The following is a 72,089-nucleotide window of genomic DNA, read 5'->3' as shown; positions in this document are numbered from 1 at the left end:
AAAGGATGTAACTATTGAAAATAGTCCCCAACCAGGGACACAGAACAAAAGAGGGAGGGACACTGAAGCCACACATTCACCATTTAAAGCCTTTTCAAGGAAGAAGAAGGCCAAAACCCTAGTTTCCACGCAAGGGACACACACAACACAGATACATCCACCAGTATCTGTGCCTTCTCAAATTCAGCTTGATGTGATTCCAGCAAATGTGGAATCACAGCCCCATTCTCTCAATATAGAAACACACCATTCATCAAACTCTCCAACACCCTCTCTGGATGTGGATATGATATTCACATCAATTCCTGATTCTCCCTCATTAAAACTCAGGGAGGAGCCCCACTCAAAACCTGATGATCATCATCTTTTAGATGATTTGTTGGATCATCAGCCAATTCTTTCAGATGTAGTTGAAGATTCTGTGTTACCTCACTTAAAATCAATCCACACAGATTCAACAATTATGTCACTTTCTATATCTACATCTGTAAGTCATATGTCGTAGCCTATTTGTATATTCGAGGATTCAACTCAACTCAAATAAAAATGTAATAAGTAAATAGTGGATCTACCATCAAAGAGATCTCGCAAATAAATATCTGTCAAAGGATTCAGAGACAAGGTTCATCTACAGACTTGAGGAATTAATTCACTGGAAGAAGTTCAAGAAATTGATCATGCCTCAGTGATATAAATCAAGATTGTGGATTTAATCAAGTGACAGAGATCTCGTCAGAGTATCATTAATTACAAGGATTTAATCTGAAGAAAATCAAAGTATCAAAGTCAAGACATGAAGAAACGTCACGGAAGTTAGTCACTCATGAACCAGACAGTACATCGAGTGTCAACATTGAAGTGGTGGAATTGATTCATAATTTTCAGTGATTTTCAGAAGATATTCAGAAGATTGGTTGCTGCTCAGGATTAGTATTAATTCTCTATTAATTAATTAAGTCATATAATTTAATTAAGAAAATAAATTATATCTGCAAAGATTAATTTATTCATTAATTGAATTAATTGATTAATTAATTCAGAATTAATATTAAGAATTTTCAGAATTTAAATTGGATTAAAAACAGTCTTAAATCAGCAAGACAATTGAAAATGAACTAGCATGACAATCAGGATTGTCATACCGATTGTCATGCCAAGTCATTTCAATTGTCCTACCGAAAGTTCTACTGGGAAGGAGATAGTCTTGCTAGTTCAACTGATTGTCATACCGAAAGTCATTGTAGTTCAATCAGATTGTCTTGCTAGTTCAATCCATTGTCCTACCGAAAGTCTTGCCAGCTATAGGATTGTCATTCCAGTTCAATTCAATTCTGTTGAATGAATTAAAAAGACACAGAAGCAGCAGAAAGAAATAATCATCCAATACACAAGTCAAAAACAAGAACACAGCAGCCGCAACAAATATTTCATTTTCATCTGCTTTATTCAAGATCAATTTCTAGATTGTAAAGTTAAATCCAATCAACTAGAAATCTTTATCTTGTTCTTGTGTAACAATCTAGCAGATCAAAATCCCTAGAACTTAATCTCAAATTGCGTTTAGCATTTGAATCTTTTTATTACAAAAATAGAAAAAGTTCATGTCGAATTTATTCTAGATTTGTGATAATTAATTTGAGATTAATTCCTTGTAATCGATACAGTTGTTGTAACACCTTTCAAGTTTAATAATATTTTTATTTAACTTGAATTTTGTTTCACATTTTTTATTTCGCATTTATTCGATTATTTGGTACTGTTTGTATTCAACACCCCTTCTACAAACACATTGGGATCTAACAATTGGTACCAGAGCCTTCTGATTAACGAACAAATCAAGATCCTAGACTTTTGTGATTTTTCAACTCCTTGAATTTTTATTTATTCAAAAATTCATAATGACTTCACATAAAGTTGGAACCGTTAAAATTCCACAATTTGATAAAGAGAATTATATCATGTGGAAGAAGAAGATGCTCTTGTTTTTACAAGTTGCAAATCCCAAATATTCAATCTTGTTAAAGAAGGGTATAAAAACTCCGATGGTTATTGAACCGGAGGTGATAATAGATGATGTGGTGACTACTAAAGCTAGAACCTATCCAAAAGAGCCCGAAGATTTTACTCCTGCTGAGAAGGAAGAAGCCTCCTTGGATGCCAGCCTTCAATTAATATTAATTGATTCCCTTGATCCCTTGATGAACAGACATGTGATGAACTGTAAAAATTCTAAACACATGTGGGAAACTATTGAGGTAATTAATGAAGGCACAGAGGAAGTTAGGGAGAACAAGTTGGAGATCCTAACCTCTGAGTATGAATATTTTAAATCAAATCCAGGAGAAGGAATTACTGAAGTGTTTGAGAGGTACAATGCGTTGATCAACAACCTGAACATAAATGGGAAATATTATTCAATCAGGGAGGTCAACAAAAAGTTCCTTTTAACACTGCCAACTCATCTTGAACATAGAATCACTGCCATTAGAGAAGCTAGAGATCTGAGTGAGATTTCTTTGGATAGACTCTATGGTGTGTTGAAAACCTATGAGTTGGAGCAGATTCAGCAAAAGGAAGTCTATGGGAAAGATAGAATGGTCAGCACATCTATCGCTCTTGTAGCTGAAGGTCAACAACAACAACAATCTCAACAGTCGGAGAGAATGGTACAGTGTTCCAAGGCTGAGGAAAATATGTTAGTAGCAGAATATGATCCTCCTACTACAAATCAATCAAGTGATGATTTTTATTCCTTGGAAGAGCTGGAGCAATTGGAAGACGAGTCAATGGCCCAAATCGTCAAGAGATTCTCCCATGTCAGATTCAAGAGGAATCCCAAGCTTAAGTACAAGTCCAACTACAACAAATTCCAGAAAGGTGGATCTTCATCCTCTAACACCAGCAGTGGTAGATACAAAACAGGGATGGTTGATCGGAGCACCATCAGATGCTATAACTGCAATGAGTTGGGACACTTTGCCACAGAATGTAGGAAGCCAAAGCAAGTAAGAAAGAACTCTGAAAGGGCTTATCTGGCAAAGGGAAGAAGCTGGGATGATACTGATAGTGAAGATGAAGATGAAGGAAATCTTGCTCTTATGGCTATTGATGGAAAAGCTTCATCGTCAAGAATAGAGGTAAAACTTTCTGATGCTGAAATGGTTTATCATCTAAGAGGTAACTTAGATTGTGCACGTCGTGATAATGAACTGTTAAGTTTACAGATCACAGACCTTGAGATAGAGGTCAATGAATTAAGACTTGTGCACATTAATCAAGACAAATTAAAAGAACAAGTATCTTTTCTAGAGAATAGAGTTGACTGTTATAGAAAACTCGAAACTATTCTCAAAGACAAGATCACCGGTCTTGAGACTAAGGTTAGAGCCTACTTCAATTCTTGTTCGAAGGCTAAAGAGTTCTACAGTAAGCAATCTGTTAATCAAACATCTGGAATAGGTTATGATTACAATGTTGCTATTGGAGAATTAGGCATAAACTCCCCTCCTCGTGTCTGTGCTAAAGGGAGGGAAGTACCACATGTGCTTAAGGGTGTTGATGAACCCCTCTATAAACCATCAATTGCTGAACCATTTGATGCGACCTCTTCTGTTATTCAAGAAGAAATACGTGCTGAAGATCATGCTAATGAGAAGGTTGTTTCCAAGTCAAGTGTGTCAAAAGTTCCAGTCAAAGTTGTAAAAGCAACTGAGACTAACTCAGACACACATGAGTTGGATAACAAAAATGCCATGTCTGCCATGCATAAATTGCCTACCATTAATCACTCTCATAAAGCATGTGGTGTTTCTAATTGTATGTCTTGTGCTTTTAATATGATGCATGCTTATTTTAATGGTAAGCATGTTTCTAATGATAAGACTACTCCTCGTCAGCATGTGAATAATAAAAAGCATGATAGGTCTAAGACTGTTAGTCCTTCTAAGGCTAGAAAAGAGACATTTGTGCCTAAGCTTAAACAGAAATTTGTTAAAGCTGTTTACAAGGTCAAATGTTCAGTCATTGAGGATGTTGAGACCATTAAAGTTAAAAATGTTATTTTGCCTAACAAAGGACAATTCTACAAGTATGCCGGGCCCAACCAAGTTTGGGTTCCAAAGAAGGTCTAATCCATTTGAAGTGCAGGGCATTAAACAGGTGTAACCGGTAGTGTGGATTCTTGACAAGTGGATCATCAAGACATATGACCGGAGATAGAGCCCTGCTATCAAATGTGGATTGAGAAAGCTGGCCCCCTGGTTACCTTTGGAGATAACAGCAAAGGTGTATCCGAGGGATATGGCTGTTTGCAAGCTGGTAATGTTATCTTGAACTTGTAAATAGTTTCTATATTTTTGTAATATTTATATAAATTTTTATTTGTATTTTCTGTAATTGTAAATATTGTATGATATATGAAATTGAATGCCGATATCTTGTTGATAGATATTTGGTATTTAATTCATTGATATTTGTTTTTATTATTATTATTTGTATTGTATTATTTTTTTATTTTATTTTAAATATAATGCAACATAAAAATTAGTATCTAAAGTACTTGACAAGTATCGGTCAATGATATGTTGTTAACATTATGTTGCAGATATTTGTAAGCTTTTGACATGAATGAGAATTACTTAGACTTTACCCTAAGTGATCAATGTTTTATCAAAAACTCATTCATATTGAAAAACAAAATCAAACTTCTTTCTACATTAGTGATTTCTTATTTCATGTAAAATCTTTTGAAATCACTATTGTAAATCATTTTCTCTCTATTACCATATATGATGTGTTACAGGTTCAGTCTCCAATGACTTTCTTTCATTGACAGTCATGAGGTTGAAAACCCACAACGTCTATCCCAGACTGTAAAGACAAACACAAAAACAGAACCAACCAACACTCTCTTACCACTAAATGTAGTATGAATGAGCGTGAGGGAGATAGTGCCTCAGTGCACCACATAAGGAAGGTTCTGTAGTCAACCCAGTAGCTCTGTCTCCTACATAGATGAGTAGTATTTAAACCGAGACAACTGCTAACCCCCATACATCTTCTCAAAAAGATGTAATGGTTGAAAAGGCACAAAAACAGTTACTAGATTCATTTTCTCAACAGGGTGCATCTATTGAAATTTGCCTGTCGGCCAAGGTATCCTATGTAGTGTCACCACCTCAAATATAAACAATTCTTAATGCACAAGGAAAGGTTACACACACAAAGGATGAGTTGACGGAAACAAGAGTTTCGACCATTTTAAGGTCAGATTCGATTGTTCAAGGTTCGTTAATGGACCAATTGCCTTTATAGGTGTTATGAGAGGATACTGATCCAAAAGCCATATGTCAGTGGTCAGTGTCTACCTCCCCAGGCTTAAATCCCCTGGATGCATCTGCGGATAGTGGATCTGACATAGGCGCAGATCGGCAACTTGTTGACAATGATTCAGATATTACCTGATGAGTCACAAGGAAATGTCTTCACAGACATTAGAAGGGAACTTTGATCTTTATGCTAAATTCGTTGGATCATTGTTTACCTTCCCAGAATTCAAATCTGGAACCCTAAAAGGGAAACTAGCAACTTGTAAATTATGACTCAGATTCATCTGACGAGTTTAACAAGGATGGGGATTTGTGAACTCCCATTGCACCACCTGTGACCTCCTTAAGGATGGCTAAGGTGATTTTCCTTGCAGGTACAGCTGATTTTTGGAGCTATGAGAGAAGAGTGATACACTTGTGAGAATGAGTGTAAACACGAGTGGAGAGAAGAGTGAAACACATGTGAGGTACACTAAACAGAATCACACACTCACAGTGAGGAAGAAAGAGAAACTTCTTGTTATTTCTTTTCCAACCAAGTGAAATATGAGAACCCCTTCAGACGACGGCATACATTCCTTCTTTAAGGGGGAGATAAAAGCTTAATTAATAGTTTGGAGGATTCCTCAACTAAGGGGAGAAATAGCAGGGAGGAAGAAAAAAGATCATATGTACACTACACCACACCATTGTTGTTTGTAACTACGGATCCTATTGTACGGGAGAGGTGGTAAATATAAGGTGATTTTCTAGTAAGGGAAGAAGCTGTTTTCAAAAGGGGAGTACCATTGGCTTTTATCTGCGGATCCTATTGTATGGGAGATGTGGTAAACGAAGGTGATCTTCTTTAAATTAGTTGATTCTCATAGGGGGAGAAGCAAGAGAGATATGGGCTTCTCAACAGGAAATGTGGTTGTACAAAAGAAAATGAAACTACTTGAAGATATGTTCAGTCTAGAGGAACATCTACTTGGAATCTGGAAAATATTAAATGTCTTCCAGAAACTTTTCTACTATTTACTTTGCATTTCAGTTTATATCTTTTTCTTATTTGTTAGTTGAGTTATCCTCTAGGTATTTGTGTGTTATTGTATAACAAACAAATAGGGGGAGATTGTAAGTCATATGTCATAGCCTATTTGTATATTCGAGGATTCAACTCAACTCAAATAAGAATGTAATAAGTAAATAGTGGATCTACCGTCAAAGAGATCTCGCAAAGTAATATCTGTCAAAGGATTCAGAGACAAGGTTCATCTACAGACTTGAGGAATTAATTCACTGGAAGAAGTTCGAGAAATTGATCATGCCTCAGTGATATAAATCAAGATTGTGGATTTAATCAAGTGACAGAGATCTCGTCAGAGTATCATTAATTACAAGGATTTAATTTGAAGAAAATCAAAGTATCAATGTCAAGACATGAATAAACGTCACGGAAGTTAGTCACTCATGAACCAGATAGTACATCGAGTGTCAACATTGAAGTGGTGGAATTGATTCATAATTTTCAGTGATTTTCAGAAGATATTCAGAAGATTGGTTGCTGCTCAGGATTAGTATTAATTCTCTATTAATTAATTAAGTCATATAATTTAATTAAGAAAATAAATTATATCTACAAAGATTAATTTATTCATTAATTGAATTAATTGATTAATTAATTCAGAATTAATATTAAGGATTTTTCAGAATTTAAATTGGATTAAAAACAGTCTTAAATCAGCAAGACAATTGAAAATGAACTAGCATGACAATCAGGATTGTCATACCGATTGTCATGCCAAGTCATTTCAATTGTCCTACCGAAAGTTCTACTGGGAAGGAGATAGTCTTGCTAGTTCAACTGATTGTCATACCGAAAGTCATTGTAGTTCAATCAGATTGTCTTGCTAGTTCAATCCATTGTCCTACCGAAAGTCTTGCCAGCTATAGGATTGTCATTCCAGTTCAATTCAATTATGTTGAATGAATTAAAAAGACACAGAAGCAGCAGAAAGAAATAATCATCCGATACACAAGTCAAAAACAAGAACACAGCAGCCGCAACAAATATTTCATTTTCATCTGCTTTATTCAAGATCAATTTCTAGATTGTAAAGTTAAATCCAATCAACTAGAAATCTTTATCTTGTTCTTGTGTAACAATCTAGCGGATCAAAATCCCTAGAACTTAATCTCAAATTGCGTTTAGCATTTGAATCTTTTTATTACAAAAATAGAAAAAGTTCATGTCGAATTTATTCTAGATTTGTGATAATTAATTTGAGATTAATTCCTTGTAATCGATACAGTTGTTGTAACACCTTTCAAGTTTAATAATATTTTTATTTAACTTGAATTTTGTTTCACATTTTTTATTCCGCATTTATTCGATTATTTGGTACTGTTTGTATTCAACCCCCCTTCTACAAACACATTGGGACCTAACAACATCTTTTCCTTCTTCAACGGATATCTCTCATCCGTTGACAAGTGGTTGTTCTTCAACGGATAAGCTTAACAGCAGTTATCCGTTGATACCATCAGTTTCTACTTCAACGGATACTCCCTATCCGTTGATGGCCTCTACACACTTTACAGAAACAATTCCAACTGTAGAGGACATGGCAACTCTACAATCACTTTTAGGTTTGAGGGAAGGGAGTGATCTTTTGAGTGAGAGGCTGGGTTGCTCCCAGGCAAAAGGAGAGGTTGAGAGTAACCAAATGCATGCTATTTCTTCCAGCATGGCAAAAGTGAGTGAGAGGAGTGCCACCTTAGAAGGTGAAGGTGAGGGTGTGAGGGTGTGTGTGAGCCAGGGGGAGCCCCTGATGCAAGAACAGAGAGAAATTGAGAGAAAGGCAGGTACAGAAGCTATAAGGGTGGATCCAACCATTGCTAGTGAGTTAATGAAAGTGGATGATGCAGATAAGGAAAGACAATTTCAGCAACATTACAAAGCTGTCATTGATAACATTTCCTTGGATGCTGACACTTTTACTCACCCTGTTTCAGCCTATCAATTATTGGCTGCACAGGGCAATGTGGAGGCAGAACAGACACTACACATTGTACACACTTCAGAATCTCTTCTCAGAGACAAAGCTGCTGTCAACAGGCTGCCTTCTCAAGCTGGTGAGCCATCTGAAGAATTTGGAGTAAATTCTAATGATGATGACTTTAATTCTTTGAATGAGAGCATGAACTTAGGGGGAGTAGCAGGCCCAAGTTCTGTTCCTGATCTTCCTGCATGGGCATGGGCAAAACCATCAACACCAGGAGAGTTTGGTGTCACTTTGGCCAGACAAGTCATGACAATTCAGCAGGCCCTTCAGGAGACTCAGGATGCTGGTACCAAGGCAATTCTTCAAGCTCATCTGGAATCTCTGCATCTCTTGCAGTTGCAGCATTACCAGCAAAATCTAAGTGTGGATGAGCTCAAGCTGGACATTGCTGATCTGAAATCCTACAATGCTGAGAAATTGGATTCACTTATACCCTATGGTACTATGCAAGATTTGTTGGGGAGACTGAGGAAAGCATCTGATGCTGACAAGAGGCTGGCCAGATTGGAAGATAGGGTTCAAATCATTGAAGACTCTATGGTCACCATTCTTCAGAATCAACAAACTCAAACAAATCTACTCATGCAGCTGGCACAAGCACAAGGCTTGACCCCTACCCTTGATGATAACAAAAAGGGGGAGAATAAAAGGGAAGGGGAAGGAGAGCCATCTACAATAGTTCAGATTTCTCAAGTGCTAGTTCCTGTCATCACAACTTCTGCAACTATTCAAGTCAAAGGAAAGCTAGATGGAATTGATCTAATCCAGATAGCAGCAGCTGAATTGCAAGTCAAAGAGCAAAGGAAGAAGATTAATGAAAAGATGCAACTAATATTTGGTTCTACAACTTCTCAATCACAATCTGTGAAGCATAGCACAAAAGTGGAATCAATTATTATGGAACTCAAGCCAGTAGGGAGGCATAAGGATGGAGAAACTTCTTCCAAAGATCTGCAACCTATGGTTCTCAAGCCCAACAACAGATCCAATAAGGACTCTACAAAGAATCCTCTAAAAGAGGTGGATTTTCCTCTTCCAAAAGCTGATGAGGACAAGCTTTTAGGTAGAAGTATTGCATATCTTAAAGAGACCATGGATGAGGCTGTAAGGAGAAACATGGCTATTATCTTCAGAGAGGGAAAGAGCATATGTGTGATGCAAGGACATCCCAAATTCTCAATAGCCAAGAGGGAAGAAACCAAAAGGTTGAAGGAAGAAGCCAAACAGCTAAAGGCTGACAAAAGAGCACAAGCAAAGCTTGAAAAACAGCTAAAGTCAAGTCAGGCTGAAGAATAGAAAGAAATTGAAGACAAAGGTGAAGATGAAGCTATGGGGGACATGGTTGGTACTGAGATGGAGGAAAGAAGTAAGGAAGATTGGCAGAAAGGGAAAAGAAAGAAGGTCAATGCAAAGAGAAAGAAGGTAGATAAGACTGAAGAAACCCAATCAATATCCAAACCACTACCCTCTATTCCTGAACCCATTATACCTGACCCCTTCATGAACATTCATGGTGAAACAATCATTCCCAAGGAGGAACCAATTGATTGGGACACCATCAAATTTCCCACCTTCCTAACCTCTTCTCCACCATCAAAGAAGCAGAAAAGAAGAATCAAATCAACACCCTCTAAAGCCTCAATCAAATTAACACAGAAGCCTAAGCCTAAACCTCAAACCTCTAAAGATGATTATGTTCACATCTGTGACATAAAAGAATTTTCAGACATTGAACTCTATCTGGATGAGCTGGAGGATGTAAGGGGAATAGCTGCCTATAGACAGCTACCAGAAAGACAAATGTTCAAATACAAAGGAGCTGGGGAAAGAACATGGCCTCTTCACAGAATTCTGAATGAAGGCTACTCTACCTTGATTAGAGTCTACTCAGCCATACAAAAGGATTCTGGCTTTACCAGGACTGCCACGACTGAGATTCTCAACAAGATTGCCAACATAAGGAAAACTTGGAGGGAGCCCAATGCCTTGCCTAGAACTTTACTCATTCAAGAAAGAGGAATTACAATTCACAAATCACCTCATTGGTTGATGGAGTTCAGAGACAACAAAGGAGTCAGAAGATTTTTCAGAATTGAAGATCAACTAAAGATTGCCAGTAATGAAACTCTCAAGAATATGCAATCTAAGTTAGATATCAATGAAGAAGATGAAGCTGAATTCTACAGACAACTTCAACTTCAAATAGAGGAGAATGACAGGAGGCTAGGAAAGAAAACCAGGGATCAAAGGAAAAGAAAGTAATCTGCTCAGGCTAAAGGAGCACCCTTGGAAACAATATAATTCTTCAATTCCATCTCAGCATATACATTTTTGTAGCACTTTTGAATTTCTGCTTTGTTACAGTTTATATATTTGTTAAGTGTTTTGTTATCATCAAGCTAAACCCAAATTTATGCCTACAGTTCTAGTAGACATAAATAGGGGAGATTGTTAGGAATATGTGTATTAGTTTGATGATAAGTTAAGCAAAACACTTAAGTAGAAATCTAGTGTTTGTAGCCTCAACGGATAAGACCATCTTGGCTATCCGTTGAAGGATTAGCTTTACTTAGCAATAAGTTTAGTATTGTAGCACATTTCACTCTCTGGTTTCAAGCTGTAATTCCTAGATGTTATTAGGAAATAATCAGTCATGTTGACTACTAATGGATGTACAAATAGGAGGGCTAATTGTAAATATTTCATGCCTTGTAATTTTGTATAAGTGAAGAAGTGTCAACGGATATTGAAGACCTTCAACGGATAAGAAACAAAGCTTCAACGGATGTCACTAATGCTTCAACGGATAATATCCATCAACGGATAAGTGCTTCAACGGATAAAGACTTCAACTAATAATGCATCAACGGATAAAGCTTCAACGGATAAAGCCTCAACGGATAAGGCATCAACGGATGAAAGCTTCAACGGATGCTTAGTTCATTAGCAGTTGATAGTGACAATTCACAAGCTGACAGAGGCACATGGGTTGACAGAGACATACTGGAATGTGGAAGCCTCTAGGAGGAATCAAGAAAATGCAGCATTTCCATTCTGATGCAAACAAGGAAGTATTCAAAGATTTACAGATTATCCTAGATTGCATTGGATAGAGAAATGAAGAAGAAACATGTGAAGAATCTTTTCAATTGTATTTTACAGTTTGTCTTCACTTGTAAACTTGGTGATATATAAACCAAGTAGCAGCTAGTAATTAGATATGAATTTTCCTTGAGCTGTTTAGAAATATCAAAAGAGAAAATCATCTAGTTTGTACTAGGAAGCAGCTGTGATTTAATTCTTTGAATCACAGATTTTCTGAAATAACACATCTCTGGTGGAACAACAAATCCACCGGAAAAGTTTTTAAGTTCTTTGTGTTCATTACATTTGTGTTTGAATATATATCTGTCTGCATCAGCTTCAAGCAATTCACACACATTTGATCACTCAAACACTTAGCCTTAGAAATTGCTCAAACCTTGAAAAAGTTTTGAGATTTACATTCAACCCCCCTTCTGTAAATCTCATTGTTAGTCCACTGGGAATAACTGGGATTAATATGTGCCATCATTAATACAAACACTTGCCAGAAACCTTATGAAAAGAAATATACTTCACGTTACTTGATTAAAAACTGAAACATATCAACAATACAAAGCCACTTCTCAATGATGATATATGTAAGCCACATACAGTTAGAAACACAGACAATGGTACTAAATATGACACTTGCATGTGTTAACGGTAAGTAGGTAGGTGCTGGTATCTACATTGGACAAAAAACAAAAAAAACTTGAACTTAACAGATATTCTGATGCATCTGTTTATGTATCCGTCATTGTGCTTGCTTGCTAACTTCCATTTTTACCTTTCTTGAAATTTTAATTTTTCAGCAACAATAACTGCCTAAAAGCCATGTCATAACTTGGTCCAAAAATTGATAACTATGATTGCTAATGCACCGAGCCATAATTTGTTTAAGCTAATTTAACAAAAAGGAAATTACCAAGTAACACCCAACAATAATGTCTATCAACAATGAAAACCAGAGAAATTTTTTACTTACATTTTGTGCTCAAATTCTTTGAATCTTGCTGCTTGAAATAGAAACTACGGTGATCAAGCGACTTGTAATGATTCTTAGCATAGATTTCAGCCCAAACTTTATTGAAATCTAACCGACACTTCGACCACTCCTCTTGTTTTTGCTTCAGAATTTATAGAATTTTTGTTCATGATGTTCAGTAACTCCTCGGCGCGCTTAGCAGTTGCAGTCACAGATTGCAGCAATATATCGAGCTCAAACCTGGAATAATCAGAAAAGGTTTAAGCCAAGCAGAAACAACATCACAACATTGGTTGACGAGTCAAATACTTTATAAATTTGAACCACCACGGGATGGTGTCATATCAATAAATTCATAGTAACTTTATATGGAAGTGAGAAGGAAAAGTAAAACTTTTTTATATCTTAACTAAATATTTCATAAACTATACATCAAACTTAATATTTGAAATTATTCTACCTTGCCACAACAAAATTTGGAAACTGTGAAACTTGACAAATCAACAATTCGTCAAAACAAATTAGAATATGACACTGACAGATAAACGATAGATACAGGTAGACATTGTACCTATCATCTTCACATCTAAACAGACTCTCTTCATATTGGTTGTTTGAAAGAGTAATCCTCACTACCTGAAGTCACAGATACCCAGTGATCATTCAGGACCTGTGCTCCCAGCTCTGATTTCTGACTTGCCAATGGTATTGGATACTGAAAAAGAGAAAAGTTTAAGCATTGCTAAGCAACCAACACAAGAATAGTAGTTTCCACAAGAAAACAGAAAAGATTGACATAATCCTACATCATCAGGAAGAAGCGTGTAACTAGGAGTACACCGTTGACAGCTAGTGAGATCCAGCTCTTGTATGGATTTTCCCCAATATTTCTCCTTCACCCTGTCCCTTTCTTTAATTAAATCTATGTCACGTCGAGGATCCCTTTCTCTTTCCTCTACCTTCAGTATTTTGGATGCAAATCCTTCAGTCCAAAAATGTTCTACAATCATTTAATGACTTCAGCAGGATTCTCATTACATTAATCAAGAAAAAAATTTAGCATTTGAACTGGTATTCATCAACATGCTGCAATCATAAAAGTAAAACCTAATGTGCTGCCATATAATAATAACAACCAGAAATCAAAAGCATACTTTTTCTCATTACCCCAGCAAGGAATCCATCTGCAAAAGTGGATTACAAAAGATTAAAAAAAGTTTAGACAGATACAAAATGAACAATTCAGCATTTCTTTTCATAAAAATTACCAGTTCCTTCGCATAGTTACAGAAAATCCTTGAACCCTTCCATAAGATCTGTGTCTTTTCCAATTAAATATGCAACCTGAAACGCAAAAGTATTTTAAACCACTTCAAAACAAAGAAACTCTTTTACTTGCGTTATAGAAGTTCAATTCTGCAATTGAGTTTTAGCATCTAGCAATCATTAAACCTATTACTAAGAAAACAGAGTCCGATTGTGATTTTTTGTGTTTCTATAATTTCAAACCACTTCAAAACAAAGAAACTCTTTTACTTGCGTTACAAAAGTTTAATAGATCGGCAGTTGAGTTTTAGCATCTAGCAGTTATTAAACCTATTACTAACAAAACAGAGTCCGATTGTGATTTTTTGTGTTTCTATCATTTAATGCCTACTTATGTTTGACTGAACCCAAAACAGGTACAGATAAATTCTTTAAAAATAATACAGCAAGAAGACTTGTTGATTAAACAAGAATAACAAGTCCAATAAATTCCAATGAAAAGATATTGAAATACTTTCAGTTCAATGTGACAAACACATTGAATCTAAACCAATGGCCATATATTAACATCTCTGAGGTCTCTATTTGTTAAGCATATTGCACAAACATATATAACTCAACAAATTGAATTACTGTATAGTTTGTTGGAAGTGAAAAATTACAAGGACCTCCTTCTGTCGGAATCACAAGCGAGGTGTAACTGTAGATAAATTAACAGCCTGGAAATCCATATCAATAAACAAATTCATAACAATGCTCAAGAAAATTTAAAACAATTAAAATATTTAAAAATTACCCAATGTAGAACACTACTGAAAACGATTAAAAACATGAAAAATTGCACAACTTATATTAACATGCTCAATATATTATGCACAATAAGAACAATCACTCTACTAATTAAAAAATAAAAAATTAGGTTTTCAAATTGAAACCCCCAATTCTAAATTAGGGTTTAAAACTTACTTAATTCATTCAAGCTTTAACCTCCAACTCAGACTTGAACCCCAACTTGAACCCCGACTTAAACTTGAACTCCGACTTAAACTTCGACTTATCTTTAAACAGACAGCACAGAAAGATATGAGAGCAGAGAGAGAGAGATAAGAGCCCAGAGAGAGAGAGAGAAGATAACACAAGAGAGAGACAACATTCCACACAGAGAGATAGCATATTGAGAGAGTGGTGGGTGTTCTTGGATGAGAGCCCAGAAGAGTGAGAGACGAGAGAGGGGACTTTTTGTTTTAATGTTATGATCTGTGTTTTATATTTTATGATTTTGATTTTGATTTTTAATTTTTTTTTAACTAAAAAGAGGGGAACATTTGGTTGAAAAGAGGGGGAATTTTTCTAAGGAAAAAAATAAGGGGGAAATCTTTAAGAGGGAATGAAGTATTTGGTTAAGGGGGGAAATGGGGAAGGCACGCTGATTAAATTTTTTAAAATAGAGTTTTAACATCAGTTGGGCTAAAACACCGATGTTTATAAACACAAAAGACATCGCTTGCTCAAAACCGATGTCTGAAACACCTTTTACATCAGTGCAATAAGCAACCGATGTCTTTGAAGCGATGTCTATTCTACTTTTTCTAGTAGTGTTCTCATGTGCAACAGGAAGTTGATAGGACTGGTATTGGGGATGAGCAGTACCGGTGATTAACTAGGCGTATGGAGGCCATGCAAGACATTCACCGTCATTTTGCTGCAGATTTTACACACGCTCTCGGTACTATTTTCCGAGACACTGGTGTCGAGGTTGATTAGTCACCTGATCCTCCACCCGAAAAGGGTGATCTTTTTGATGACTAGGTATGCCTGAAATCCTTATTATTACCTTCAATGAGGACATTGAAAATTTTAAGTTTGGGGGTGATAATGTAAGGATTACTTTGTGTGTGTCCATATAGTTCATATAGATTCATGTTGCATATAGTTGTATTTCATTCGTAGTGTTGCATGATTGTTCATATAGGACATATTTGTTTAAGTTTTATGTGATTTCATATAGTTGCATTTGCATGCATATTTAGCATGATCCCTTAAGATGAACTATGTTATTTGGTAAGTTGAGGTTGATTTGAGTGTGGTGATGACGAATAGAGGGATGTTTAAGTCTTAAAAAAATTGATTTACATGCCATAAACAGATATTATCACAAAGTCTTATAGGTTTGATTTTGATCTAGATCATGATCATACTTGTTTGTTGTTGAGATTTAATCACTTGGTTATATTTAGAATTTTTGATATTCCCGTAATAACGTAAAAACACTGATTTTTAAACGGGAGAAAAGTAGGATTTCATTGCTAATTGTGAATAAGGCTAGGCGTCAAATGGCTAGTACCCGGCTCATATTTTTATGAGTAGTCTAGGGTTAAATGAGATGGAGCGAAATGCACTGATTCAGAAATTGTTGAAAAAAAAGAAAATAAAGAAAAAAAGAAAAGAAAAAAGTATGTGTTTATGCATAACTAATCAAGAGTGAGATCTTTAATATTCGAGTTATTAAGTTCTAGGGGACTTTGTTCCTAGTGACCTAAGGCTTTTCATAGTCCGGGATCCGCTAACCTAACACTCGCTACATAGGTATTATTGTCTAAGTCTTTTGGGACCTCATTCATTGCACGCTCAAATAAGCATGTTGTTATTTGTTCAATAATAGCGTGAATCCTTGTATAACTCTAGTAGAAATAAGGTGTTGAGAGTTATTATGCGTTTAATATCTATTCTGTTTATAAACTTGTGATTGTTTTGATGAAAGATAAGTTATGGTTATTGATCTAGTTTCGAGAGTATATCTGTTAAGCATCCACACACACACGTTCTGGTTTGTGAGTTGAATTGTGAGATTATTCGAACTCTGTTTTAAGTTATTGCATTCTTAGAGGCGTTGGCTTATTCATTTGGTTGTGGTTATTCTGAGGGGATCGATTGCATTATCATTTAATTGCATTCACATAGTTGCATTCATGCAGTAGGTTTATTTTATAGATTTGAGTCTGTTTATGCTTGAGGACAAGCATCGATTCGAGTTTGGGGGTGTGATAAGTGGATTTTATATCCACTTGGAATACTTCATTACAGGCTTAAGTTGGTGTTTTGGACTCATGTTTTTGGTATTTTTGATGTGTTTTTGTGTTATTGCATTTCAGGCATAAGTTAAATGAAGAAAGGAGCTTTTCAAAGAAATATGTTGAAACAAGAACATAATTGGAAGCTTAGGCCATTCTCAAGTTGTATAGAATCTCGTTAGTTTCATGTGGGCAGTTGAATCGCCTAATTCTAACGAGTAGAACTCAAGATATGGCCAAAAGAAGAATTATTAGAATTTTTCCAGAATGTCAGCGCGGCTGTGCCATGTAGCAGCGCGCCCGCGCCCGGTTTCTACACCAAAATCCTGATTTTAGTCGAAATTGAAGATTTTGAGAGTTCTGGTCATCCTGGAGCCTATATATACCAATAAAAAGATGTTTTTAACACCAAGGAGACCTGAGAGAGCAATAAGAAGACCTAGAGAGCACGAGAAGGCTACGGAGAAGAAGACTTTTTTTTAATATAGTTGATATTTGGATGCTTATTTTTGATTTGTCTTTGAACCCTAGTATTCTTATATTGTTTATTATCATGCTTTCATTGGAACCCATGGTGATGATGAGTTCGATTATGATCTAATCATTATCATGGGGTTCTAACAGATTTATTTATGGATTTCTTTAGTTAAATTGTTTCGATACCTTAGTGTGTGGTGATTGTATGATAACCTAGTATTGGTTGTGCTTATTCGTCTTATGTGCGCAGTTAATATATAAGATAGCGTGTTAATCTCTATTGAAGCGACAGTGAAGATAGAGGTTTAGAACTTGCCATGCTAGCATAGATTCATGTGTTATTGTTATGCATGATTCGTAGGTAATTTTAACCATCTTACTTACCCTATGTAATCATGATAGAAAATTTACGCATTAAACCGTTATGTTTTCAATTCTTATAGACATATAAGGACTAAGCATAATTGGTGTCTATTCAACTTCTATCTCTTTTGTGGATGCTTAGTAGTAGGGTATTCATACAACGAAAGTTGGTGTTTACTAGTTTCGTGTTATCTGATTAGTGTCATCACCATTACATGCTAAGGTTAAGAACAAAAAGGTTATTGAATGAAGTATTTAATGAAGTTAGGATCCCATATTTATCATATATATTAATTCAACCGTTCTTGTTCTCTTAGTTATAATTGTTAGTTTAATTCTTAGTTATAAACAATCTCAACTTGTTAATTGTCTTAGCATTGGATGATAACCATATCATATTTGTATAGGTGCATATTCTTAAATTAACCAAAGAGTTTCTGTGGGAACGAATTTGATCTAAATCTTATACTACTTGTGAACGCGTATATGTGGCGCCCTCAAAATCCGGGTCGGAAGTTTGGGGTCTACAACACACACACAATATATAAACCTGTAGATGAAATATTATTTGTAATGACCCTGCTTTACATAACCGTGGATCGCAACAGGTTAAAGTATGAAAACAAGCCACAACCTTAACTTTTATTACAACGTACCCAAATCCCAACTAATTTGACTTACAACTGATAATGAAATTGTTCTTACAATCTTACTATCTCACTACTATATAAAGCTCCTGCTAGCTCGATCCAACTCAATCTGAAATCCTAGCTCGTACTCTGGACTGAGGAACCTCACTATCAACCATATCCTTTTTAACTGTAGAATACATAAAAAGATTCGCAAGAGTGACCTAACTAGCACAGCAAGTCATAATAACGATAACTGAGGTTAAACAATGTTCAAATGGAATGATTCAGAAGAATTAAGTTTCTTGTTAAACAATCATTAGATCTGGATATTCATTTTAAATTTTAAAACCAAGGTTAGGCTGCTGATCAGTCACGCACTAACCCCGAGCAAGGCTTCCCGCTTTGCTCTATATAATGGATCCGAGGCATAAATTGGCCTTCTAGACCACGAATTTGGTCTGACCACGAATCTGGGCCACATAAAGAAAACTATCCAATTCTAAAACAGTTTAGTATGATAAATAATGTACTTCAATAAAACAAGATCATAATCAATGATGATAAAAAACTTGAATAAAAGCGTAATGCAATTCATGGGTATCACAAGTGTGTATCAAAGTATGTATAAGAAATGGCCTTCAGCCTCTAGGAGAATCAGGTATTAGATGAGCAAGGATTTTACAAGGTTTAGTTCTTTGATGTCACAAGGTATGGTTTAGTATAAAAGTTTATGTGTTCAAACAATTTTGTTCTAGTGTTTGGTATAAGATGGGTATATATTTGTGGAGTAGTATCGTATTTGCGCAGTTTTTTTTCCGATAAATCAACAAGGAATGGTTCACAAGGAATAAGGCTTACGGCTCAAAAATCAAATGATGTGGCTCATGTTCAAGGCTGAATGATTCAAAGTACTTACAATATAAAACAGAGCTATTTTGAATACTTAACAATATGTCACGAGAGAATTTAGAAATATTTGCATTATATCCCAAAAAAGGTTTAGAAGTACTTGCCTTGTAGGGCTTTACAACTATTACTGATCGACTCTGAGCCGACTCTGCCGCTCAGGCTTTATTTTCTATCCACTAGATCACCCTGGATTCGACTTCAACACTTAAGTCCTTTGATTGGAACCTTACTGAGCTTTTTGACTGACCACCAAACTATCTTTCGTCCAATGCAAAATCTCGGGGCCTTCCGACTAGAACCTATAGAGTCGTAATACCCAAATTTAGACTTCCGATTATGCTTGACATATCCTCACTAACAATCTACCCGTGCGTTAAGAAAACCCGACTCGCGACACATACATTATTATAATACAAGCATCAGTTAGGGTTCACGTATTCAAAACTCAGCTTGATATTCACTTTCAGAAAATACATATACTCATTGTTTCAGAAAACGGGTTGTCATTTATATTTTACAAAATAATTTATTTATAATTATATAGTTATATACATTCGATTGATATTTCTGATATTTTACAGGATACGTTCCCGAAAATCGGACAGCGTCTCTTTTGTTTATCGGACTACCCGTCGAAACATAATCGACGTCAAATCCCAATCATAAACACAAATCAATCAATTTTGCAATTCACAATCCAAACCAAATCAATTGCACAATTCATATTCACAATCCGAATTAACTTGTACGACTATCATATTTAATTACTACCGACCCGACTCTCAAAATAACTTTAACGAACTAGGTATTACTTATTTATAGTTTTAGGACTCAGAAATAACTCATCATCGTCCACCGTCAACTCATCGAAAATCATTGATGACAGCGGCAAAATTTGTCGGTGCCTGAATCATTCAGGTTTCCAATACGAACTTTACTAATTTAAATCTCGAATAATTAAGTTAAATATCTGAATAATCACAAAGTTCATTCGAAATTTTTTCACAAAATTAGATTAAAATTCAAATTCCAAAAAGTATGGAATACTCGAATTATACGGAACCTAAACCAAAAGCAGTGACTTGAAACACATATAACAACCAAAAGGGAACACGCGTGTGTGCGTTACACGCACCCCGGCCACCACGCCGGAATACCCAAGGCGACGGCTAAAAGAAAATAACAGAAGATATCAAAACAGGCACAACAGACACACGCTGACAGCAAACACACGAACATATATATACACGTATACACAGATTGTCAACACAAATAGAACCAGCCAAGCTAAGGATTCAAGCGGCGGCTCACCGGGCACGGCCGGAAAAATGAAACGTCGGTGAACAGGAACAACCGAGAGGAGAAACAGAGAATTAAGGAGAAAAAGGAGATGAACAAAGAGAGAGAACAGAGAGTAAAGAAATTGATGTAAAAGGAATAAAGAAAATGACTTGCTGCTGGTTTGGTTTGCACATGACACGTATCAATAATTCGGATACGTGTCAAATTCTTTTATAAGGATTTGACACGTGTCCCTGAATATCCAGGAGTCGAAACTTTACCCCAACTTCGCAATTTATCGGACAAAGTTACGCGAAAACAATACAAAAACTTCTTGAAATATTATAAATACTCTAAAATTAATAAAAACAAAATTTTAGAAATTTTAAAATAAAATTTTGAAGCACAATAAATACCCGAATTTAGCGATTGGATAAAACTAGGTGCGGTTAAAATACATCAAAATAAATCTAAATTAGTCTTAAAATGTCAGACATATCCCGAAGTAAATAAAAACATAATTCTTATAATTTTAAAAGAATTTCTGAAATGCGGTTTATACCCGCTTTCAACAATTGAACGAAACAACGCGCGAGTGAAATTATTCCCGAAAATTTACAAAATAATTCTAAAATTCTCAGAATATTATGAACTTAATAAAATGTGAATCTTGTAATTTTTGAGAAATTCTGGAATTAAATACTGATTTTACAAATAAATAAAATCAGAAAATCGTACAGGGTTAAATAATTGATGAAATATTGATTTCCAAATTTTATAAAATTCCAAAAATAGTTATTGTAATTATAAAACCATTAAAACAATTTTAAAGATAATCCACATATTTATACAAATATATTTGCATTAAATCTACTTTTAAAAGTGGAAACAATTCAATACAATTTCATAATTAATTACGGGGACAACCCAGTACACCATATATCACACATACATAATAATAAAATAAAATTGAGCTGACAAAAACTATACACATACTTTATTTACTTAATACTTCCACAATTACATATTTAAATAATTCAAAAATACACGAGTCGTTATATCCTTCCCCCTTAAAAAGATTCTGTCCTCATACTCTGATCTAACTAAATAAGTGAGGATATTTGTCAAGCATATCTGACTCTAATTCCCAAGTAGACTCTTCTACTCGAGGATTTCAAACATACTTACTATAGATATACCCTAATTTCCAAGGACTCACCTTTAACGATCAAGAATTTGGATCGATCACTACATACAGAACAAACTTTGACAAGAGCCCATTGGCTTCTAATAAATCACTTAATTCAAATCAGATAGTTATCGCTTTAATATTGACAGACAAAACATATTATGTACACACTGTTGTGACGGTAATATCAACTCATGAACAACTCTATATATATTTATCAATACCTCGAATGGTTCACTAAATTTAGGACTTAACTTGTCCCTTCTACTCAGACTTATCCAATCTCATTCAAGATGAAACTTTTATTAACACTACTGGTCCTATTTATATATCCATACTCTCTCTCTCGATACAAATACGCCTTCTTTCTTTGTCTACTCCGAGCCGCTTCAATCAATATCACTACACCCTTTGGTGTACTGAATTAACTTAGGATTTGACAACTTTCTTTCTCCCACTTTACCTCAATAAAGTGGGGACCTACACTTGCGTGGCATTCTAAAGTTGACATCGATGATAATGATCATCCCAGTTTTTCCTTAAATTTCAACCTCTCAACATATCTTATATTTCCTGAACGCTTCCTCACTTTGACCTTTCGTTGAAGGTGAAGGGTTTTTAGCACATAAACGCAGCAAAAACGTAAATTTAAATCTTAAAAAAAACCGAAACCCTCCGCAGGATCCATGCGAAAAATAATATTTAATTCGTAGTTTAATATGTTTACCTTAAGAAGCTTTACGTTAATGGAAAGATGGAGGTCTTTAATGGCGATCCAAAAATGATGAATGGAGATCCTTAGCAGCTGCTGCTCAAGTGTGAAGCACTCCACCGGTATCCACCAAGAAAACGATGTAATGGAGAAGGAGGAGGTGGAGAGAATTGGGGTTTTGTAAATCTTTTTGTTTGAGGCAAAAATAGGATCTATAATAGTATATTTATAGGCAAAATTTTCAGCTGAAAATTTTTCCATAAAATATTATTATTATTAACCCTTTATTATTCTCACTAATAATTAAAACACCTTTTAATTATTAATCCTTTTTCTAAACTCTTTAGAAATAATTCTCTCACTTGATTTAATTTCCAAAAATTAAATTCTTAATTAATAATATTAAGAACCTTTTCTTAATTAATTTATAATCAATTAAATCTCACTTAATCAATTATTAAATTTTCCAATTAATTATTTATTTCATAAATAAATAATTATCAGCCATTATTAATTAATTCCTCCACCATTAAATCATTCTCTTTTATGGTGTGACCCTGTAGGTTCAATATTAAGCCGGTAGTAGAAATAAATAATAATAAAACTATTTTATCATTATTTATATAAATTCTCTAATTCATTAAATATAATTAATTAATTAATCATATTTATTCTACATTGTGAGGGATACTTCTCAGCATATCGCGACTATCCGGATAATACGAATTCACTGCTTAGAATACCAAGAACCTATTCAGTGAGTAGTTACCGTACAATTAATTCCTTCTACCCTGCAATGTCACGATTAAATACAAGGCATGGAACTTGTGTCAAGCCTATCTTATTTAATCACTTGCTTTCCCATTCACTATGCTTAGTTCTATTTAATGTAAATTAGAAACTCCTTTCTAATTTCATTTACTCTGGCCAGAGATTCCTGAACTAGCATAAGTGGATCAGCATTGAACATTCTCTTCCTTCACTGGAAGGGGTAGATCCTTTATTGATCATACACTATCTTCGTGTACAAATTTCTATACCCAGTAGAGCCCTTATAATTGTCCCTTGAGACTAAGAACTAAACCAAAGCATAGTTCAGTGTACACAAGATGACTATGATGACCTCAAATCTAAGGATACTTGTACAACTATCACTATGTGAACAACTGCTGACACGTGAGTGAACTCCATCAGTTATTCAGCTGTGTGAGTCATGTTCAGTGAACTTATTCTATAATAAGCACCTACATACTAGCTATAGTGTCAACACACAAATGTCTATGAGAACAGACATCCTTCATAATGAAGCAAGCATAGTATGTACCGATCTTTGCGGATTATTAATTACCAGTTAGTAATCCTACGACCAGGAACTATATAAGTTTAGAGTTATCATCTTTTAGGTCTCATTATTATGATCTCATCACAATCCATAAAAAGCTTTACTCTAAACTATGGTATATCTTATTTAAACATTTAAATAGATATAGCCCGGAATAAAAACAAAATAAGTCTTTTATTAATATCAATGAAATCAAAACAGATTACATAAAAGTTATTCCTAAATCCTCATACATGATTGGACTTAGGACATATCTCTTTCAATCTCCCACTTGTACTAAAGCCAATCACTCTGGTATCTAATACCCATCTTGTCTTTATGACGATCAAAGTGACTCTAAGAAAGTGGCTTTGTGAGTGGGTCTGCTACGTTGTTATGTGTGTCAACTCTCTCGACATTGACATCTCCTCTTTCAACAATCTCCCTAATCAGATGAAAGCGCCGCAGAACATGTTTGGAAATTCTGTGAGACCTAGGTTCCTTGGCTTGTGCTATTGTTGCGTTGTTATCACAATACAACACAATAGGCTCTTCAACGCTAGGAACAACTCCCAACTCAGAAACAAATTTCCTCATCTAAACGACTTCTTTTGCAGCCTCACTTGCAGCTATATATTCTGCTTCCGCTGTGGAGTCAGCCGTTGTAGACTGTTTGGAACTCTTCCAACTAATCGCACCACCATTCAGAGTAAACACATACCCTGACATGGATTTACTATCACTTTCTGATTGAAAACTGGAGTCAGTATAACCCTCTATTTTTCAACTCAGATTCACCACCAAAAACAAGAAAAATGTCCTGAGTCCTTCGCAAGTACTTAAGGATGTTTTTCACTTCCTTCCAGTGGTCTTCACCTGGATTGGACTGATATCTGCTCGTCACTCTAATTGAATAAGCAACATCAGGCCTTGTACTCAACATCGCGTACATGATAGATCCTATTTCTGAAGCATAAGGAATCTTACTCATACGCTCTCTTTCCTCAGGTGTCTTAGGAGACATTTTTTCGGAAAGGGACACTCCATGGCTCATCGGTATGAGACCTCTTTTGGAGTTTTCCATGCTAAACCTTTTAAGCACTTTCTGAATGTATGTACCCTGGGTAAGACCTATTATTCTTCTAGATCTATCTCTATAGATCTTCATACCGAGAATGTAGGATGCTTCTCCCAAGTCCTTCATGGTGAAGTTTTTTGATAGCCATACTTTGACTGATTATAGCATCGGTATATCATTTCCTATAAGAAGTATGTCATCCACATACAATACAAGAAATGTTACCGCGCTCCCATTAACCTTCTTCTAGACACATGGTTCATCTATGTTTTTGATAAAACCAAACTCTTTGATAGTCTCATCAAAACGGATGTTCCATCTACGAGAAGCTTGCCTTAAACCATATATGGTTCGTAGAAGCTTACACACTAGGTGTTCATTTTCCTTGGAAAGAAAACCCTCTGGCTGTGTCATATACACTTCCTTCTCAAGTTCCCCATTTAGGAAGGCCGTTTTCACGTCCATTTGCCAGATCTCATAGTCGTAGTAAGCAGCAATCGCAAGCAAAATCCGAATTGATTTTAACAGGGCTACAGGCGAAAAAGTTTCATCAAAGTCAATCCCTTGCCTTTGTTTAAATCCTTTTTCCACAAGCCTGGCCTTATAGGTCTCCACCTGGCCATCTGCTCCAATCTTTCTTTTGTATACCCTCTTGCACCTAATAGGCTTAACACCTTCAGGCGCCTCAACCAGAGTCCATACTTGGTTGGTATACATAGATTCCATTTCGGATTTCATGGCACTATGCCATTTCTCTGAGTCAAAACTACTCATAGCCTCATTATAGGTCACAGGATCGTCATCATCAATGATTGACAACTCATTGTCATTCTCAATGACAAGGCCATAATACCTCTCAGGTTGGCGAGTCACTCTCCCTGTCCTATGAATGGGCTGTTCCACAGAAGGCTGTTCAGTTTAAACAGGTGTTTCCACTTGATCCGTAGTAGTTTGTGCTTCTTGAACTTCATCAAGTTCAATTTTGCTCCCACTGTTTCCTTCAAGGATAAACTCCTTTTCCAAGAAGGTAGCATGTCTGGAGACAAACACCCGATGATCGGTGTAAAAGTATTACCCCAAAGTCTCTTTAGGATATCCCACAAAATTACATTTTACGGATCGAGATTCCAGCTTATCTGGGTCAACTTTCTTGACATAAGCTGGACATCCCCAAATCTTAACGTGTTTAAGACTCGGTTTCCTTTCTTTCCATATCTCATATGGTGTTTGAGGAACAGATTTGGAAGGCACCTTATTCAGTAAATATGTTGAGGTTTCCAATGCATAACCCCATAGGAATACTGGAAGATTCGCATAGCTCATCATGGACCGAACCATGTCTAACAAAGTTTGATTTCTCCTTTCAGATACCCCATTTAACTGTGGACTATATGGAGGAGTCCACTGGGAGACTATACCATTTTCTTTGAGATAATCTAGAAACTTTTCATTCAAGTATTCACCACCTCGATCTGATCGAAGAGTTATAATACTGTGTTTGGTTTGTTTCTCCACTTCATGTTTATATTCTTTGAACTTTTCAAAGGCTTCAGACTTGTGTTTCATCAAATACACATATCCGAATCTAGATCTATCATCTATGAAAGTAATGAAGTATGAAAATCCACCCATGGCTTGTGTAGACATTGGTCCACATACATCTGTGTGTACCAATCCTACCAAATCTGCAGCCCTCTCTCCATGTTCACTAAATGGAGATTTGGTCATTTTACCCAATAGACAAGACTCGCATGTAGGATATGATTCAAAATCAAAGGGGTCAAGTAACCCTTCCTTATGCAATGTCCGCAGTCTTTTTTCACTAATATGACCTAGCCTACAGTGCCATAAATAGGTCAGATTTTCATCATCTCGTTTTCTTTTATTAGTTTGTTCAATCTGAAGTAAATCATGCTCTACGTCACGTACATACAGACCATTATTTAAAATGCCACATCCAAAAAGAACATTATCTCTAAGGATAGAACATTCATTATTCTTAATAATAAATGAAAAACCATCCACATCCAACATAGGAATATAAACAATATTCCTCACAATAGAGGGAACGTAATAACAATTATTCAAAATAATAGTCTTGCCCGTAGGCATATGTAAACTAAATGATCCTACAGATATGGCCGCAACCCTTGCTCCATTGCCCATACGTAGAATCACCTCATCTTTTTCAAGAGTCCTACTTCCCTTTGGTCCTTGCAACGAATTACAAATATGAGAACCACAGGCGGTATCTAATACCCAAGTAGAAATTTGACCTAGTGACATATTAACTTCGATCATGAACATGCCTGAATCAGAAGCGGTAGTCTCACTACCCTTCTTCTTCAATTCTACAAGGTAAATCTTGTAGTTCCTCTTCCAGTGCCCCAACTTGTTACAGTGAAAACAAACAGCTAAATTAGGACCAGTCAACTTGTGAGCATCTAGTATGCTCCGGAGTGATAGTGGAGAAGACATGACGAATATAGTAAATCTGTAAATGATAAACACATAACAACACTTAGCAAATATTCAATTTCATTTCAAAACACTATATGAATCGGGTATTTATTCATAAGTGTCTCCCACTAGTTTATCTAATTTTTTGAACCCCCTAAGTGAAAATTAAGCATTCATAATGCTAGTGGGAATAGGGATCCTACATTCCATCACACAACCTCGGCTGTGGCACGAAACGTCATGTGATGTTCAATAGGAAGACAACTCTTGTTAATTACATCTTATGTTATTCCCTAATATAAGTTTAGCCTCTTGAATAATTGAGTCACGGCTGTGGCACGACAAACTCAATATTCTAAGTCAAGTCTAACCCAACATTTCGTACAATTGAATCAGTCTCCAACGGCCCACGGCTATAGCACGTACCGACCTTTAGATTCTAATTCAATGTACACATCTTTATGTAATAGACAAGTATTTCTTATTTCGAAATCAAAGCCCTCGGCTGTAGCACGAAACGACAATGATTTAAAAATAAGAACCACTTTCTACCATGTTGGAAGGCTATGACCGACACAAGCCCGTTGTGTCATTGGCCAATTACTACTTGATATTATTTAATTTTAGAGGGATTATATTATGTTACAATCATAATCATATTATAAAGAGATTCTTCCTTTTAAATTAAATATTTCAAATCAATAATCGATAATCAGATGATTCCCAGATCGGGTGGAGCATTGTCAAGAGGCGTCACTTAATAACCCTTTCTTACAGATAGAAATATGTTGTTGACAAAATCATCCTTTCTCTCAATATTGAAAATTCATATTCAATTACGTGTTTCATAAACACAATAATCTCATGATCATTCATAATATTTATTGTTAAGGCAAGAAACAATTCCTATTCTAGATTTTCTAGAGCACGCCTTATATTGATTTAAGTTCACCTAAATCTTTCATCGCATGGTAAACATAGACATATATCTCATACATAAAATTAAATAAACAAGTAAATGTAAAGTGCAATAAAGTAAATGTGTTTGGTTATGACCCCATCCTATGTGATCTTTATCAAGCTCATGATAAAGATCAAGGTCAATCTAATATGGTGATGGAAATAAATACAACTACTTATTACATAAGTCTTCTTCTTTGTATCACCTCCATTGGATAGCCTTCTTGAGTCTTCAATTACATTACATGATTGAAAGTAAAACTAATCTAATGAACTTACAAGAATAACTCGAGTTACATTCAAGATTTATGATTACAAAGATTGACGACATGCAAGTCGTATTTAAAACCAAAACCAAAACCATTACACTAAGGTAGAAAGGCCATAACCATCCACCATACTCATACAACACATAAAAGCATGTTAAAACACATAATCTGATCTTAACATATCATATTATCCATGATCTAATCATAAAAAGAAAATATGACAAAAATCAGAAAAATCAGAATCAAATCAGAAAAACAAGAATCACTGTTTACGGGTAGTAAACGACGTCAAACGCCTTACAGACGAGTCATTTACCTATGGAATAGGGTATTCGTTTGCGTAAATCGGACACCAGACCCAGATTTCAGCAAATCTGCAACAGCCAATTCAGAATCCGAATCTAATATGATTCTCATAATTAATCAAACATAAATCATGTATATATCAGTATATATACAGATTACATAATCATCTTATGATTATACAACTCACATGAATATCATAATTTCAAAACTATATATATATAAGCATATTATATCAACATCTAATCATGGCGAATCACGTACATGCTCATATATCGAAAATAGTTAAACACATAAATGAATTAAAAACTTTTCGCAAGTAGCTCTGATGCCATTGAAGGGTTTTTAGGACATAAACGCAGCGAAAACGTAAATTTAAATCTTAAAAAAATCGAAACCCTCCGCAGGATCCATGCGAAAAATAATATTTAATTCGTAGTTCAGTATGTTTACCTTAAGAAGCTTTACGTTAATGGAAAGATGGAGGTCTTTAATGGCGATCCAAAAATGATGAACGGAGATCCTTAGCAGCTGCTGCTCAAGTGTGAAGCACTCCAACGGTATCCACCAAGAAAATGATATAATGGAGAAGGAGGAGGTGGAGAGAATTGAGGTTTTGTAAATCTTCTTGTTTGAGGCAAAAATAGGGTCTATAATAGTATATTTATAGGCAAAATTTTTAGCTGAAAATTTTCCCATAAAATATTATTATTATTAACCCTTTATTATTCTCACTAACAATTAAAACACCTTTTAATTATTAATCCTTTTTCTAAACTCTTTAGAAATAATTCTCTCACTTGATTTAATTTCTAAAAATTAAATTCGTAATTAATAATATTAAGAACCTTTTCTTAATTAATTTATATTCAATTAAATCTCATTTAATCAATTATTAAATTTGCCAATTAATTATTTATTTCATAAATAAATAATTATCAGCCATTATTAATTAATTCCTCCACCATTAAATCATTCTCTTTTATGGTGTGACCCTGTAGGTTCAATATTAAGCCAGTAGTAGAAATAAATAATAATAAAACTATTTTATCATTATTTTTATAAATTCTCTAATTTATTAAATATGATTAATTAATTAATCATATTTATTCTACATCGTGAGGGATACTTCTCAGCATATCGCGACTATCCGGATAATACGAATTCACTGCTTAGAATACCAAAAACCTATTCAGTGAGTAGTTACCGTACAATCAATTCCTTCTACCCTGCAATGTCGCGATATGCTGAGAAGTATCCCTCACGATATAGAATAAATATGATTAATTAATTAATCATATTTAATGAATTAGAGAATTTATATAAATAATGATAAAATAGTTTTAGTATTATTTATTTCTACTACCGGCTTAATATTGAACCTACAGGATCACACCATAAAAGAGAATGATTTAATGGTGGAGGAATTAATTAATAATGGTTGATAATTATTTATTTATGAAATAAATAATTAATTGGCAAATTTAATAATTGATTAAATGAGATTTAATTGATTATAAATTAATTAAGAAAAGGTTCATAATATTATTAATTAAGAATTTAATTTTTGGAAATTAAATCAAGTGAGAGAATTATTTCTAAATAGTTTAGAAAAAGGATTAATAATTAAAAGGTGTGTTAATTATTAGTGAGAATAATAAAGGGTTAATAATAATAATATTTTATGGGAAAATTTTCAGCTGAAAATTTTGCCTATAAATATACTATTATAGACCCTATTTTTGCCTCAAACAAAAAGATTTACAAAACCCCAATTCTCTCCACCTCCTCCTTCTCCATTACATCGATTTCTTGGTGGATACCGGTGGAGTGCTTCACACTTGAGGAGCAGCTGCTAAGGATCTCCGTTCATCGTTTTTGGATCGCCATTAAAGACCTCCATCTTTGCATTAACGTAAAGCTTCTTAAGGTAAACATACTAAACTACGAATTAAATATTATTTTTCGCATATAAGTGGATCAGCATTGAACATTCTCTTCCTTCACTGGAAGGGGTAGATCCTTTATTGATCATACACTATCTTCGTGTACAAATTCCTATACCCAGTAAAGCCCTTATAATTGTCCCTTGAGACTAAGAACTAAACCAAAGCATAGTTCAGTGTACGCAAGATGACTATGATGACCTCAAGTCTAAGGATACTTGTACAACTATCACTATGTGAACAACTGCTGACACGTGAGTGAACTCCATCAGTTGTTCAGCTGTGTGAGTCATGTTCAGTGAATTTATTCTATAATAAACACCTACATACTAGCTATAGTGTCACCACACAAATGTCTATGAGAACAGACATCCTTCATAATGAAGCAAGCATAGTATGTACCGATCTTTACAGATTATTAATTACCAGTTAGTAATCCTACGACCAGGAACTATTTAAGTTTAGAGTTATCATCTTTTAGGTCTCATTATTATGATCTCATCACAATCCATAAAAAGCTTTACTCTAAACTGTGGTATATCGTATTTAAACATTTAAATAGATAGAGCCCGCAATAAAACAAAACAAGTCTTTTATTAATATCAATGAAATCAAAACAGATTACATAAAAGTTATTCCTAAATCCTCATACATGATTGGACTTAGGACATATCTCTTTCAGAAAGATGATAGGCGGTACTCATTTTCAACTTAGTTTCCAAATATTTAAACATCTCCTATTCATTTCTATCAGTTAAGGCTGAAAAGTAATCTCATATACTCACTTATTACCACCTTTAGGTATTTGAACTTTATATTCCACTCTTTCCAATTCATTTATTAACTCCTCAGTGGTCTTACTTACATCAAATCCTTTCTTTCAGCACCAGGCATCTGTTACCATACGGCTTTGTTTTGGTAGTTGTTAATGGATTAATCAGAATCTTTTATTAACCTCGGTCAAAATTTTATACTTGAAACACAACATATAGTTGCTTTCCTTCTAATCTTTGGAGGAAAATCCTTGGGCATTCCACACAGAGTTTCTTATTCTTTGAATAGTTGAGGATGTTATCAATAAATACAATTCGCTTATTCGAGTACTCCTTATACACCATGTTCCTTAATTCCTTATAGTCAACTGATACACTTGTTATTTCACATAATATCACCAGAGCTTGCAATGCTCATAACTAATTTTATTCGTAATCTCTGATATGTTCTCAGATCGGATCTTACGTTGATCCCTGAAACATAACACGCTTCTTGAATTAGGTCTCGTAAGTAATCAATTCTTTATAGGGGTTATTTATTCTTATTCGTTGTTTTGTTAAACTCCCGATAATCAGTACACAATCTCATTATTTCATCTCTTTTCTCTAACAACACCACTGGTACACTTTATGATTCGCTTCCTGTAAAACCACTCCTTGGTCTGCCTTGTCCACTAGGCCTCCGATACTTCGCCTTAATTCTTTGACATGTCTAACACTTCCTAATTCATTTTGAAATTTCCTTCTTATACCTAATTATCACTAATTTTATTTAAATTTCCATATATCTTGGCATTTCTTAAATAAATTAAATACTTTATTTTGTGAATTTCCTGTAGGATCTCATTTCTTAATTCTTTTTACTTGTAGCATCCAAGTGCTGGAAGAAAACCTGAGAATATCGTGATCGTTCTTCTGAGTGCATAAATTTCCTCTTACTAACTGTTAACATCGTGATCCATTATCTTCTCTTGACATTTCTTTATTTTTTTCTTAACGACTCTGACTGAACGGTCATACTACCCATCCTTGTTTCCTTTGGATTATATATTTGACTTCCAACTCCAACTTCTGAAATTCCATAGGTAATTGTTTTTGGTGCAGTCTCTATGTTTATTTTCTCCTTTTTGCTTATCGCTTGCCACTACATTTGTTTTTCCTTGTGAATACATATTTCAAACTCTTATGGTCCGTATAGATCTTACACCTTCCCCCATACATGTAATGTTTCTCAATCTTTCAAAGCCAATATTATTATTACTGCTAATTCCAAATTATGAGTAGGGTACTTCTGCTCATAAGGTTTCAATTGTCTGGATGCATATACAATAACTTTATTGTGTTGCATCAACACACATCCTATTCCCTTATGAGAAGTATCACTATAAACTACCAAGTCTCCTTGACAGTTTCAAAGTGATAAAACAGGTGTTGTAACCATTCTCTCCTTTAACTCTGCAAAATTTTCCTCACCCTTCTCCATTTCATATAAACTTCTTGCTTTTCCTGGTTAACTTTGTCCAAGGTATTGCAACTTTCAAGAAATCTTGAACAAATTTCCGATAATAACCGGTCAATAATAAAACTTCTTACTTTTGTTGGTGCGTTTGGTCTTTCTTTATTCATAGCAACTTTAATTTATGCTGCATCCCCTTTGGTCTCCTCCTCACTGACTATTTATGCTAAGAATTATACTTCCTGTCATCAAAGCTCTCACCTTGTAAACTTTACATACAACTTCTTTCTTCTCCGACTCGCCAGTTTTCATTAAATGCTTCGCATGGTCCTCCGTTGACTTTAACACAAATATAGCTCATCCATATATTCCTTAAGGATTCTGTCCATCAAGTTTAAATATTAGTGGTATATTAATTAATCCAAATGACATTACTAGAATTTTATAGCAGCAGTACTTAGTTCTGAAAATTATCCTTGGTATGTCCATAGGTTCAATCTCCAATTGGTAACATCCAAATCTTAAATCAATTTTATAAAATACTTTGCTTCTTCCATCTGATGAAACAAATCATTAGTTCGAGGTAAGATATACTTGCTCTTGATAGTAAACTTGTTGAGCTTTCACTAGTCGACACATAATCTCCTACTTCCATCTTTCTTATTAACAAATAATATCGGTACACCATATGGGGTACACTAGGTCTAATCGCTCCTTCTTCTAACATCTCTTACATTTGCTTTGATAACTCCTTCATTTTAACTGGCGCCATTCTGTGCGGGGCCTTGGACACTTGTTTCATTTCAGATGCTAAGTCAATCATGAACTCAATTTCTCTATCTGGAGGAAATGTTGGTAACTCGTCTGGAAACATATCTTCAACTCATTAATTACTATAAAACCTTCAAATTCTATTTACTCCTAACTTCTATTCATAATCACCGTAGTGCTTACCTCTTGGTCACCATAACCTCTTAGCTTAAGTCATCGTTAACAAATTCTTTACCTTTCTTAATCTTCTGAACCTCATCACATTCTCATTTGGCGTCTTCAGAACTATCTTTCATCATGACGGTCTATCTAGGCATCACGCTTAAATAGATAATCCATTCCTTAGAATAATGTCAAATCCTCTTATCTTAAATGATATCAATTCTTCACAACTTATTGCCAGAAATCTCAATTCCACCATTGGTACTCACTTATTTAACAATTACACGTTCTTGACTTGCTAGTCCTTCAGTCATAATCTTATCAATTCAACAGGGTAATTCATCTTATCAACAAAACCTTGAGAGATAAACGATCAAGTTGCTCTCACATCTTTCAATAATTTAACGCATAAGGTATCCACAATAATTATTCATGTCATCACATCCGTATTCTAAATAACATATTTCACAGGAAAATCGCAAACTCTCTTTCTCGGAGACGTATTCCTTATTGGAGTAGATTCCCTTGATTCTTAGTGCATCCCTGGCTGAGGCTAGTGATTTGCTTTCCATTCATGAGAGGTAGATGGAAACTTGCCCGCTTGGTTCATAACACGTTGATTTTTATTTAAAAACTCTTGCAAAGAACGACGGTACAACGAAACAACTAGAAGGATTTACAATTTAACAAAATTAGAGTTAAAAAGAAAGAAGAAGTAATGATTTGAATATGAAGGAGACAACCACATTGGTACTTAAGATGGCAAGTCTTTCGTACCATATGACATACATCACATGATTAGGTGGAGTCCCACCCGACTCTTTATCATCCCGACAAAGCGTCTCACCATAATACTGCTCGTTCCAATCAGAGAGCAAACTTGAGGGAAATAATTAAATTTAAAAGGAATGAAATATCCTCCTTTTTCTTATCACCGTAAAGAATTTTCAAGGAAAGAAGTTCATACATATTTAGGATTCAAAAAGAGAATATACACTGTAATATTTTAGAAAAGAATGATACTATTGGTCACCATCCACATTTCACCCCTGTACCTCTTCTGTGCTGGTTCGATCAATAAATCCCATTTGATTCATTTAATAACTTCAGAAAGTCCGCTGAAATGTCATCGTAATTTAAGCACTAGGATAGATTCTTACTTATTTATGTCTTTAGCTTCGTACCTGCACGTTTAATACTCTAACAATTCTATCATAAGTGTGCTCTTAACGGGTAACTTTAAGTTTTATCTATGCCACTTAAAATGACGATTCTTTTGTTAAGAATGTTCTTCCTTTAGAAAAGTCTGAAAATCTTCCCAATCTTCTTCGGTCATACCCAAGCTCCTTTTAAATCAATGAATTCTTTAAACTTCAATAATCTCTGCAACTAGATGAATATCTTTTCCATACTCCGGTTCTGTTGTTAATCTCATCAAACAAGATTCACATTCTGCTATTAGGATTAATTGAAACTGCATCGTAATAGCGGGTCCATTTGGCCCCCGGAATCAACCATACTAATTTCTGGAACACGTACTTTCTAGGTAATCTGGTCTTATAACAAACAAGAAACTCAAGTAGTGACTTGACAACCAATTTTTAAAACTTATTTTATTCAAAAAAGGCTTTTAGAAATTTTGTAAGGGAAAATCTTTTTCGAAAACTTGTTTAAAAATTTTGAAAATCGTACATCTGGTTGTCTTTACTATATGAGTTGGTTATTGTCCTTCGTACCTATAACAAGGTACCAAATTAAAGAAACGATCTCAAAAGGTCCATTCACTTCAATCTACCTTCTCTCCTTTATTGGTTCCATTTGTCTTCCTTAACCGACGAAAACTTCAGTTATTGTTGCATGTTATCTTATTCGTAGCTTCACATCAAAGCTTCCATACCAGTAATACCTCTGTCATCATCTTTGCAGTCATTAAATAGAACAGGCTATCCAATAGCCAACAAGTCGGTTGATGTCACATCACATGGTTACAATATATATATCCCATCGTCATAACACCATTATCTAACTTCAAGAGAGTTCCAGATCCATACTCTTCTCTTATTCTCTTTCAAAACTCATCTAATCCCTTCCACAGGCTAATCAGGGGTAGCCTATTCACTAATGACTTCTTGTAAGCTGGTAGCAGCTATCCTCCGGAACACTTAAATCTTCTTTCTAAACTTCTTCTCACCTTTATTTATATCTCAGGTACTCACCATTTACTGTAGCTCTCGAATCCATCCTCATAAGTACTATTGCTTTATATGACAAGTTTTAAACTGGGGTATATAATATAGTGTAGGGTAAACGGAAGATATACACTCATAGCCGAATGTCCAGTAAAACAAGAATAAACAGATGGAGGTTCTTAAATAGGTAGTCTCATATCAAGAGGTGGTAAAATAGCGTATAATAGCTTGAAGGGGTGCATCTGTTATAACAGGAGGTAATACAGTTAATATTGGTGGGAGAACAATATGCGAGTCAACGGATAAAATGACGATCCTCAAACGGAAGGCTCCAAACGATCAGATGATACAGGGAAAACAAAATCTTCCATTGCCGTTATCTGGAAATCACATCGCGAGCTAAGAATCTCGAATCGCAACATAAATTATACCGAAAACCTACTATACAGTCGCACTCAACCTCACGATGTCCTATATTTCTATTTCTTATTCCTAATCCTAACCCTCTACCCAATCTTGACAATCTAGGCTTGTTTCTGTGACTTATAACCTGTAGCTCTGATACCAACCTGTGGGGCCCTCCAAACCCGGTTCGGAAGTTTGGGGTCCACAACACACACACACAATATATAATCCTGTAGATGAAATATTATTTGTAATGACCCTACTTTACACAACCATGGATCGTAACAGGTTAAAGTATGAAAACAAGCCACAACCTTAACTTTTATTACAACGTGCCCAAATCCCAACTAATTTGACTTACAACTGATTATGAAATTGTTCTTACAATCTTACTATCTCACTACCATACAAAGCTCCTGCTAGCTCGATCCAACTCAATCTGGAATCCTAGCTCATACCCTAGACTGAGGAACCTCGCTATCAGCCATATCCTTTTAAACTGTAGAATATATAAAAAGATTCGCAAGAGTGAGCTAACTAGCTCAACAAGTCATAATAAAGATAACTGAGGTTAAACAATGTTCAAATGGAATGATTCAGAAGAATCAAGTTTCTTGTTAAACAATCATTAGAATTGAATATTCATTTTAAATTTTAAAACCAAGGTTAGGCTGCTGATCAGTCACGCACTAACCCCGAGCAAGGCTTCCCGCTTTGCTCTATATACTGGATCCAAGGCACACACTACGACCACGAATCTGGTCTGACCACGAATCTGGGCCACATAAAGAAAACTATCCAATTCTAAAATAGTTCATTATGATAAACAATGTACTTCAATAAAACAAGATCATAATCAATGATGATAAACCACTTGAATAAAAGCATAATGCAATTCATGGGTATCACAAGGGTGTATTAAAGTATATATAAGAAATGGCCTTCAGCCTGTAGGAAAATAAAATATTAGATGAGCAAGGATTTTACAAGGTTTATTTCTTTGATGTCACAAGGTATGGTTGAGTATAAAAGCTTCTATATGTTCAAACAATTTTGTTCCAGAGTTTGGTAAATGATGGGTATATATCTATGGAGTAGTATCGTATTTGCGCAGTTTAGTATCTGGTAAATCAACAAGGAATGGTTCACAAGGAATAAGGCTTACGACTCAAAGATCAAATGATGTGGCTCAGGTTCAAGGCTAAATGATTCAAAGTACTCATAATATAAAATAGAGGTATTTTGAATACTTAACAATATGTCACGAGAGAATTTAGAAATATTTGCATTATATCCAGAAAAAGGTTTAGAAGTACTTTCCTTGCAGGGCTTTACAACTATTACTGATCGACTCTGAGCTGACTCTGCTGCTCAGGCTTTATTGTCTATACACTAGATCACCCTGGATTCGACCTTATCACTTAAGTCCTTTGATTGGAACCTTACTGAGCTTTTCGACTGACCTCCAAACTATCTTTCGTCCAATGCCAATTCCCGGGCCTTCCGACTAGAACCTACTGAGTCGAAATACCATAATTTAGACTTCCGATTATGCTTGACATATCCTCACTAACAATCTATCCGTGCGTTAACAAAACCCGACTCGCAACACATACATTATTGTAATACAGGCATCAGTTAGGGTTCACATATTCAAAACTCAGCTTGATATTCACTTTCCGAAAATACATATACTCATTGTTTCAGAAAACGGGTTGTCAGTTATATTTTACAAAATAATTTTTTATAATTATATAGTTATATACATTCGACTGATATTTCCGATATTTTACAAGATACGTTCCCGAAAATCGGGCAGCGTCTCTTTTGTTTATCGGACTACCCGTCGAAACATAATCGACGTTAAATCCCAATCATAAACACAAATCAATCAATTTCGCAATTCACAATCCAAACCAAATCAATTACACAATTCACAATCACAATCCGAATTAACTTGTACGACTATCATATTTCATTACTACCGACCCGACTCTCAAAATAACTTTTACGAACTAGGTATTATTTATTTATGCTTTTAGGACTCAGAAATAACTCATTACCGTCCACCATCAACTCATCGAAAATCATTGTAGACGGCGGAAAATTTTTTCGGTGTCCGAATCATTCGGGTTTCCAATATGAATATTACCAATTTAAATCTCGAATAATTAAGTTAAATATCCGAATAATCACAAAGTTCGTTCAAAATTTTTCACAAAATTAGATTAAAATTCGAATTCCAAAAAGTGTGAAACAATCGAATTATACAGAACCCAAACCAAAAGCAGTGACTTGCAACACATATAACAACGAAATGGGAACGCGCGTGTGCGTTACACGCACGCCGACCACCACACCAGAATAGGCACGACGACAGCTGGAAGAAAATAACAGAAGATATCAAAACAAGCACAATAGACACACGCTAACAGCATACACAAGAACATATATATACACGTATACACAGATTGTCAACATAAATAGAACCAGCCAAGCTAAGGATTCAAGCAGCGGCTCACCGGGAACGACCGGAAAAATGAAACGGCGGCGAACAGGAACATCCGAGAGGAGAAACAGAGAATGAAGGAGAAAAAAGAGATGAACACAGAGAGAGAACATGGAGTAAAGAAATTGAGGTAAAAGGAATAAAGAAAATGACTTGCTGCTGGTTTGGTTTGCACATGACACGTATCAATAATTCAGATACGTGTCAAATTCTTTTATAAGGATTTGATAAGTATCCCTGAATATCCGGGAGTCGAAACTTTACCCCAACTTCGTAATTTATCAGACAAAGTTACGCGAAGACAATACCAAAACTTCTTGAAATATTATAAATACCCTAAAATTAATAAAAACAAAATTTTTGAAATTTTAAAATAAATTTTTGAAGTGCAATAAATACCCGGATTTAGCAATTGGATGAAACCAGGTGCGGTGAAAATACATCAAAATAAATCTAAATTAGTCTTAAAATGTCAGACATATCCCAAAGTAAATAAAAACGTAATTCTCATAATTTTAAAATAATTTTTGAAATACAGTTTATACCCGCTTTCAACAATTGAACAAAACAACGCGCGGGTGAAATTAGTCCCGAAAATTTCTAGAATAATTCTAAAATTCTCAGAATATTATGAACTTGATAAAATGTTTTGTAATTTTTGAGAAATTCTGGAATTAAATATTAATTTTACAAATAAATAAAATCATAAAATCGTACAGGGTTAAATAATTGATGAAATATTGATTATTAATATAAGTAGTTTTAGTAATTATTCTATTGATTATTAATATATTGATGCTATTTTTCTTTACTTTGAACCTATTTACTCTTGTGACGTACTCTGATTTAATATAAGTAGTTTTAGTAATTATTCTCGTGTGTTATTATCATGTTTTCATATGAACCCATGATGACGATGAGTGCTATCATGGGCTAATCGTGATCATGGGGTCGTAACGGATTTACTATGGCATTCTTTAGTTAGTTGTTTAATACCTTAGTGTGTGATGATTGTATGATATCTAGTATTGGTTGTGCGTATTCGTCTTATGTGCATCGCGAACATATAAGATAGGGTGTTAATCTCTTGTGAAGCGACGGTGGATATTGAGATTTAGAACTTGCCATGCTAGCATATGTTCATGTAAGAGTATGCATGATTAGTGGGTAACTCTAACCGTTTTATTCGCCCTGTGTAATCAAAAGGAATAACTTGTGCTTAAATCGTTATGTTGTCAATTTCTGTAGACATATAGGGACTCAACATAATTGATGCCTATTCAACTTCTATCTTAATTGTGGATGCTTGGTAGAATGGTATTAGTACAATGAAAGTTGGCTTTTATCAGTTTTGTGTTATTCGATTAATATCATCACTGATGCATGCTAAGGGTAATAACAATAGCTATTGAAGGAAGTAGTAATGAAGTTGTGATCTCATGAGTGTTTTAATATTGTTAATTCAAGTGTTAATTAAGTGTTTACTTCTAGTAGGTAATTGTAGTTAATAATTAGTTAATCAAATCTGAGTGTTATTGTCTTAAAATTGAGAAGTATTCATAAACTGGTGAGTGAGTTTAATTGAACATAATTAGTCAGAGTCTCTGTGGGAACGAACTAGAAAGTATTCTATATTATTTGCGAACGCGTATACTTGCGTGTGTTATTAGCGCGTGTTTTCGCCCTAACAAGTTTTTGGCGCCGCTGCCGGGGACTCGGCGTATTTGATTAGTTTATGTACTTACCATCATTGGTCATTAGGACTCAGTGATTAAGACGTGTTACTTATTATTTCCGGTCGTGTTTCAGGTACTTTAGCGAGCGTTTATGCAAACTCGTTCTCGTACTCGCAAGAGGACTTTAGATACGGCTGAGGAGACAGACGAAGTTCTTGATATTCCGGAGAAGATAGATTTTGAAGATTTGGATTCAGGAACTGAGCAGAAAGAGCCAGTAACCATGGGTGATCGTATTGTTCCGCAAGATCCAGCTCTTATGGACTTTTTTCGGCCCAAAATTGATGACATTCAGTCTAGCATCATGCACCCGGCTATTGAGGTTAATAACTTTGAAATCAAGTCGGTCACTATTCAGATGGTGCAGAATTCTGTTTCTTTCGGAGGTGCTGCGACTGAAGACCCCAATATGCACATAAGGAATTTTATCGAGATCTGCAGTACTTTCAAATATAATGGCGTGACTGATGAGGCTATCAAGCTGAGGCTTTTCCCATTCTCTCTGAGGGATAAAGCTAAGGACTGGTTACATTCTGAACTAGCTGGGTCTATCACTACTTGGCAAGATCTTGCGCAAAAGTTTCTGGTTAAGTTTTATCCAATGACGAAGACTGCGGCTATGAGGAGTGCTCTTACTCAGTTTGCGCAGCAACCTACAGAATCTATGTGCGAAGCTTGGGAGCACTACAAAGAGATGTTGAGAAAGTGTCCACATCATGGAATGCCTGATTGGATGGTGATCACTGCTTTCTATAATGGTTTGGGGGCCCAATCTCGGCCCATGCTCGATGCAGCAGCTGGAGGCGCCTTGTGGGCCAAAAGCTATACGAAGGCTTATAATCTTATTGAGACTATAGCTACAAATGAGCATCAAAACCCAACTGAAAGGATGATGCCTGGGAAGGTAGCAGGTATTCTGGAAGTCGATGCAGCTATAGCTATTGCAGCACAGCTCCAAGCGCTGTCTATGAAGGTCGATTCTCTAGCCACCTATGGGGTCAATCAGATAGCTATGGTCTGTGAGCTTTGTGCAGGTTCTCATGCTACGGATCAGTGTTCTCTTGTTAACGAATATGTTCAGTATGTGAATAGTTATCAGCGACAACAACAGCCTGTGCCAACTACTTATCATCCTAACAACAGAAATCATCCAAATCTCAGCTGGAGTAATAATCAGAATGCTATTCAGCAACCATATCAGCAAGGCGTACGTAAACAGTTCAATCCACCTGGATTCCAGCAACCACAGCATTATGCCCAAAGGCAATCATATCCTCAACAAGGAGGTGCAGCTCCACCCTCTAGCACTGATTTTGAGTAACTTAAGCTGTTGTGCAAAAGTCAGGCGGTTTCTATCAAGACCTTGGAAAATCAAATCGATCAAATAGCCAATGCAGTGCTCAATCGTCAACCTGGCACACTTCCCAGTGATACTGAAGTGCCAGGCAGGAAGGAAGCTAAAGAGAAAGTCAAGGCTATTACCTTAAGGTCTGGAAAAGTTGCTGATGCTGAAAAAGCAAAAGAAGGAGAAGCTGAAGCTGGTGATGAAGAAGCTAAGCAAAAGGAGAAAGCGGCGGAACCAAGGAAGACTACTGTTGAACACACTCTACCTGAGGGTAATACAGGGGAGAAACAGCTCTATCCTCCACCACCTTTCCCTAAGAGATTGCAACAACAAAAGTTGGATAAGCAGTTCGGTAAGTTTCTGGAGGTGTTCAAGAAACTTCACATCAACATACCTTTCGCTGAGGCTCTGGAGCAAATGACTAGTTACGTGAAATTTATGAAGAGTATTCTTTCAAGGAAGGTAAAACTGGATGACCTTGAGACCGTTGCTCTAACAGAAGAATGCAGTGCTGTGCTGCAACAAAAGTTACCTCCAAAGCTTAAAGATCCAGGTAGCTTCACCATTCCTTGCACCATTGGCAAGTTGTCTTTTGACAAGTGCCTTTGTGATTTGGGAGCAAGCATCAATCTGATGCCGTTTTCGATCTTTAAAAACTTTAATTTGCCTGATCCAAAGCCCACCTACATGTCTCTATAATTGGCTGATCGTTCTATTACATACCCACGAGGCATAGTGGAGGATGTGCTAGTAAAGGTGGATAAGCTCTTCTTTCCTGCAGACTTTGTTATTCTAGAGTTCGAGGAAGATAAGAAGATTCCCAGAATCTTGGGAAGACCTTTCTTGGCTACAGGCCGTACCTTCATAGATGTGCAGAAAGGTGAACTTACTATGAGGGTGCAGGATCAGGATGTGACATTCAATGTATTCAAAGCAATGAAATTCCCTACAGAAGATGAGGAGTGCATAAAAGTGGATTTGATTGATTCTGCGGTTAAGTCAGAACTTGATCATATGCTAATGTCTGATGCATTAGAGAAGGCTTTAGTGGGAGATTTTGATAGTGATGATGAGAATGGAAATGAGCAACTACAATATCTAAATGCTTCTCCCTGGAGGCGAAAGCTAGACATGCCATTTGAATCTCTTGGTACTTCTGACCTCAAAAATGCTGAAGGAAAGCTCAAACCATCTATTGAGGAAGCACCTACCTTGGAGATTAAACCATTGCCTGAACACTTGAGGTATGCTTTTTTAGGTGATGCATCTACTTTACCTGTTATTATTGCATCTGACCTTTCAGGTAGTGAGGATGACAAGCTCTTAAGGATCTTGAGAGAATTCAAATCGGCTATCGGATGGACTATAGCAGACATCAAAGGGATCATCCCTTCATACTGCATGCATAAGATTCTGCTAGAAGAGGGTAGTAAGCCGACTGTTAAGCAACAGCGCAGACTTAATCCTATTATGAAAGAAGTGGTGAAGAAAGAAATTCTAAAGTGGCTGGATGCAGGAATCATTTATCCTATTTCTGACAGTTCTTGGGTGAGCCCCGTGCAATGTATACCTAAGAAAGGAGGTATCACTGTAGTAGCAAATGAGAAGAATGAGCTCATCCCCACTCGAACAGTCACATGATGGAGAGTATGTATGGACTATAGAAAGCTGAACAAGGCCACGAGGAAGGATTACTTCCCTCTTCCGTTTATTGATCAGATGCTTGACAGGTTAGTCGGTCATGAGTATTATTGTCTTCTGGATGGCTATTCAGGGTATAATCAGATTTTTATTGCACCAGAGGATCGGGAAAAGACTAACTTCACTTGTCCATTTGGCACATTTGCTTTTCACAGAGTTTCGTTTGGGTTATATGGCGCACCGACCACTTTTCAGATATTTATGATGGCTATATTCTCTGACATGATTGGAAATAATGTCGAGGTGTTCATGGACGACTTCTCCGTCTTTGGACATTCATATGATGAAAGTTTGAATAATCTTCGTGCGGTGCTCAAAAGGTGTGTGGAAACTAATTTGGTGCTCAATTGGGAAAAATGTCATTTTATGGTGCGTAAAGGCATTATTCTTGAGCATAAGGTCTCTAGCAAGGGTCTTGAGGTGGACAAAGCTAGGGTGGGAGTCATTGAAAATCTTCCACCACCTATTTCTGTGAAGGGAATCCGTAGTTTTCTTGGTCATGCGGGTTTTTATCGGCGTTTCATCAAGGACTTTTCGAAGATATCTAAGCCGTTGTGCAACTTGCTTGAGAAAGATGTGCCTTTCAAATTTGATGATGAATGGTTGACGGCATTCGAGACTCTCAAAAAGAGTTTGTTAACTGCACCAGTTATTACAGCACCTGATTGGACAGAGCCTTTTGAGATGATGTGTGATGCAAGTGATAATACGGTGGGCGCAGTTCTTGGGCAGCACAAGAATAATCTCTTTCATGTGGTCTACTATGCTAGCAAGACCTTAAATGGGGCCCAAATGAACTACACCACTACTGAGAAGGAGCTCTTGGCTATAGTCTTTGGTTTCGAAAAATTTTGATCTTATTTTCTTGGGACAAAGGAGATAGTGTTCACTGATCATGCGGCCATTCGCTATTTGGTTTCCAAGAAGGATTCGAAGCCGAGACTCATTCGTTGGGTGCTCTTGCTACTGGAATTTGAGTTAGAGATCAAGGATCGGAAAGGTACTGAGAATTAAGTAGCTGACCATCTCTCTAGATTGGAGAATCCCGAGTTTACTTCACATGATAAGACATTGATCAGCGAATCTATTCCGGATGAGCAGTTGTTCGCAGTTCAGGAGGAAGAGCCAGGGTTCGCAGATATTGTGAATTATCTTGTCAGCAATATAATGCCTCCTAATTTGACCACATCTCAAAAGAAGAAGTTTCTGCATGAGGTGAAATGGTATATGTGGGATGAACCGTATTTGTTTAGACAGGGAGCTGACCAGATCATCAGGAGATGTATCCCATTCTATGAGATGGAGGGGATATTACGAGACTGCCACTCCACAGTTTATGGTGGATACTATGGTGGTGAGAAGACGGTAGCTCGTATTCTGCAAGAAGTTTTTTCTGGCCTACTTTGTTTAAGGATGCTCATCAGTTCGTTTTAAGGTGTGATCATTTCCAAAGAGTGGGAAATCTTACGAGAAAGGATGAGATGCCGTTAAATGTGATGCTTGAAGTCGAGGTCTTTGATGTTTGGGGAATCGATTTCATGAGGCCTTTTGTCTTATCCTGTAATAATCAGTACATCTTGCTGGCAGTCGATTATGTCTCAAAATGGGTATAAGTCAAAGCTCTACCGACAAATGATGCAAAGGCGGTGTTGAATTTTCTTTATAAGCAGATTTTCACAAGGTTTGGAACGCCACGAGTAATCATAAGTGATGAAGGGTCGCATTTCTGTAACCGTAAGTTTACTTCTATGATGCATCGCTACAATGTGAATCATCGTGTTGCTACTGCCTATCATCCGCAAACGAATGATCAAGCGGAAGTGTCTAACAGAGAAATCAAGCGCATTTTAGAGAAGGTTGTTTGTCCGTCAAGGAAGGATTGGTCTTTAAAGCTCGATGAAGCTGTCTGGGCCTATAGAACAGCATATAAGACTCCACTTAGGATGTCCCCGTTTTAACTTGTGTATGGTAAGGGATGTCATTTACCCGCGGAGCTTGAGCATAAGGCCTACTGGGCGTTGAAGAAGTTGAACCTGGATCTAGATGCAGCTGGAAAGAAGCGAATGCTTCAGCTTAATGAACTTGATGAATTTCGACTCCAAGCGTACGAGAACAACAAAATGTACAAGGAAAAAGTGAAAAGGTGGCACGAGAGGAAGCTACATCCTAAGTTATTCGTACTGGGGCAACAAGTTCTTTTATTCAACTCTCGTCTCTGACTTTTTCCTGGGAAGTTGAAATCAAGGTGGTCTAGACCTTTTATTGTCAAAACTGTGTTTAGAGATTTTTGAGAATGATCTGGACCAAGCATTCAAGGTTAATGGTCAGCGTTTGAAGCACTACTATGGGGACACGGCAAACCGGGAAGTGGTTAGTGCCGTTTTATTATCAACTTGAGTAAGGTACGCTACGTCAAGCTAATGACGAAAAAGAAGCGCTTCTTGGGAGGCAATCCATGATTTGTTGTTACAGGAACCCTTAGAAGTTAGTAACCTATCCAAAACCACAAAAAAATCAGAAAAACAGGGCAAGGAAAAAAAAATTCCAGAAGACCCCTGAGCGCCCGCTCAGCTCTGCTGAGCGACCGCTCAGGGGCCGACTGGGAGAAATTTTTTTAAGTCCAATAAAAATCCAAAAAAATTTGAAAAATAAAAAAAACTAAATACATCCCATTACCCACGACCTATTTCCCCATTATCCCATGTTTTTAACCCTCAAACCCACTCCTAATCAAATTTTACCCTAATCCATACCCTATATATACATACACCTATTCCATATACCCCCCATATACTTTCAAACCTTAAACTCTCTCCCAAACCCAAAAACACAATTTTTAAACACTTTTACACAGTTTCGATGACACCCAAGAGATCCAGGACTATCGATAGCAGCAACACTGTCCCTACTGCTAATTCTTCGAGGGGTACTGTTGCGAGGCCTTGTTTGAATGATAGGACTGCTGAGGAGGAGTATACTAGGCTTCTGGGTAAGCCGATTTTGAAGGAGAGGGGGTTCTTACCATCGGGGAGGGATGGTGGGTTGTTGTCTATGATTGCTGAGAAGGGTTGGATTGCTTTTTGTGAGTCTCCTGAAGCAGTGCCGATGAGTGTGGTTCACAAGTTCTATGCGAACGCGAAGGCTGAGAAGAATGGGTATTCTGTAGTCCGGGGGATGACGGTGGATTATCACCCTGCGGCGATTCGCCGTATGATTGGGTAGCGACAGAGGAAGCCCACGGAGGAGTACTGGAACGAGAAGACTGCTGAGGATTTTGACTTGGATTTGATTTGTGCTACTCTCTGTAGGCCGGGCACAGTTTGGACTTTCAAGACTGAGACTAACAAGTATCGCCATTTTCTGGCTATTGCGATGAACATGTATGCCCGTGCATGGAATGCTTTCATTTGCGCTAATATTCTGCCTACTTCACATGCACATGAGGTCACAGTTGAGAGAGCACAGTTGTTATGGGGAATTTTGAATGAGGGGTACTATGTGGACCTTGGTGAGTTCATCTACCAAGGAATTCTGAAGTTTTTGAGGGGAGCTAAGCACATGAACATCCCTTATGCATCCACGGTTACAAAGCTTTGCCGAGCAGTGGGAGTTCAGTGGCCGTCTCATGAGCAGTTGCAGTTGTCGGCCGCTCCTATTGACTCCGGGACTCTGCATGCGATGCAGGAGTGGACCAGTGGTGAGCCCGAGGAGCATGGGCTGGGTTATCGTCTTCCAGGAGGGCGTCCAGCATGAGGTGCTACCATGGCGAGGCCAAGGCGAGATGAGGCTGGTTCTTCTAGAGCTCAGGAGGGTGCTGGGATGGCTGATGCCCAGTATAGGAGGCTGTCGAGGAGGATGGATGATATGTACGAGACACAGAGCAGGTTTGCTCAGGAGCTCACCCTTGCACTTGGGACTGCTTTTCAAGGCCTTGGAGCTGACATCCAGTGGCCAGTTTTTGGTGAGGACTCTGCATATCCTCCTCCTGATACACCACCCTATGAGGGTGATGATGATGATGATCTCTCCGAGTAGGTATACCCGGTGTTCCTTTCTACTACCTTCACTGGGGACAGTGAAGATTTTAAGTTTGGGGGTGGTAGTTAAGGAATATTTTGTGTGTGTGTCATATAGTTGCATATTCATGATAGTTTAGTTCATATAATTGCATATTTTTTGCAAAATAGTTTTCTTTTATTTATAGCTTTATTTATCATGTCATATGGCTCATGCATATACCATGATGCCTTTTGCGCTGATTTACCAATTAATTTGTGATGTTGATGCGAGTGTAGTGATAGCGTTAAAGTGATGTTGAGTCGTGTAGGTTGATATGCATGCTAGAAACACTTGTAACTTCACTAAGTCTTAGAGAATGCTGAAGGACTAAATTGTTGTTATGGTTTGATGGTTTTTGAGGTTAATCTATTGATTATGCTTAGAATTTTATAATAGGTTCTTAGTGATAAAAGGCATGAAAAGAAAATTTGGAGTGAAAAATGGAATTCATTGCTAATTATGGCTAGGTGTCAAATGGCTAGTAGCCGGCTCATATTTTTATGCGAGTAGTCTAGGGTTGAGCAAGATGGAGCGAAACGCACTTGCTCATAAATTTTGAAAAAAAAGAGAAAAAATAGAAAAAAAAGAAAAGAGAAAAAAAAGAGAGTTAATGCATAATTGATCACGAGTGGGCTATTTGGTATTCGAGTTATTAAGTTCTTAGGGGACTTTGTGCCTAGTGACCTAAGGCTTTTATAGTCTGGGATCCGCTAACCCAACGCTCGCTACATGGATGCCATTGCATAAGTCTTTTATGGACCTCACTCATTGCACGGTCAAATAAGCATTTGTTGTTATAAATAAAAAGCATGATTCTGTAATAAGCTCCAGAATCTTGAAGTGTTATAAGTCACTTTGTCCCTAGAATTTTTATTCTTCGTATAATCATGCGATTGCCTTGAGGATAGTCGAGTTATGATAATTGATCTAGTTTCGAAGCATATATGTTAAGCATCTGCACACACCACGTTTCTGGCTGTATGTTAGTTTGCATGATTTGATTGATCTTTATTCGCCTAATTGCATTTGTTGAGATGCCATAAGTTGGTTGGTTTGGTCGTAGTAAGGGGGATCGATGCATTTCATATAGATTGCATTTATGCATGTTTTTGTTTGGTTTTTGAATCTGTGACGCTTGAGGACAATCATCGATTTAAGTTTGGGGGTGTAATAAGTGGCATTTTATACCACTTAGAACGTCTTATAATAGCTTGAATTGGTGTCTTGAAATCAAGTATTTTGTGTATTTGATGCATTTTTCTAGTGTTTGTGCATTTCAGGGTATTAATTGCATTTCGGGAGAGAATTCATCAATAATAAGCCTTCGCATGTGTTTAGCATTGTAAGAGGGAAGATAGGAGCAGATTGCAGCGAAGAAACGGGAGAAAAATAATGCAAATTCCAGAAGGGGTCTGAGCACCCGCTCAGCTCTGCTGAGCGACCGTTCAGGAAGCTGAGCGACCGCTCAGGAATGCTGAGCGGCCGCGCAGGGACGGAAAATCAGATTTATTATTTTAGACTCCTGATTCTGTTTAACTTCCAATTTCTGAGTTAGCTGAGTTTTATGGGACTCCTATATAAGTAGATTTTAGAGACGTTTTATAAAGGTTGGATCGTACTATTAATCGAAGAGAAAGGAGATAAGGAAGAAGACCATTTTAGCACACTGCAACGAAGAGGAAGCATATTTTCTTATGATTCTTTGTTTCGTTGTAACGTTGGATGCTATTTTTCTTTATTTTGAACCTATTTACTCTTGTGACGTACTCTGGTTTAATATAAGTAGTTTTAGTAATTATTCTCGTGTGTTATTATCATGTTTTCATATGAACCCATGATGACGATGAGTGCTATCATGGGCTAATCGTGATCATGGGGTCGTAACGGATTTATTATGGAATTCTTTAGTTAGTTGTTTAATACCTTAGTGTGTGATGATTATATGATATCTAGTATTGGTTGTGCGTATTCGTCTTATGTGCGTCGCGAACATATAAGATAGGGTGTTAATCTCTTGTGAAGCGACAGTGGATCTTGAGATTTAGAACTTGCCATGCTAGCATATGTTCATGTAAGAGTATGCATGATTAGTGGGTAACTATAACCATTTTATTCGCCCTGTGTAATCAAAAGGAATAACTTGTGCTTAAATTGTTATGTTGTCAATTTCTGTAGACATATAGGGACTCAACATAATTGATGCCTATTGAACTTCTATCTTAATTGTGGATGCTTGGTAGAATGGTATTAGTACAATGAAAGTTGGCTTTTATCAGTTTCGTGTTATTCGATTAATATCATCACTGTTGCATGCTAAGGGTAATAACAATAGCTATTGAAGGAAGTAGTAATGAAGTTGTGATCTCATGAGTATTTTAATATTGTTAATTCAAGTGTTAATTAAGTGTTTACTTCTAGTAGTTAATTGTAGTTAATAATTAGTTAATCAAATCTAAGTGTTATTGTCTTAACATTGAGAAGTAATCATACACTGGTGAGTGAGTTTAATTGAACATAATTAGTCTGAGTCTCTATGAGAACGAACTAGAAAGTATTCTATATTACTTATGAACGCGTATACTTGCGTGTATTATTAGCGCGTTTTTTCGCCCTAACACTCTGCATTATCAAATTGTATCCCATTATCCGTGACAAGGATGCGTGGGATCCGAAATCGGCATGTCCCGTTCTCCCAGAAGAATTGGGTAATTTGCTTGGTGTTTATCTTAGCTAGCGCCTTAGCCTCAATCCACTTTGTGAAGTAGTCTATGGGTACCACAATAAACTTTCTCTATCTTGATACTACAGGAAATGGTCCAAGTATATCGGTTCCCCATATTGCAAAAGGGATGGGTGTGCTGGTAGATGTAAGCCTCCATGGGGGCTGTCGTACTATTGGAGCGTGCCTCTGGCACCTGTCAGATTTCTTCACATAAGCCTTTGCATCGGCTATCATAGTTGGCCAGTAGAATCCCAATCGAGTTATCTTCTGAGCGAGGGCCCTTCCCCCTACGTGTTGTCCACAAATCCCTTCAAGGGCTTCCTTAAGTGCCTTCTCTGCTTCAAGAGGTCTCAAGCACTTCAAGTACGGAATAAAAAAGGACCTTTGATAGAGAAGGCCTTCAAACAACGAATATCTCAATGCTCTTACCTACTGCTTGCGTGCCTCCTAGGCATCATCGGGGAACCATCCAGTCTCAAGGTGGGTTTTTATCAGTTCTATCAAACAGCTTGCCACAACAACTGGTGCTATAAGATTTATGACATGTATAGTGGGGGCTTTTCAAGACCTAAAAGTAGATAATTCTAGGATAGTTCTCGATTTCAGACGAGGCGAACTGGGATAGGGCATCAGCCGTAATGTTCTCCTCTCTCAAAACATGTTCTGCGTACCATTCATCAAACTAAGTCAGTATTCCTTTCACAATTCTCAAGTACTTGGCCATAATTTCATCTTTGGCCTCAAACTATGTATTGACTTGAGCAACTACAAGTCTTGAGTATCCACAGACCTTCAGGTTCTTGGCCCTCACGACTCCATCCAAGCATAAGTCAGCTATCAATGCTTCGTATTCTACTTCGTTGTTCATAATTGGAAAGTCCAACTTCAAAGCATACCCAATCATGAACCCATCGGGGATTTGCAAGACTAGGCCTACACCACTAGATTTTGTATTGGACGCTTCGTCAAAATGGAGAAGCCAATATTCTTTTAGGGTCACTTCTTTATCCTTCTCTTTCTCTCCATTCCTTTTGGGGTTACAATCTCTACTCCTTCTGGGGCTACCATCTCTTTCCCCCGACTTCTTAGTCATTAATGTTGCATTCAACCACGAAGTCTTCTAAGGCTTGTGCCTTGATGGTCGTTCCAGGCTTGTACTTGATGTCAAATTCTCCTAACTCAATTGCTCACTTGATGAGCAATCTACTAGCCTTCGGGCTATGAAGGATGTTCCTCAAGGGTTGGTCCATCAGGACTTCGATCTTGTAAGCCTGAAAATATGGTCTCAACTTCCTCGAGGCCATAATGAGGGCAAGTGCAAACTTTTCTGTGATAGAGTAATTCAACTTTTCCCCTTGGAGCACCTTGCTTACATAATATACAGGCTTCCGGAGTTTCTGTTCTTCCTTTATGAGGACTGCACTCACAGCTTGTTCGGATACCGCTACATACAAATATAGAGTGTCCTCCGGACTTGGTTTGGAAAGCAAAAGGGGCTTCAGTCATTTACTTCTTTAGCTGTTCAAAGGCCTCTTGGCTCTCAGCTGTCCATTCAAAATTCTTCACCTTCTTAAGGGTTCTAAAAAAGGGCAGACATTCGTCTCCGGACTTGGAGATGAACCTCCCTAGAGCTGCGATTCTTCTTATCAGCTTCTAAACGTCGTTGATGGAGCGTGGAGGCTCCATATTCAGGATGGATTTAATCTTATCGGGGTTGGTTTCTATACCCCTCTTAAAGACCATGTGAACCAACAATTTTCCAGACCCAACACCAAAAGCATACTTGGTAGGGTTTAACATCATCTTGTGGTGCCTCAGCACTTCAAATGCCTTTTCTGAGGTGTCTAATATGATCGGCCTTGCTTAGGCTTTTGACTAACATGTCATTAACATAGACCTCCATGGTCTTCCCAATTAAATGGGTAAATATCTTATTTACTAACCTCTGGTAAGTAGCTCCTTCATTCTTAAGTCTAAAAGCCATAACAAGATAACAAAAAACACCAAAGTTAGTTATAAAAGATACTTTAGGGGTTTTATCGTTGTGCATTTTAATCTTATTGTAACCACTGAAGCCATCCATAAAACTTAGCATCTCATTTCCAGCAGTGGCTTCGATCAGGGTATCAATCCTTGGTAGTGGGTAGCAGTCCTTAGGACAAGCATAATTCAAGTTAGTGAAGTCGATGCACATCCTCCACCTCCCATTGACTTTCTTGACCATTATAGGGTTGGCCAGCCACTCAGGGAATTGCACTTCCTCAATGAATCCAGCTTGTAGGAGCTTTTCAACCTCCTGTTTAATGGCTTCCATCCTATCAAGGGAATAAGTTCTCTTCTTCTGCTTTACAGCCTTCCGAGTTGGATCGGCGATCAGCTTATGAGCTATGAGGTTCGGATCAATTCCAGGCATATCAACTGTCATCCAAGCAAACACATCATTGTTTTTCTTGTCGAAAACTCGGATCAATTACGAAACTCATATATTATGAAGTTTATAATATTCTGGGAATTTAAAAAAAATTGGAATTTTTGGGATTTATTTCACCCGCGCGTCGATTCACTTAATTGTTAAAAGCAGGTATAAATTGTGTTTCAAAAATTGTTTTAAAATTTTGAAATTTATGTTTTTATTAACTTCGGGATATTTTTAAAATGTTAAGGTTATTTTGGTAATTTTCTGAAATTATTTTATGCGCAACATGGATTGTAAATTATGAATTCGGGGCGGAATTAAGGCACATAATTGCAGTCGGTTAAAAAGATGACACGTATCACAATTTTTGGTTACGTGTTAGCAGTCTAAAATTGGGCATTTCTTTTCCTTTTTCCAGTCACTCGATCCTGTCTCTCTCGAACAATCTCATATTCTCTCTAGGATTCTCTCTATCCCTTATTTTCTTTCCTCTATTTCCCTTCGTTTCTCTTCCCTGTTGCTCCGATGTTCCTCTGTTCTCCGGTTTCTTCCATTTTCCGGCTTATTTTTCCGGTGAGCCTCCATTTTCTTATCTTTCTTGGCTGGTTTAATTAATGCTGTTAATTCGTGTATATGTATATGATTATGTGTATATATTTGTACATGTGTATGTGTAAGTATGTGTGTAAGTGTGTATCTGTGAGTGTGTGTGTGTTTTGTGCGGTGGCGCGTGTCTTTATGTGGCTGTGTAGAGTGTTGTGTGGCTGTTTCATTGTTGTTGGGTTGGTTTGGTGGGCTGGTTCTTTTCGGGCTTTACAGTTGGGCCTTGTTGCTGGGCCTTCTATGTTGGGCCAAATTGAAGCAGTTGGACTTGGTTGTTAAAAATTTCAAAATCTATTTCCTTTTTTGCAGGGAAATAAATTTTTGCTATTCGTGAAATAAATTATTGTGCGAGAAAAAAATGATTTTAAAAATCGGAGAAATTTATTTGGAAACCCGAAGAATTATCGGGCACCAATAAATTTTATATCCTTCCGCGATGAATTTTTAACGAGCGGACGGTGAACGGTGATGAATTGATTCTGAGTCCTAATTTTATAAATAAATAAATCGATTTGTATAAAATATTTCGAAATTAAATAAATATTTGTATTACTAGTTGTATCGAAATGCGAGTTACGTTATAATGTGGATTCTAGATTGTTGTGGTTTGTTGAGATTGGCGTCGATTATGTTTCGACGGGCAGGCTCGTAAATAGAGGAGTCGCCATCAAAATTTTCTAAAAATCTATTTTTAATACGAGAAATGTACTTTATTATATAAAACATGTTACCCTTATTTGAATACAATTATGTGATTACGTGTATAATTATTATACGAGTCGGTTATCAAATTGGGTTATTGGGATTCGAGGATATCAAGCATGTCAGTATAATTGATTAGGGTATTCTGTTATTATAGAATCCAGTCGAGTTTCGCAAGGACCGAAGTCAGCGTAAAAGCTACTCAGGGTTTCCGAGAGCATTGCAAGGCAAGTACCCTGACCATTCTTTTATGATTCAGTACGTATGAATAGATTATTATTTTGTAAAAGAATAGAAACGTTTTGAGTTACGTATCCCCCGTAGTTATAAATCATTGTTTTAAACTTGTTTTGGGGAAAAGTAACTTCGAAAAGGGTACCTATCTTGAATGAAAATGATTTGTGAACTAGTTTTACATGTGCTGTTAAAATGAATGATTTTAAAAAGAGATAGGTACAAGTGTTTTGAAAACAGGATAAAACGATTAGATATGGGATATATAGGGGCTAGGGGGCGTAGTGAGGTTGCGTAAGAAGCTAATTCGGTTGTGCGCAATTTATAACCGATTAGTCCAGCAGGTTAGAGACCTAGCTAGTCTCTGAGTTCTGGAACAGGTATATGGGATGGCAGTTGGATCTGTGTTGTGTTGATATCCTGATCAGTTGTCTTCACATATCCGTTACGTATCTGATTTGGCTTTTTGATTCCCGTAAGGAAATAAGAGATTGATACAGTTGATTTATAAATGTGAATAGCATGCTAAAATTGGAGTCTGGTACTTACACAACACACAACTACGTTTGTTTTGTTAAAAACATGCTAGTTAGTGATATCCAGTTATCTCATCTTTTCTTATCTACTGATGCTTAAAATGATTTACAGATTTCGGTTTCATATTAATTATAGTTCTGTTCCTATAACTATTTATATTACTTTTTTTATCTTGATATTCATATGTTGGTACTGCTGAGCGATTATGCTCACCCTTGCAACCTATTATATATATATCGCAGATGCCTAGAAGACCAATCAGACCTTGGCGGAACCGTGTCTAAGCCCCTTCAGGACCTGGCTCCTCAGAGGTAGTTTGTATCAGACCATGTGTGGTCTGATGAGTTGCTGAATAAGTTAATGTGTCAGACTTTTGAATAAATGGTTTGTAATAATGTATAGCTTGGATCATACTTGAACCTTGATCGGATCTTGGTTTGGGGTCGTAGTAGTTTAATATTAATAATAATCTTGTTGTTTATATTTCTGTTAGTTGTTTTTAGTGACGTTAACTCCTGACCCCGGGTTGAGGCCGTCAAAGTTGGTATCAGAGCTATAGGTTCAAGTCCTTGATTCAGGTTAGGGATTGAGTCCAAAAGGTACAAACTTGCATCTTAAGGTGTGAGTCAACAACTCATATAGAGGAGCAAACCTTAGAGTCAGTCGAGGGTTTCGACGGTGTTACCCTGGAATCTATTGATGTTTTGATAGAACTGTCTTGACCCTATTGTGTCTTTCCTGTATATTTATCCCGTTGGCAGTGGCCTATTGTGATCTCTAGTTCTCCATCCCGGGAGAACCCATCAGACTCGGATAGTTCCGACTCCGAGAGGACCATGGACATTATAGCTGAGGAGACTCCTTTTCCTCCCCCACCAATTCCTCCATTTATACCGAGGGATATCCCTGGACCTAGTGTCTGTCCTCGCTGGGTACGTAGGTCAGTGTCTGCTGTTAGGGACTTTCCTCCAGGTTGTGGTCCCAGTTCTTCCTCCTCGAGGCCTCCGGTTCCTCCATCTGCCCCTACCGGTATCTCTTCCCCGATTCCCTACCATGTTTACGGAGCGGTGAATAGATCTTTCATTAGAGAGTAGAGCCTGGAGCTAGCCGCACAGCTTGACCAGCTACCAGTTGGACCTTTTCAGGGCATCCTTGCCCCTTCACCTGATGTGCAAGCCCGAGTTAGATATTTGACTCAGATTGCTATTGAGAGAGCTAGGTCTATTGACCCTTTTATTAGCTCAGAGTACAGGGCCATTCAGTACCAGGATCTGGTGAACTTGTTGGTCTTCGAGTTAGATCAGAGTTGCGGCAGTGAGATACAGAGCTCAGAGTTGGTTGGCAGAACTTCTATAGTTGTTTTCTTTATTTATGTACATTATGTTATTGTAGTTTGTAGTAGGCGGAGGCTACTATGATAGCCAATTTTGTTGTGTACTCAGATGGTTTCCTTTCCAGTTGTATTTCAATTGTATCAGTTGGATTCTGTTGGTTGTTATATAGTAGCTGCTTTATTATGTTATTCAGTTTTCATAAATACTTGTGTGTTGTTATTATTGTTGTTACTATCATTGTTGCTTCTGTTGCTGGCATTTCTAGATTATAATCATTCACTCAGGATGGATCAAATTAACTAAGGATGAGGTTATTGTCTTGGTGGCAACACTCTCCTGATACATATATATAAACTGCTTGGAGCAATCCATTTTCTTATATATGACTGCCACAAAATAAGAATTCTAAACCCAATAACGGATCTGCTGGGGATCCCTCCATGAGTGAATTGATAGATTTATTGCATCAACAGTCTACTCAGTTGGCCCAATAGCAATAGCAATTCCAGCAACATCAGCAACAATTTCAGCAACAACAACAACAGGAACAGCAGCTCATACACCAACAACTTCAGCAAATCCAACAGTAGCAACTGCAAATCCAACAACAACATGAGATGAGGGGGATAACGTAAGTTGTTAGTTTTAAGTCTTTCCAGGCTGTGAAACCCCCAGAATTTAAAGGTAAAGTGGATCTTGTTGCTGCCAGAATCTGGTTGAAGGAAATGGAGAAGGCTTTTGCACTCACCAAGGTGAGTGAGGATTTAAAGTTAGATTATGCTAGTTACTTTTTGAAGAATGATTCAAACTATTGGTGGGAGTCTACCCGAGTATTAGAACGAGAAGGTCCTATTTCATGGGCCCGATTTACAGAACTATTTTTGGAAAAATATTTTCCGGATTGTCTCCAGAGTCAGATGGAGATGGAGTTTCTAGAGTTAAAGCAAGAAGATAGGAGTGTCACAGAGTATGAAGCCAAGTTCATAGAGTTGTCTCGTATAACACCTGAATATGTGAGTTCGGAAGCTCAGTGAGCGAAGTGGTTTCAATAAGGGTTGAAGCCTGAGATTAGGAGTGGAGTTGTAGCCTTACAACTTAAGACATATACTTGGTAGTTCAGGCTGCCTTAGTGATAGAAAGTGACCAGAGATTAGCTACTAAGGAGCAGGGTGAGAAGAAAAGGAAGTTCTAAGGTGGACCTGCTAGGTCAAAACCAGGAGGAGTAAGTCAGAAGTTTCAGCGCTGGTTTGGAAACAATAAGGATAGGAAGTTCAGGAGACCGAATTTCCCCCAGGCTAGGTCCAGTACTACTTCTGTCATTTATACCCCAATAAAGTTCAAAAGCCAGTGATCGACTACAAGATATGCGGAAAGAAGCACAGTGGTTAGTGCAAAGAGAACATCAACTATTTCAAGTGTGTCCAGAAGGGTCGTTATTCCACTGAGTGCAAATCCGAGACCCAGGGAGTAGCTTGTTTTAGTTGCAGCAAAGTGGGGCTTATTGCTAGGAATTGCAGATCAGTTACCTAGGGCAGTGTAGGAAGAAGTGTGTCCCAAGGACCAGCAATAAGTGTGGCGCCCTCCAAATCCGGGTCAGAAGTTTGGGGTCCACAACACATACACAATATATAAACCTGTATATGAAATATTATTTTCCAAACCCTGCTTTACATAACCACGGATCGCAACAGGTTAAAGTATGAAAACAAGCCACAACCTTAACTTTTATTACAACGTACCCAATCCCAACTAATTTAACTTACAACTGATATTGAAATTATTCTTACAATCTTACTATCTCACTACCATATGAAGCTTCTGCTAGCTCGATCCAACTCAAACTGGAATCCTAGCTCGCACTTTGGACTGAGGGACTTCACTATCATCCATATCCTTTTTAACTGTAAAATATATAAAAAAAATTCGCAAGAGTGAGCTAACTAGCTTAACAAGTCACAATAACAATAACTGAGGTCAATCAATGATCAAACGAGATGATTCAGAGGAATCAAGTTTCTTGTTAAACAATTATTAGAATTGGATATTCATTTTAAGTTTTAAAACCAAGGTTAGGCTGCTGATCAGTCATGTACTAACCCCGAGCAAGGCACACAGCTCTGCTCTATAAACTGGATCCAAGGCACACATTGGCCTGATTCGACCACGAATCTGGTCTGACCACGAATCTGGTCCCCGTAAAGAAAACTATCCAATTATAAAACAATTCAATATGATAAACAATATAATTCAATAAGAAAAGATCATAATCAACAGTGATGAAACATTTGTATAAAGGCCTGATGCATTTCATTAGTATCACAAGGGGGTATCGAAGTATGTATAAGAAATGGCCTTCAGCTTGTGGGAGAATTGGGTATTAGATGAACAATGGTTTTACAAGGTTTAATTCTTTGATGTCACAAGGTATGGTTACGTATAAAAGTTTCTGGATGTTCAAACAATTCTGTTCCAGTGTTTGGTGGTTATATATTTGGAGAGTAGTGTCATATTTGTGTGGTTTAGTATCTGGAAATCAACAAGGGGTGGTTTACAAAGAATAAGGCTTACGGCTCAAAGATCAAATGATGTGATCCGGGTTCAAGGTTGTATGATTCAAAGTACTCGCAATATAAAACAAAACTATTTTGAATACTTAACAATATGCCACAAGATAATTTAAAAATGCTTCCACTATATCTCGAGAAAGGCTTAGTTGTACTTGCTTTGCAGGGCTTTACAACTATGACTGATCGATTCTGAGCCAACTCTGCCGCTCAGGCTTTATTGTCCATCCACTAAACCACCCTGGATTCGACCTCACACTTAAGTCTTTTGAGTTGAACCTTACTGAGCTTTTTGACTGATCACCAATTTATCTTTCGTCCCATGCCAATTCTCGGGCTTTCCGACTAGAACCTACAGAGTCGAAATACCCTAATCTAGACTTCCGATTATGCTTGACATATCCTCGCTAACAATCTACCCATTCACTAACAAAACCTGACTCGTAACACATGTATTATTTATACAGGCATCAGTTAGAGTTTACGTTCTCGAAAATCGATTTGGTGTTCGTTTTTAAAAAAATACGTATACTCGTCATTGTATGAAATTAGGGTTATTGGTTTTGGAAAAATGTTTCACTACAACATACAATCAGGTTTTGTATAAAACATACGTATATGTATTTACTTATACTCGCTCGACGTCCCGATAATCCCCGGATACGCTCCCGTATTTCCGTAGTTCCATTTCCCGGAAATTGGGCAGCGTCTCCTTTGTTTATCGGACTACCCGTCGAAACAATTCGACGTCAAACCATCAATAATCAAATTCACAATAATCATAATCCAACAATCAAATCACCATCCAATTATCTCCCCACTTCAATGTAACATAAAATTTTTGCTCCAAAATTAATTTCCCACACTAAATATTATTTTAAAAATTTTAGGACTCAGATTACATCATAACGGTCCACCGTCCGCTCGTAAAAACAAAACTCATTGCGGAGGGCGGCAAAAGTTTGCGGGTACCCGTATAATTCGGGTTTCCATCACGAACATTCACCGATTAATACTCGAGTACGGTAAATAAATATTTGAATAATCAATAAAAATTTACTCGAATTTGCCAAAACAATTCGAATAAATAATATAGCAATTATCGAATCAATTTTATCATAAATTTATTCGCAAATATTCAGAAACTCTCGGACCAAAGCTTCGGACAACATCACAACAAGACTCGAATTAATCGAATCTAAGAACACTGTCGAACTCAAGGAACAACAACAGCAACACTCGAGACACAATCACAAGCCACCTCGCCGGAATAGAACCCGACGGCGGCCGGAAAGAAAGGACAGAGGCAGCTGCAATTCAACTAGAAAGCAAGGAAACTCGGGTAGTAACACAATAATCACACAAACCCGTACATATATATACATGTATATGTATGTATATGTAACCCAGCAATCAACGGAACATAATAGAGCACAGAGGTAGCCGAAAATCAAGATGGCGAAGCTCACTTGAACCCAAAGAAGAACTGGGAGGAGGGAGAGATTACAAGCGAGAGAGAGAAAAAAGAGATTGAGGGTCTGCGTCTGTGCGTGTGTTGTGTTTATCTGTCCCAATTCTAATTTTATTCCGACCCATAAAATGCTTCCACGTAGCTGCCTATTTGTAGAAATAAAACACGTGTCCATAAGTTAATACGTATCCTCATTAAACCAGCATTTTTATTTCTCATTTCGCGTTATAACGAACCATTACGTGGGTAAAAATAATCCAAAAATTACCAAATTAGTTTTAAAATTTTATAAAAATCCCGAAACTAATAAAATAAAATTTTCATAATTTTTAAAACATTTTTGAAACGCAACTCGTACCCGCATTTCATAATTACCGAACCGAGATGCTCTTAAAACAAATTCATAAAATCACGAAAGTAGTAGTAAAATATTATAAATCATCAGCACATATTGTGAAGCCTTCATCTTCCAAGCCCAAGAGGACAAAGACTGTACCTCAGACACCACAGAAGAGAAGGAGGATTGTTCTGAGAGATGAGTCAGACAGTGAGGAACAGGTTCCTGCATCAGAACCTATTGTTACAGAAGCTGAGAAGGTCTCTTTTCAGAAGGAAACTGGAATTGGGGGATTTAAACTTCTCAAAAGGCTTAGAAGAATGTCTTATGCTGAAACTCCCAAGGAATCTCCATCTTCAAAGAAAAGAAAGCAACAGAGAGCTCACAGGCCAGTTTCAGATGATGAGGAAGCAGCAGCTAAGGTAGGAGATCAGGAATCTCTGATCTCAAAGGAGTCAGAATTCAGGAAGAATTTCTCAAGCAAGAAATGACTAAGAAAATTGACAAGAAAATTTTCTTCCAACCTACCTTTGACAGAGTTGCTTACATTGAGAAGACCCAAGAGAAGCAACAGTCTCAGATTGATGAAATTTTGAAAAATCAAGCTTCTCAGCAATCTCAACTCGATGAGATCCAATCCTCAGTGGAATTGCTTGTCTCTCTTTTTTTACCTGCTGATGCCAAAAAGGGGGAGAAAGTACTTAAGTCCAAATGCAAAATTGTTAAGACACTGAAGGGGAAGGATGATGAAAAAGATGACCAGGGAAACTCTAGAATGGGTGGAGGTCATAGTCAAGGTAGAGGTCTCTCATCAAGAAGAGCTGAAGCTACAAGTCATAGAGCAAGTTCTGATACTGGAAAAAGAATTACTTCTGATACTAGTAAAAGGATAAGTTCTGATGAACTTTTGGATCTTGATGAAGAAATTTCAAGACAGTTATTTCTGAAGGAAAATCCAGGAATGGACTTTGAGAGTCTATTGGAAGAAGAAGCTAGACTTAAGTCAGAAAAAGTTAACTCTAAATCTGAAGCTTCTGTTGGTAAAAAGAAACTTCCAAAAGTCAAAGGCATTGTGATAAAAGAAAGGACAAATATTGAGGCAACCAAGGCCAAATCACAATTGCAGATAGATCTAAGGTTAAAGGGCAAAGAAAAAGTTGGTGAACCTATAAAGGTTTATGTGCCTCCTGTGGATGAAGAAATTACTGTTGAAGATGTTGATCTTACTCTGACTTTAAGAAAGATTTCTAAGACAACCTCTGACATGGCTCAAGTTGTTCAGAGTCAAGATATAGTTACAAAGAAGCAAGTAACCTCTGACATAGCTCAAGTTGACTTGATATCAGAAGATAAATAAAAGGAAACCTCTGACATTGCTCATGTTAAATCCTCAAAGTTACTCCTACCAGGATTCACCAAAGCCAAACAGACTCAACCTTTGAAGACTGCAGCAAGTGGTTTTGAAGCAAGAGTGGTTATTGGAAAGGAAGCAAGAGAAAATCTGGATTGGGTAGTGTTGATGAAAGAAGAGTACAGAACACAACCAATGATCCAACTTCCTTAAGTGAACCAGGTGTTGGAGCAACTCCTGAAAGATTGAATCAACTAGAATCTGTACAGATGGTTTACCATACCTACTTGAAAGAACACATCTTGTTATACTTCATGACAAATGGTAGGGTTGTTAGTGTAGGTGCCCTAGAGGCAATACATTATTCTTTTAAATCTTTATGTCAGTTGATCATTCAATAAATGTATTTATTATGACCTTAATTACTGCAATATTTTGTTAGCATAATAAATGTCCTTAGAATCATGATACAAATTGTATAGTTTAAGTACATGACTTGAACTTGAGATTATATAATATATCATATTCTTAAAGGTCCCTAGTCGAGTATTATTATATAGGACAATAATAATACATAGATAGACTAGTATGTTGTTTGACAAGATAATCACATCTCATTGGTTATAAGTATGGGGATATTAAAGTCAATACATAGGTACATGTGAGAGTACATGGTACTGGACAGACCCATAGTGAGATTCTTCATGTTTAATAAAGTCATAAGAAAGACTCACAGTGATAATGGTGTAACGATCCTTTGACTTGAAATCATTATATTTCTATACGAGGATTAATATACTTTGACTACATTAAAAGTTACTTTTAATCGGGTGATGATAAAAGTGGACATCGGGTATATCATGAGTCGTATGAGAAATATGAATGATAGATAAAGGATTTAACCCTCCAATAATTAGGAGAGATATTATTGGCCTCTTGATTAAGTGAGATTATAAAAGCATGGTCATGCTCAAATAATGATTTGTCTTGATAATCTACTCATGGATCAAGTAAACCCGGATTAAATGTTGAAGAGGATGACTAAATACATGCCTCGAGTTTAATCTATAATATGTATGGTTAAAGGGATTATATTACACGAAAAACATTAATCATGAAAGGTTTTATCTAATCACGATTTAATTATTGTTTAATTGGGTAACAATGATGTATTACTAGATACCGCTCATTGTTTATAATTTTATTAGAGAATAAAATTATTGTCAATTAAATAATAGCCTATAGGGTCGCACAAATAGAGCACTTAATGGAATAGTTAATTTAAATTATGGATTTAAATTAATTGATGATTATTTGAATTTTATTATAATTAAGTAAGACTTAATTGAGATAATATAAATTCAAATTAAAAGGAATGTTTTTGCCCATAATAATTAAGTATGACTTAGTTATTAATTAAATAATAAAAATTCGTTTTTATTATTTAATCCAATACCTACTAGGGTTGGGCTTTGTTGTTATGGGCCTTTTTAATCAGCCATTATAAATACATAATGATAGGTTAAAGAGGCTTGTATGTTTTTGAGAAAACCCTAGCAACAAAGAGAGGCAGAGGCAATTCAGATCGTCAAGAAGGAGGCTAGTACATCCATTCCGTAGTCAAGTTCGTGAGACGTTCTTGAAGGTGCTCGTGTGGATACCATAGAGGTGTTTCTCCGAGAGGTAGACACAAAGCGTGATAACTAGGATCTCCGTTGAGTTCGTGAAAGTTAAGCTCTTGAAAGGTATGATTCATTATCTCCATAATCTGCCCATAATTATACATGGATCCTGTTTTTGGGTTTCGAATTTTTTTGTTTTATTTTCATTTATCCGCTGCGTTTTATGCCTTCGGAACCCAACAAGGGTTTACCATATAAGGGAAAATGCTATTCCACTGAAGTATTTTGAAGAACTGGAACATGTTTTATTCTTACTTGAAGTGAATGACAGAATAACAGAAAGTGCTGCAAACTATTTGAAGAAACAAATTCAGAGACAGAAAAGGCTTTATTCTATAAAGTCTGACATCACATATCTTCCAAAGTACAGAGAACACAAGGGTGATATTGTTGAGATAAAGCCTAACTCTGCTAAGATAATAACTACCTTTCTGGGTTATAAGGCTGTAGAATTCAATCTTGAGTCTGACAAGGCGTATTTGATCAGACTGGATCAGGACATAAGGAAAGCTAGGATTAATGATCTCAGGGCTGCTATCTTCCAAACTAGTGAAGATTCTGCAGAGCTTAAAGATGCTAAAAGGAGGATGATTGATGAACTCAGATATGCTGAGAGATGTTTGTTAAAGAACTATCTCAGAACAACTCCTGACATCAGAGAGATCAGAAAGTGAAGCCAAGTCAAGATCTACAACTGCTCAAATTCTGATATGAATACAGACTGAAGTTGTTATCAGAAGTTAAAGTTGGTAAAGCTTTAAGGACTGTAAGTTGTAGTTATCGAGTCAATTTCTCATGCATTTGTACTTAATGTTTTTGACATCATCAAATATTTTTTAAACTTGTATATTTTGCTAATTTACAAGTTGGGGGAGATTGTTAGATATATTTGATAATGTCATGACTAATATGATTTATGTTTAGTTTTCAGATCTTACTTAAACAGGACAAATCAGTACTTAACTGAAATCAGCACTTATACTGAAGTCAGAACTTAAGTCATCAGTACTTAAGGTTCAGGAGATATTTATCAGAAGATAATATCAGGACTTAAAGGAAACGTTCAGATAAGGAAGGCGGCTGATTGATTGAAGAGAAGATCGAGACAAACATAAGAAGAGATATGCATGAAGAAGGAATTCTATAAAGAATAGAATACTTGGAAGAAAAGATATCTGATTGATATATTTTAGGAAGCAGAATTATATTCCATATCAATTAGCGATTATCTTGTAACTGTGTAGTATATAAACACAGACATAGGGTTTACACTATAAGTGTTATCATTATCGAGAATATTATTCATTGTAATCCTAGCAGCTCTCGTGATATTTGTTCATCACTGAGAGAGGACAGTTCCATATTGTAACAGAGTTTATTGCTTTGAATAAAGTCTGTTTTCTGTTACTTGTGTTATTAGAATTTGATTTGATTGTGCTATACACTGTATTCAACCCCCTTCTATAGTGTGTGTGACCTAACAAGTGGTATCAGAGCCTATCTGTTAACACACAAACAGTTTAAGATCCAAAAATAATCATGTCTGAAGTAGAAACTCCAACTAAGCCCACCAAAATTGAAGAACCTCAAAAGACACAAATCCATAGTCGATATGAGGCTATTAGAGTTCCCATATTGAAATCGTCTGAATATCCCATATGGAAGGTGAGGATGACTATGTTTCTGGAAGTTACAGAAAATCGGTGGTTCCTGTTTGGAGAAGAATCAACATAATATCTTGACAGAATCAAGGAAGGACCTCACAATCCAACAAAACTCGCTGTTGCAGTTGCAGGTGAAGCAGCAAAGTCTGTACCAAAGGAGAAGAGTGATTACACTGCTAAAGATATCGCTTCAATTGCTAAGGATGCTAAGGTACGACACTTGCTGCATAGTGCCATTGATAATGTAATGTCAAACAGGGTAATTAACTGCAAGACTGCAAAGGAGATATGGGATGCCTTGGAAACAAGATGTCAGGGAACTGATTCGATTAAGAAGAACAGGAAGACAATACTAACTCAAGAGTATGAACACTTTGACTCAAAGCCAAATGAGTCATTGACTGATTTATATGACAGATTTGTCAAACTCTTGAATGATTTGTCACTAGTTGATAAGGAGTATGATCTTGAAGATTCAAACCTTAAATTCCTGTTAGCTCTTCCTGAAAGCTGGGATTTGAAGGCAACAACTATAAGAGACAACTATAATCTTGATGAAATGACTATTGATGAAATTTATGGGATGCTCAAGACTCATGAACTTGAGATGGAACAAAGAAGCAAGAGGAAAGGAGGAAAGTCAAGGACGGTTGCTCTTAAGGCTGAAGAAGAATCTCCCAAGGCAGCCACCTCAAGGAAAGGCAAGGGTAAAGCGCTCTTCACAAAGTCTGATACTGAGTCATCAAGTTCTGATAGTGATGGTGACTCAGAAACTGAAAGCTCTCCTGAGATGGATACTGATGAAGAAATGATGAAGCTGTGTGCTCTTATGTTGAAAGGAATCACAAAGATTGCATACAGGAAATTCAGGAAGGGAAAGAAATTTTCCAGGAAAGGTGCAAGTTCTGATAAGAAGAATTTCAGAAAATTTGAAGGCAAAGGAGGGAAGTCTGACAGAGGAGATTACACAAATGTCAAATGCTACAACTGTGGTGAGAAGGCCCACATATCTCCTGATTATAAGAAAGTGAAGAGTGATAAAGGCAAGGCTCTTGTCACAAAGAAGAAAAGCTGGACAGACACCTCAGATTCTGAAAGTGAGGAGAACTATGCCTTGTTGGATTTTTAACGCAGCGGGATCATGGTAAAACACTTTTACATATACAAAATCCAAATAAAAGCATATAAATCGTGAATAAAAATTCGAGGGATCGAATCTAACCTTTTAAAATAATTCGGAGACAACGATCAGAGATCCTTAGCAGTTGCTCCTCAAGTGTGAAGCACTCCACCGGTATCCACCAAGAAAACGATGTTAAGGAGGAGGAAGGAGGTGGAGAGAATTGGGTTTTCCAAACTTTTTGGGTTTTCGGGTTCGATGTGGGTTGGAATAAAAATAGGGTCTATAATAGTGTATTTATAGGCAAAATTTTCAGCTGAAATTTTCCCATAAATAATATTATTATTATCCCATTTATTATTCTCATTAATAATTAAAACACCTTTTAATTATTAATCCTTTTTCTAAACACTTTAGAAATAATTCTCTCTCTTGATTTAATTTCCAAAAATTAAATCCTTAATTAATAATATTAAGAACTTTTCTTAATTAATTTATAATCAATTAAATCTCATTTAATTAATTATTAAATTTGCCAATTAATTATTTATTTCACAAATAAATAATTATTAGCCATTATTAATTAATTCCTCCACCATTAAATCATTCTCTTTTTATGGTGTGACCTTGTAGGTTCAATATTAAGCCGGTAGTAGAAATAAATAATAATAAAACTATTTTATCATTATTTATATAAATTCTCTAATTTATTAAATATGATTAATTAATTAATCACATTTATTCTACATCGTGAGTGATGCTTCTCAACATATCGCGACTATCCGGATAATATGAATTCACTGCTTAGAATACCAAGAACCAGTCAGTGAATAGTTACCGTACAATAAACTCCTTCTACCCTACAATGTCCCGAATAAATACAAGGCATGGATCTCGTGTCAAGCCTATCTAATTCAATCACTTGCTTACCATTTACTATGCGTAGTTCTATGCAAATTAGAAACTCCTTTCTAATTTCATTCACTCTGGCCAGAGATTCCTGAACTAGCATAAGTGGATCAGCCTTGAACATTCGCTTCCTTCACTGGAAGGGGTAGATCCTTTATTGATCATACACTATCTTCGTGTACAAATTCCTATACCCAGAAGAGCCCTAATAATTGTCCCTGGAGACTAAGAATTAAACCAAAGCATAGTTCAGTGTACACAAGATGACTATGATGACCTCAAGTCTAAGGATACTTGTACAACTATCACTAAGCGAACAACTGCTGACACGTGAGTGAACTCCATCAGTTGTTCAGCTGGGCGAGTCATGTTCAGTGAACTTATTCTATAATAAGCACCTACATACTAGCTATAGTGTCACTACACAAATGTCCATGAGAACAGACATCCTTCATAATGAAGCAAGCATAATATGTACCGATCTTTGCGGATTATTAATTACCAGTTAGTAATCCTATGACCAGGAACTATTTAAGTTTAGAGTTATCATCTTTTTAGGTCTCACTATTATGATCTCATCATAATCCATAAAAAGCTTTACTCTAAACTATGTTATATCTTATTTAAACACTTAAATAGATAGAGCCCGTAATAAAAGAAAAACAAGTCTTTATTAATATCAATGAAATCAAAACAGATTACATAAAAGTTATTCCTAAATCCTAATACATGATTGGACTTAGGACATATTCCTTTCAATCTCCCACTTGTACTAAAGCCAATCACTCTGGTATCTAATACCCATCTTGTCTTTATGACGATCAAAGTGACTTTTATAAAGTAGCTTTATGAGTGGGTCTGCTATGTTATTATGTGTGTCAACTCTATTTCAATACAATACAAGAAATGTTACCGCGCTCCCACTAACCCTTTTGTAGACGCATGGTTCATCTTCGTTTTTGATAAAATCAAACTCTTTGATTGTTTCATCAAAACGAATGTTCCATCTTTCGAGAAGCCTGCTTTAAACCACATATGGTTCGCAGCAGCTTACACACTAGGTTTTCATTTCTCTTGGAAAGAAAACCATCTGGCTAATTGCCCGATCTCATAGTCGTAGTAAGCAGCATTCGCAAGCAAAATCTGAACTGATTTTAACAGGGCTACAGGTAAAAGGTTTCATCAAAGTCAATCCATTGCCTTTGTTTGAATCCTTTTTCCACAAGCCTGGCCTTATAGGTCTCCACCTGGCCATCTGCTCTAATCATTCTTTTGTATACCGTATACAAAGATTCCATTCTGGATTTCATGGCACTATGCCATTTCTCTGAGTCAACACTACTCATAGCCTCATTATAGGTCACAGGGTTGTCATCATCAATGATCGACAACTCATTGTCATTCTCAATGACAAGGCCATAATACCTCTTAGGTTGGTGAGACACTCTCCCTGATTTATGAATGGGCTGTTCCACAAAAGGTTGTTCAGTCAGAACAGGTGTTTCCACTCGATCTGTAGTAGTTTGTGCTTCTTGAACTTCATCAAGTTCAATTTTGCTCCCACTGTTTCCTTCAAGGATAAACTCCTTTTCCAAGAAGGTAGCATGTCTGGATACAAACACCCGATGATCGGTGCAAAAGTAATACCCTAAAGTATCTTTAGGATATCCCACAAAACTACATTTTACGGATCGATATTCCAGCTTATCTGGATTAACTTACTTGACATAAGCTGGACATCCCCAAATCTTAACGTGTTTAAGACTCGGTTTCCTTTCTTTCCATATCTCATACGGAGTTTGAGGAACAGATTTGGAAGGCACCTTATTCAGTAGATATGCTGAGGTTTCCAATGCATAACCCCATAGGAATACTGGAAGATTTGCATAGCTCATCATGGACCGAACTATGTCTAACAAAGTTCGATTTCTCCTTTCAGATACTAATCTGGAGGAGTCCACTCAGAGACTATACCATTTACTTTGAGATAATCCAGAAACTCTCCATTCAAGTATTCACCACCTCGATCTAATCGAAGAGTTATAATACTATGTTTGGTTGTTTCTCCACTTCATACTTATATTCTTTGAACTTTTCAAAGGCCTCAGACTTGTGTTTCATCAAACACATATCCGAATCCAGATCTATCATCTATGAAAGTAATGAAGTATGAAAATCCACCCATGGCTTGCGTAGACATTGGTCCACATACATCTGTGTGTACCATTCCTAGCAAATTTACAGCCCTCTCTCCATGTCTACTAAATGGAGACTGCAATGCCACTATAAAGTGAGATTTTCATCATCCCTTTTCTTTTATTAGTTTGTTCAATCTGAAATAAATTATGTCACATACGTACAGACCATTATTTAAAGCACCACGTCCATAAAGAATATTATCTCTAAGAATAGAACATTCATTATTCTCAATAATAAATGAAAATCCAGCCAAGTCTAACATGGGAATAATATTCCTCACAATCGAGGGAACAAAATAACAATTATTTCAAACAATAGTCTTGCCCGTAGGCCTATGTAAATGAAATGATTCTACATCTTCAGCAGCAACTCTTGCTCCATTTCCATCAGTAGAATCACCTCCTCTTCCTCAAGAGTCCTACTTCTCCTTGGTCCCTGCAACAAATTGCAGATTTGAGAACCACAGGCGGTATCTAATACCCAAGTAGAAATTTGATTTAATGACATATTCATTTCTATCATGAACATACCTGAATCAGAAGCGGTAGTCTCACTACCCTTCTTCTTCTTCAATTCTGCAAGGTAAACCTTGCAGTTCCTCTTCCAGTGCCCCACCTTGTTACAGTGAAAGCAAACAACTTTGCTCTTGGGGTCTTTAGCTTTTGGTGGAACCGACATTTTCTCACCTACTTTCTTCTTCTTGGAAGAGTTCCTCTTCCTTTTCTTAGGATTGGAACCTTCACCAATTAGAAGAACAGAACTCTTCTTAGGGGGAAAATTCGATTCCGCAGTCTTCAACATGTTGTGGAGTTCAGGCAGGCTGACATCCAACTTATTCATGTGAAAGTTCACAACAAACTGCGAGAACGAACTCGGAAGCGATTGCAAGACCAAGTCTTGGCTCAGCTCCCCATCCATGGCAAAACCAAGTTTTCCAAGACGTTCAATCAAATTGATCATCTTAAGTACATGGTCATTCACAGATGATCCCTCAGACATCCTACACCCGAATAGCTCCTTCGATATCTCATATCGAGCTGTCCTCCCCGCCACATCATACAACTCTTGTAGATGCATGAGGATAGTGTGAGCATCCATATACTCATGTTGCTTCTGTAGCTCAATGTTCATGGAAGCTAGCATGATGCATTGAGCAACATTTGCATCATCTACCCACTTACGATACACAACATGTTCATCATTATGTGCATCACCAGCAGGTTCAGTAGGCTTAGGTGAGTCAATCACGTATTCAAGCGTCTCCAATCTGAGAACAATTCTCAAGTTTCGAAGCCAGTCGGCATAATTAGGACCAGTCAATTTGTGAGCATCTAGTATGCTCCTGAGTGATAGTGCAGAAGACATAACGTACAAAGTAAATCTGTTAATGATAAACACATAACAACAGTTAGCAAATATTCGATTTCATTTCAAAACACTATATGAATCAGGTCTTTATTCATAAGTGGCTCCCACTAGTTTTCCTAATTTATTCAACCCCCTACGTGAAAAAATTAAGCATTCATAATGCTAGTGGGAATAGGGATCCTACATTCCATTACACAACCCCGGCTGTGGCACGAAACGCCATGTAATGTTCAATAGGCAGACAACTCTTGTCAATTACATCTTATGTTATTCCCTAATCAAACTTTAGCCTCTTGAATAATTGAGTCACGGCTGTGGTACGATAAACTCAATATTCTAAGTCAAGTCTAACCCAACATTCCGTACAATTGAATCAGTCCCCAAAGGCCCACGGCTGTGGCACGTAACGACCTTTAGATTCTTATTCAATGTACACATCTCTATGTAATAGACAAGTATTTCTTATTTCGAAATCAAAGCCCTCGGCTGTGGCACGAAACGACAATGATTCAAAAATAAGAACTAATTTCTATCATGTTGGAAGGCTATGACCGACACAAGCCCGTTGTGTCATTGGTCAATTACTACTTGATATTATTTAATTTTAGAGGGATTATATTACATTACAATCATAATCATATTATAAAGAAATTCTTCCTTTTAAATTAAATATTTCAAATCAATAATCAATAATCAGATGATTCCCAGATCGGGTGGAGCATTATCAAGAGGCGTCACTTAATAACCCTTTCTTACAGATAGAAATCTGTTGTTGACAGAATCATCCTTTCTCTCATATCAAAAATTCATATTCAATTACGTGTTTCATAAACACAAGAATCTCATGATTGTATTCATAATATTGTTATTAAGGTTATGAAATAATTTCACTATACTAGGTTGTCTAACAAACGCCTTAAGTTCATTTAAGTTCACCTAAATCTATCATCGCATGATAAACTAAGCATATATCACATATATAAACATGAATAAACATCAAGGTAGGCATGATACATCATCTAGCACATAGAACTAAGCATTATACATCTCTATGTATCACATGAAGTATTTAAAAGCAATTAAAACAGTC

At 36.6% G+C, this 72,089-nt stretch overlaps 1 long non-coding RNA gene and 1 other non-coding gene across 2 annotated transcripts; both read right to left on the bottom strand.

Moving 5' to 3' along the window:
• Positions 1-13,098: 13,098 nt before the first annotated feature.
• LOC141717376 (uncharacterized) lies at positions 13,099-13,780 on the bottom strand. Its single transcript, XR_012573616.1, has 4 exons — positions 13,712-13,780; positions 13,598-13,627; positions 13,250-13,443; positions 13,099-13,158 (listed from the first exon to the last, which is right to left on the bottom strand). It is a non-coding gene; the product is annotated as an uncharacterized LOC141717376 (long non-coding RNA).
• A 27,517-nt stretch (positions 13,781-41,297) lies between these two features.
• LOC141722613 (small nucleolar RNA R71) lies at positions 41,298-41,404 on the bottom strand. Its single transcript, XR_012575623.1, has one exon. It is a non-coding gene; the product is annotated as a small nucleolar RNA R71 (small nucleolar RNA).
• Between the last annotated feature and the right edge of the window lie 30,685 nt (positions 41,405-72,089).

Source organism: Apium graveolens, chromosome 4 (assembly GCF_009905375.1).
Source record: "Apium graveolens cultivar Ventura chromosome 4, ASM990537v1, whole genome shotgun sequence".
In the NCBI taxonomy this organism is placed as follows: Eukaryota; Viridiplantae; Streptophyta; class Magnoliopsida; order Apiales; family Apiaceae; genus Apium; species Apium graveolens.
The sequence above is the reverse complement of the archived record's forward strand: the minus strand, read 5'-3'. Positions and strand labels throughout refer to the sequence as shown.